Raw genomic sequence first — 71,783 nt, forward strand, 5'->3', positions numbered from 1 at the left:
CTTTAAAATTTTCATTCTAGTGTCCTTCGTTTGGGAGAAAAATGCAAAGGTACAATACAGCTTTTCCTTGCCAATATCTCTCTTTTGCAAAGAGCTAGGCATTGGAAAATTCAGGGCTATAACGTGTAGATGAAGCACTAACAGGAGGCTTTAAAATTTTCATTCTAGTGTCTTTCGTTTGGGAGAAAAATGCAAAGGTACAATACAGCATTTCCTTGCCGATATCTCTCTTTTGCAAAGAGATAGGCATTGGAAAATTCAGGGCTATTACGTGTAGATGAAGCACTAAAAGGAGGCTTTAAAATTTTCATTCTAGTGTCTTTCGTTTGGGAGAAAAATGTAAAAGTACAATGAAGCTTTTCCTTGCCGATATCTCTCTTTTGCAAAGAGATAGGCATTGGAAAATTCAGGGCTATAACGTGTAGATGAAGCACTAACAGGAGGCTTTAAAATTTTCATTCTAGTGTCTTTCGTTTGGGAGAAAAATGTAAAAGTACAATGCAGCTTTTCCTTGCCGATATCTCTCTTTTGCTAAGAGATAGGCATTGGAAAATTCAGGGCTATAACGTGTAGATGAAGCACTAAAAGGAGGCTTTAAAATTTTCATTCTAGTGTCCTTCGTTTGGGAGAAAAATGCAAAGGTACAATACAGCTTTTCCTTGCCGATATCTCTCTTTTGCAAAGAGATAGGCATTGGAAAATTCAGGGCTATAACGTGTAGATGAAGCACTAATAGGAGGCTTTAAAATTTTCATTCTAGTGTCCTTCGTTTGGGAGAAACATGCAAAGGTACAATACAGCTTTTCCTTGCCGATATCTCTCTTTTGCAAAGAGATAGGCATTGGAAAATTCAGGGCTATAACGTGTAGATGAAGCACTAACAGGAGGCTTTAAAATTTTCATTCTAGTGTCTTTCGTTTGGGAGAAAAATGCAAAGGTACAATACAGCTTTTCCTTGCCGATATCTCTCTTTTGCAAAGAGCTAGGCATTGGAAAATTCAGGGCTATAACGTGTAGATGAAGCACTAATAGGAGGCTTTAAAATTTTCATTCTAGTGTCTTTCGTTTGGGAGAAAAATGCAAAAGTACAATGCTGCTTTTCCTTGCCGATATCTCTCTTTTGCAAAGAGATAGGCATTGGAAAATGCAGGGCTATAACATGTAGATGAAGCACTAACAGGAGGCTTTAAAATTTTCATTCTAGTGTCTTTCGTTTGGGAGAAAAATGCAAAGGTACAATACAGCTTTTCCTTGCCAATATCTCTCTTTTGCAAAGAGCTAGGCATTGGAAAATGCAGGGCTATAACGTGTAGATGAAGCACTAACAGGAGGCTTTACAATTTTCATTCTAGTGTCTTTCGTTTGGGAGAAAAATGCAAAGGTACAATGCTGCTTTTCCTTGCCGATATCTCTCTTTTGCAAAGAGATAGGCATTGGAAAATGCAGGGCTATAACGTGTAGATGAAGCACTAACAGGAGGCTTTTAAATTTTCATTCTAGTGTCCTTCGTTTGGGAGAAAAATGCAAAGGTACAATACAGTTTTTCCTTGCCGATATCTCTCTTTTGAAAAGAGATAGGCATTGGAAAATTCAGGGCTATAACGTGTAGATGAAGCACTAACAGGAGGCTTTAAAATTTTCATTCTAGTGTCTTTCGTTTGGGAGAAAAATGCAAAGGTACAATACAGCTTTTCCTTGCCAATATCTCTCTTTTGCAAAGAGCTAGGCATTGGAAAATTCAGGGCTATAACGTGTAGATGAAGCACTAACAGGAGGCTTTAAAATTTTCATTCTAGTGTCTTTCGTTTGGGAGAAAAATGCAAAAGTACAATGCAGCTTTTCCTTGCCGATATCTCTCTTTTGCAAAGAGATAGGCATTGGAAAATGCAGGGCTATAACGTGTAGATGAAGCACTAACAGTAGGCTTTAAAAATTTCATTCTAGTGTCTTTCGTTTGGGAGAAAAATGCAAAAGTACAATGCAGCTTTTCCTTGCCGATATCTCTCTTTTGCAAAGAGATAGGCATTGGAAAATTCAGGGCTATAACGTGTAGATGAAGCACTAATAGGAGGCTTTAAAATTTTCATTCTAATGTCCTTCGTTTGGGAGAAAAATGCAAAGGTACAATACAGCTTTTCCTTGCCGATATCTCTCTTTTGCAAAGAGATAGGCATTGGAAAATTCAGGGCTATAACATGTAGATGAAGCACTAACAGGAGGCTTTAAAATTTTCATTCTAGTGTCTTTCGTTTGGGAGAAAAATGCAAAGGTACAATACAGCTTTTCCTTGCCGATATCTCTCTTTTGCAAAGAGATAGGCATTGGAAAATTCAGGGCTATAACGTGTAGATGAAGCACTAACAGGAGGCTTTAAAATTTTCATTCTAGTGTCCTTCGTTTGGGAGAAAAATGCAAAGGTACAATACAGCTTTTCCTTGCCGATATCTCTCTTTTGCAAAGAGATAGGCATTGGACAAATTCAGGGCTATAACGTGTAGATGAAGCACTAACAGGAGGCTTTAAAATTTTCATTCTAGTGTCTTTCGTTTGGGAGAAAAATGCAAAGGTACAATACAGCTTTTCCTTGCCGATATCTCTCTTTTGCAAAGAGCTAGGCATTGGAAAATTCAGGGCTATAACGTGTAGATGAAGCACTAACAGGAGGCTTTAAAATTTTCATTCTAGTGTCTTTCGTTTGGGAGAAAAATGCAAAGGTACAATACAGCTTTTCCTTGCCAATATCTCGATTTTGCAAAGAGCTAGGCATTGGAAAATTCAGGGCTATAACGTGTAGATGAAGCACTAACAGGAGGCTTTAAAATTTTCATTCTAGTGTCTTTCGTTTGGGAGAAAAATGCAAAGGTACAATACAGTTTTTCCTTGCCGATATCTCTCTTTTGCAAAGAGATAGGCATTGGAAAATTCAGGGCTATAACGTGTAGATGAAGCACTAACAGGAGGCTTTAAAATTTTCATTCTAGTGTCCTTCGTTTGGGAGAAAAATGCAAAGGTACAATACAGCTTTTCCTTGCCAATATCTCTCTTTTGCAAAGAGCTAGGCATTGGAAAATTCAGGGCTATACCGTGTAGATGAAGCACTAACAGGAGGCTTTTACATTTTCATTCTAGTGTCCTTCGTTTGGGAGAAAAATGCAAAGGTACAATACAGCTTTTCCTTGCCGATATCTCTCTTTTGCAAAGAGCTAGGCATTGGAAAATTCAGGGCTATAACGTGTAGATGAAGCACTAACAGGAGGCTTTAAAATTTTCATTCTAGTGTCTTTCGTTTGGGAGAAAAATGCAAAGGTACAATACAGTTTTTCCTTGCCGATATCTCTCTTTTGCAAAGAGATAGGCATTGGAAAATTCAGGGCTATAACGTGTAGATGAAGCACTAACAGGAGGCTTTAAAATTTTCATTCTAGTGTCCTTCGTTTGGGAGAAAAATGCAAAGGTACAATACAGCTTTTCCTTGCCAATATCTCTCTTTTGCAAAGAGCTAGGCATTGGAAAATTCAGGGCTATACCGTGTAGATGAAGCACTAACAGGAGGCTTTTACATTTTCATTCTAGTGTCCTTCGTTTGGGAGAAAAATGCAAAGGTACAATACAGCTTTTCCTTGCCGATATCTCTCTTTTGCAAAGAGATAGGCATTGGAAAATTCAGGGCTATAACGTGTAGATGAAGCACTAACAGGAGGCTTTAAAATTTTCATTCTAGTGTCTTTCGTTTGGGAGAAAAATGCAAAGGTACAATACAGCTTTTCCTTGCCGATATCTCTCTTTTGCAAAGAGATAGGCATTTGAAAATTCAGGGCTATAACGTATAGATGAAGCACTAACAGGAGGCTTTAAAATTTTCATTCTAGTGTCCTTCGTTTGGGAGAAAAATGCAAAGGTACAATACAGCTTTTCCTTGCCGATATCTCTCTTTTGCAAAGAGATAGGCATTGGAAAATTCAGGGCTATAACGTGTAGATGAAGCACTAATAGGAGGCTTTAAAATTTTCATTCTAGTGTCCTTCGTTTGGGAGAAAAATGCAAAGGTCCAATACAGCTTTTCCTTGCCGATATCTCTCTTTTGCAAAGAGATAGGCATTGGAAAATTCAGGGCTATAACGTGTAGATGAAGCACTAACAGGAGGCTTTAAAATTTTCATTCTAGTGTCTTTCGTTTGGGAGAAAAATGCAAAGGTACAATACAGCTTTTCCTTGCCGATATCTCTCTTTTGCAAAGAGCTAGGCATTGGAAAATTCAGGGCTATAACGTGTAGATGAAGCACTAATAGGAGGCTTTAAAATTTTCATTCTAATGTCCTTCGTTTGGGAGAAAAATGCAAAGGTACAATACAGCTTTTCCTTGTCGATATCTCTCTTTTGCAAAGAGATAGGCATTGGAAAATTCAGGGCTATAACGTGTATATGAAGCACTAACAGGAGGCTTTAAAATTTTCATTCTAGTGTCTTTCGTTTGGGAGAAAAATGCAAAGGTACAATACAGCTTTTCCTTGCCGATATCTCTCTTTTGCAAAGAGCTAGGCATTGGAAAATTCAGGGCTATAACGTGTAGATGAAGCTCTAACAGTAGACTTTAAAATTTTCATTCTAGTGTCTTTCGTTTGGGAGAAAAATGCAAAGGTACAATACAGCTTTTCCTTGCCAATATCTCTCTTTTGCAAAGAGCTAGGCATTGGAAAATTCAGGGCTATACCGTGTAGATGAAGCACTAACAGGAGGCTTTTACATTTTCATTCTAGTGTCCTTCGTTTGGGAGAAAAATGCAAAGGTACAATACAGCTTTTCCTTGCCGATATCTCTCTTTTGCAAAGAGATAGGCATTGGAAAATTCAGGGCTATAACGTGTAGATGAAGCACTAACAGGAGGCTTTAAAATTTTCATTCTAGTGTCTTTCGTTTGGGAGAAAAATGCAAAGGTACAATACAGCTTTTCCTTGCCGATATCTCTCTTTTGCAAAGAGATAGGCATTTGAAAATTCAGGGCTATAACGTATAGATGAAGCACTAACAGGAGGCTTTAAAATTTTCATTCTAGTGTCCTTCGTTTGGGAGAAAAATGCAAAGGTACAATACAGCTTTTCCTTGCCGATATCTCTCTTTTGCAAAGAGATAGGCATTGGAAAATTCAGGGCTATAACGTGTAGATGAAGCACTAATAGGAGGCTTTAAAATTTTCATTCTAGTGTCCTTCGTTTGGGAGAAAAATGCAAAGGTACAATACAGCTTTTCCTTGCCGATATCTCTCTTTTGCAAAGAGATAGGCATTGGAAAATTCAGGGCTATAACGTGTAGATGAAGCACTAACAGGAGGCTTTAAAATTTTCATTCTAGTGTCTTTCGTTTGGGAGAAAAATGCAAAGGTACAATACAGCTTTTCCTTGCCGATATCTCTCTTTTGCAAAGAGCTAGGCATTGGAAAATTCAGGGCTATAACGTGTAGATGAAGCACTAATAGGAGGCTTTAAAATTTTCATTCTAATGTCCTTCGTTTGGGAGAAAAATGCAAAGGTACAATACAGCTTTTCCTTGTCGATATCTCTCTTTTGCAAAGAGATAGGCATTGGAAAATTCAGGGCTATAACGTGTATATGAAGCACTAACAGGAGGCTTTAAAATTTTCATTCTAGTGTCTTTCGTTTGGGAGAAAAATGCAAAGGTACAATACAGCTTTTCCTTGCCGATATCTCTCTTTTGCAAAGAGCTAGGCATTGGAAAATTCAGGGCTATAACGTGTAGATGAAGCTCTAACAGTAGACTTTAAAATTTTCATTCTAGTGTCTTTCGTTTGGGAGAAAAATGCAAAGGTACAATACAGCTTTTCCTTGCCAATATCTCTCTTTTGCAAAGAGCTAGGCATTGGAAAATTCAGGGCTATAACGTGTAGATGAAGCACTAACAGGAGGCTTTAAAATTTTCATTCTAGTGTCTTTCGTTTGGGAGAAAAATGCAAAGGTACAATACAGCTTTTCCTTGCCGATATCTCTCTTTTGCAAAGAGATAGGTATTGGAAAATTCAGGGCTATAACGTGTAGATGAAGCACTAACAGGAGGCTTTAAAATTTTCATTCTAGTGTCTTTCGTTTGGGAGAAAAATCAGCTTGAATGCTTCAGGGGCTGGGGCATAGCCAACATGAGCCCCACACCGAAGGAGGGTGGAGGTGTTTAATGCAAACTAGGGGTCAGACAAGCGCCGCAAAAGGCCACCATGCCCTGCACGCCCCTTTTCTGTTTTCATATGCAGACGAGGGTTGAAGCCAACTTTGACCCACTGCTTGGATGACATCACCATATGCAAATCCATCTGCGGCAGGCCTTCCCCCAGGAATGCTTGCACTAGTTGTTGCATTTGGTTTGTTGTTTGGGGGTGCTTCAGTATTAGGCAGCCTTCTGCCCTCCCATGTTCATCTGAAAATATGTGTTCTCCCTGCAGTTGTTGTCCCCAGATGAGAGTTCCCTTGTGCTGCCTCAGTTGAATCTCCTTAACTTGACAGAGATGTGCCTGAGCAGCGGCCCTCCCCAGCTCTATCCCAAATCATACTTATTTTGCATAGGAGATACCATGGTCATGAAGATTATTCTCCCAGGGTGAGGTTCATTCATTGCATTCTGGGTATGCTGACCCCTGTGATTTCCCCAAATGTGGGAAACTCGACTGCTTTATTTGTGGTAGTGGGGGACTGTGTTTGTGTTTTCCTCTGGTCAGCTCTGGTAAAAGTCAGATTTCTTTGTTTCAGAGCCTTGTTCTTCTTTTGAGAGTTCCCTTGTGCTAGTTCTTCAGAACGAACAAATCTTTTGCCTTTTACTAAAGATTTCCGTGGAGAGGAGCAAAACTGAGTTTTATCTCAATTTTTGCATGCCCCGTCTTATTGGGGTTTCTTTTATCAGTTTAAAGATAGAACGAGTGTGCTTTAATGTAAGCTCATTTGCGTAGAAATGACAGTAAATGTTTGTTTCTTTTCAAACAGAACTTTCTTGACTATACTAATTGCTTGAAAGATCTGGGAGCACATGGAAAAGAGTACAAACCATGTTTATAGCAAGGGGAAGCCTGGTGAGAAATCTGCTTTCTTTCTTTCAAATTGGGTGCTCACTTTGAGCTGAATGAGGACTGCTGGCATGGCACTCAGGCGACAGGTAGAATCTTGGTCATGCTGTGGTTTCTCTTCAGAACGAACAAATCTTTCGCCTTTTACTAAAGATTTCCGTGGAGAGGAGCAAAACTGAGTTTTATCTCAATTTTTGCATGCCCCATCTTATTGGGGTTTTATTTTATTGGTTTAAAGATAGAACGAGTGTGCTTTAATGTAAGCTCATTTGCATAGAAATGACAGTAAATGTTTGTTTCTTTTCAAACAGAACTTTCTTGACCACACTAATTGTTTGAAAGATCTGGGAGCACATGGAAAAGAGTACAAACCATGTTTATAGCAAGGGGAAGCCTGGTGAGAAATCTGCTTTCTTTCATTCAAATTGGGTGCTCACTTTGAGCTGAATGAGAACTGCTGGCATGGCACTCAGGCGACAGGTGGAATCTTGGTCATGCTCTGGTTTCTCTTCAGAACTAACAAATATTTCGCCTTTTATTAAAGATTTCCGTGGAGAGGAGCAAAACTGAGTTTTATCTCAATTTTTGCATGCCCCATATTATTGGGGTTTCTTTTATCAGTTTAAAGACAGAACGAGTGTGCTTTCTTGTTAGCTTTAATGTAAGTTTATTTGCATAACAATGACAGTAAATGTTTGTTTCTTTTCAAACAGAACTTTCTTGACCATGCTACTTGCTTGAAAGATCTGGGAGCACATGGAAAACAGTACAAACCATGCAGTATCACAAGAGCCTTTATTTGATCTTTCATGAAGATAGAGCAGAATTGAGGACACGTCAACAATTTCTGCCGAAGGTGGTTCATCTTTCCACATGGTGCCTTTGGCCACTGACACCTTCGTTGAGTCAAAGTCTCTGGCTGTGGTCAGAACTTTGAAAATTTATGTCACCAGAACGGTTCAGATTAGGAAAACAGAGGCTCTGTTTGTCCTGTATGCTCCCAACATGATTGGGTGTCCTGCTTCCATGCAGACCATTATGCGCTGGATCTGTGGTAAAATTCAGCATGCTCATTCCACGGCAGGATTGCCGTTACTGAATTAGGTGAAGACCCATTCTACTAGAAAGGTGGGTTCATCCTGGGCAGCTGGTCGGGGAGTCTCGGCATTGCAACTTTGCCGAGCAGCTATTTAGTAAACACTTTTGCTAAGTTTTACAAGTTTGATACCTTGGCTGATGATAACCTCAAGTTGGGTCATTCGGTGCTGCAGAGTCGTACGCACTCTCCCACCCGTTCAAGAGCTTTGGTATAACCCCATGGTTCTTAATGTGACCCCAGCATCCTCTAGGTCGTATGAGAAAATAGGATTTTAATACCTACCGGTAAATCCTTTTCTCTTAGTACGTAGAGGATGCTGGGCACCCGTCCCAGTCCATACTGTGTCTGCAGTTATTACTTGTGGTTATACACATGTTGTGTTACGGTTCTGGTCAGCTTTTTGCTGCAATTGTTCATGCCGTTGGCTTGTGTTCTGTTGAATGCCACGTTCTGCGGCATGCTTAAGGTGTGAGCTGGTAAGATGCTCACCTTAGTTTAACAATAAATCCTTTCCTCGAAATGTCCGTCTCCCTGGGCACAGTTCCTATAACTGGAGTCTGGAGGAGGGGCATAGAGGGAGGAGCCAGTTCACACCCTTTGAAAGTCTTAAAGTGCCCATGTCTCTTGCGGATCCCGTCTATACCCCATGGTTCTTAATGTGACCCCAGCATCCTCTACGGACTAAGAGAAAAGGATGCCCTTGTGTACTATCCTGACTTCTCCTCCCGTCTGCTTACTTTGTGCCTTCCAACGCACAATGCGAACTACAGGTGGTGCTGCAGGGCCCACACCCTTTTACTTGCCTTACAGAGCAGCTCTGGAGCTGTTACAGTGCCCAGCTGCTGCAAGAAATCAGCATGAATGCTTCAGGGGATGGGGCATGGCCAACATGAGCCCCACACCAAAGGAGGGTGGGGGTGTTTAATGCGAACTAGGGGTCATCCAAGCACTGCAAAAGGCCGCCATGCCCTGCATGCCCCTTTTCTCTTTTTATATGCAGATGAGGGTTCCAGCCAACTTTGGCCCACTGCTTGGATGACATCACCGTATGCAAATCCGTCTGCTGCAGACCTTCCCCCAGGAATGCTGTTACTAGTTGTTGGATATGGTTTGATATTTGATGGTGCTTCAGTATTAGGCAGCCTTCCGCCATCCCATGTTCATCTGAAAAGATGTGGTCTCCCTGCAGTTGTTGTCCCCAGACGAGAGTTCCCTTGTGCTTCCTCAGTTGAATCTCCTTAACTTGACGGGGGAGGGGCTGCCCGAGCTGCCACCCTCCCCAGCCCTATCCCAACTCATACTTATTTTACATATTAGATCTCTTGATCATGAAGATTGTTCTCACAGGGTGAGGTTCATCCATTATATTTTAAAATAGGAAGGTACAAATTACATATTTGAATTGCATCTATGTGCTGGATTCAAATGTCCCCCCCCCTTCCTTTCTCAATTGTGCCCGTCAGCAGCTATTCTAAGGTTGCTGCCAATGGGTGTGACACATTAATTTCTTCTGTGGGGTACACTGGACTCCACAAGGATTCACATTGGGGTGTAGAGTAGGATCTTGATCTGAGGCACCAACCGGCTCAAAGCTTTTGACTGTTCCCAAGAAGCTCAGTGCATTCTCCTCTATAACCCCGCTTCCATGAACAGGGAGCTCAGTTTGTAGTTGGTGCCTTCAGTAGCAGGCCAATTAACAGGGGCCTGCCTCAGGCAGCCTATTCTTAGCTATTAATTTTGACAAGAAAAGAAGAACTTGTTTTATGAGAATCTACAAGGGCTGCAGCAGGCTAGGTCTAATAGACATCTTTACTGCAGCTTCATCACTCCCAGCGGCGCTATATACTCCCGTGCCCTGGTTGCTGGGTCACTGCAGCGGAGGCTCCGGTTTCATCCTAAGGTCAGTCACACACACACCACCCTTCCGGATCACGAGGCCGCTGATGAAGGGGAGCGAGGCCGTAGGGGGTGGGCCGTGTGCGCACTGCGGTGGACACTGATTACTGGGCAGCCGCTCCACTAGCCACCAGGTACAGTTAAGGAGCACAGGTCTGGGGGTTTTTCTCCTATATTAACCCAATTTTGTACTGCCCGCAGCGCATTGTGATAGGTAATAGGGCCTGATTCAGGTTGGATTGCAATCACAATAAGCGATCCAACTGCAAAAATTGCTAAGAGCATACGCATGTGCCTGCATTTTCTGCGGCACCCCGCAGAGAATGTGATCGCCTCTGCCTGTCAATCGGGGTGGGGAAGGGGGGGAGAGGTGGGTCAGCAACACTCCATTTCCAAGTCAGGGATGGAGCGGTGCGGGGGCAAGGCTTCAAAATGGGGTCTGCAACGGAGGAGACACAGGGGGCGTGGTCACAGCGGCTGTATGACATCACATTCAGCCGCTGTGATCACAAAAATGGTGGCGGCTTCCTGCGCGCACATACAGTCTGCACCAGCAGGAGCCTACACCATTTTTTATGATCACGCTGAACTGCAGTGCGACTGCAATTACAGCATGGTCAAGAAGGGAGGCGTCATGCTGGGTGGCCATGCCCTGTCACTGTGCAGGAGCCAGCACCGCTCACACACTAGTCCCCGGGTGCAGCCCCCAACCCCCGGGACACCCGGAGCAACAAAATGTAGATTCAGGCCACCAGGCCACGCCCCTACCTATGAAACCATGCCTCCTTTTTACCATTGCGCTGCTTATCTGCGCGCACTGCATTACAATCTCCCTCGCCACCTCTCTGTGTGTCACCAGTGATAGTGACACCTCTGCCATGCTTGTAGCAGCTGGTCCTAAGATCTACGCCTCAAACCCTGAGTGTTTGCCCTTGTGACTTGTTGATCATCATAGCGAAGCAGATGCTTACAGAAAACTGCAGGGGCTTAGATTGAAAATAAAAAAATTGATGGGTATAAGGTAGAGAGGAGCGGGTTCGGTTCTCCGAGAACCGAATTCCCCACGAACTCCACGTGGTTTACACTGGTCCGAGGCAGGCTCGGTTGTTCCCGCCTGACTCGGAAAACCTGAACAAGGGAAAATGTCATCATCCCGCTGTCGGATTCTCGCGAGATTCGGATTCCATATAAAGAGCTGCGCGTTGCTGCCATTTTTACTCGTGCATTGAAGAGAGAGCGGAGAGGACGTGGCTATGTTCTCTCAGTGGAAATCTCAATATCAGTGCTCAGTATCAGTGGTTACTTATTGCTGCTCAGTAATACTAGTAGTGTGTCTCTCCTGCTCAGTGTCAGTTCTCAGTAGTATCCTCATCAGTGCTCAGTATCACTGCTCATTGTCTTGTGCTGCATTGTGGTGCTCAGCATACTACAGTACATTACTAATAGTCCAGTGCTGCATCTTGCTGCTCAGTGTCAGTTCTAGTATCCTCATCAGTGCTCACTATCACTGCTCATTGCATTGTGGTGTTCTGTATACTACAATAACATAGTAATATAGTAACATAGTTTTTGAGGTTGAATAGAGGCAAATTGCCCATCGTGTTCAACCTGTTTTAAGTTGTGATGATTCTACATACTTGCTGAATAATGTTTTATGACTAGTTAGCTACTATAACTCATGTTACCCCCGGATTAACCATGTTGATATTTTAAGTATTATAACCTTGGATAGCTTTTTCATTCAGAAATGTATCCATTCCTTTTTTAAATCCAATTACAGAGTCCGCCATTACCACCTTCCCTGGCAGGGAATTCCACATCCTGATTGCCCTAACAGTGAAGAAACCTTTCCTCCATTGCGTTCTGAACTTTCCTCCAGTCGCAGCGAGTGACCACGTGTTCTTTTAATAAATAATTCCTCTGATAACTCTTTGTTATGTATCTTTACATATTTGAAGATATTAATAATATCTCCTCTTAGGCACCTCTTTTCTAGTGTATAAATATTCAGCCTAGTAAGTCTTTCCTTATAGTCCAGTACTTTTAGGCCTTTAATCAATTTAGTCTTCAGGATCTCTTACACTTCCATGAGCAGCAGAGTAGTGCAATGGAAGCATGCTGGGCCCATAACCCAGAGGTCGATTGATCGAAACTATCCTCTGCTATGTGCATTTTTTTTTTTTATAATTAAAGTAATCAAAAACTGGGATTGATATTTTGGCTCTTTTATTTTTACTTAAAGTACAATAACTTTTATCATTTTAATTTGTTTTAATAGTATATTGACAGCATTGTTTTCTTTAAAAAATCCACTTAATTTTCTTTACCCTATTACTGAAATGGTAATTGACAAAAACAAACTACATTGTCACCAGAAGAGCAATGCAAAATGTACAAGTGATATATGAAAATCATCTTCCATCTTGAATTTCAATGATGCATTGGGACAACAATTTGTGAGAAACATCTTCACCCACAAAGAAAGATTTTCTTAATTCCTTACCTGTGTGCTGATTAGATATCACCTTGTTTTCACATTAAACAGACTTCCCCGTGAGGAAGCAGCAAGGATGCAGTGACGTTTCCTGGTGTCAACCTGTATTATTTCAGTAGACATTGAAATGAGGATGCATCTTTGATGCCTTTCCAATGAAGCAAGTTTATTTCAGTAATAGGTGAAAAACCATTCCTACAAAGGTGTTAATCAGAGACTTGGCTTTGTGGACACTTTTCAGAGAGCAAATTTGTTAGCATAAACATAAAATCAGAAAATGAAGAGCTGTTTAATCACTCAATTGGACTTTTCTGCCAGCATATTTTTTTTCTCTGCAACCCACTGCTAAATTGTGCTTCCTAGCTGTTTTTTTATAAAATCACTTAATCAAATCTAACTCTGATTACATCAGAGAAGGCCAGGTACCCTACACCATAAGGGGGGTTTTTGAAATTTTGACTTGTCTACTTAAAGATCACCAAAATCTGATTACAAGGTCAATTACATCCCTGGGTGGGATTGAACCACCAACCTTTTGGTTAATAGCCAAACATGCTAACCGATTGCGCCACAGAGACACCTTGCAAAAGTCAATACTGACAAAGGCTAATAATCATTCATCTAGAACGTTTCCTAGAAAAACTTTAAAAAGTCAATAATCTGGAGAATTTTTGTAAGAAACACATTGGTACTTTCCCATGATGAGTGAGTGCTTCAGGATTTCTTGCACTTACATGGGCTATTAACCAAAAGGTTGGTGGTTCAATCCCACCCAGGGATGTAATTGACCTTGTCATCAGATTTTGGTGATCTTTAAGTAGACAAGTCAAAATTTCAAACCCCCTCTTATGGTGTAGGGTACCTGGCCTTCTCTGACGTAATCAGAGTTAGATTTAATTAAGTGATTTTATAAAAAACAGCTAGGAAGCACAATTTAGCAGTGGGTTGCAGAGAAAAAAATAACATTTTAAACCTACCGGTAATTTTTTTTTCTCGTAGTCCGTAGAGGATGATGGGGACTCCGTAAGGACCATGGGGGATAGACGGGCTCCGCAGCAGACATGGGCACTTTAAGAAAGACTTTAGATCTGGGTGTGCACTGGCTCCTCCCTCTATGCCCCTCCTCCATACCTCAGTTAGAGAAACTGTGCCCAGAGGAGACAGACAGTTCGAGGAAAGGATTTTTGTTAATCCAAGGTCAAGATTCATACCAGCCACACCAATCACACCGTATAACTTGTGATATACTACCCAGTTAACAGTATGAATCAAATCTAACTCTGATTACATCAGAGAAGGCCAGGTACCCTACACCATAACAGGGGTTTTCGAAATTTTGACTTGTCTACTTAAAGATCAACAAAATCTGATTACAAGTTCAATTACGTCCCTGGGTGGGATTGAACCACCAACCTTTTGGTTAATAGCCGTACACACTAACTGATTGCGCCACAGCGAAACTTTGCAAAAGTACATACTGACAAAGGCTAATAAGCATTCATCTAGAACGATTCCTAGAAAAACTTTAAAAAGTCAATAATCTGGAGAGTTTTTGTAAGATGTTTCTTCCAGCAACCAATGAAGAAACACATTGGTACTTTCGCATGATGAGTGAGTGCTTCAGGATCTCTTGCACTTACATGTGCAGCAGAGTACTGTAATGGAAGCATGCTGGGTCCATAACCCAGAGGTAGGCAGATTGAAACTATCCTCTGCTATATGACTTGTCTACTTAAATATTACCAAAATTTGATGACAAGGTCAATTACGTCCCTGGATGGGATTGAACCACCAACCTTTTGATTAATAGCTGAACACACTAACCGATTGCGCCACAGAGACACTTTGCAAAAAGTACATACTGACAAAGACTAATAAGCATTCATCTAGAACGTTTCCTAGAAAAACTTTAAAAAGTCAATAATCTGGAGAGTTTTTGTAAGATGTTTCTTCCAGCAACCAATGAAGAAACACATTGGTACTTTCCCATGATGAGTGAGTGCTTCAGGATCTCTTGCACTTACATGTGCAGCAGAGTACTGCAATGGAAGCATGCTGGGCCCATAACCCAGAGGTAGGCAGATTGAAACTATCCTTTGCTATATGCATTTTTTTTTTGTTCATTAAAGTAATCCAAAACTGGGATTGATATTTTAGCTTTTATTTTTACTTAAAGTACAATAACTTTTACCATTTTAATTTGTTTTAATAGTATATTGACAGTGTTGTTTTCTTTCAAAAATCCAATTAATTTTCTTTACCCGATTATTAAAATGGTAATTGACAAAAACAAACTACATTGTCACCAGAAGAGCAATACAAAATGTACAAGTGATATATTAAAATCATCTTTCCAGCTTGAATTTCAATGATGCATTGGGGCAACGATTTTGTGAGAAACATCTTCACCCTTAAATAAAGATTTTCTTTATTCCTTACCTGTGTGCTAATTAGATATCACCTTGTTTTCACATTAAACAGACTTCCACATGAGAAAGCAGCAAGGATGCAGTGGCGTTAATGTTTCCTGGTGTCAACCTGTATTATTTCAGTAGATATTGAAATGAGGATGCATCTTGCTGCCTTTCCAATGAAGCAAGTTTAATTTAGTAATAGGTGAAAAACCATCCCTACAAATATGTTAATCAGATACTTGGCTTTGTGGACACTTTTCAGAGAACAAATTAGTTAGCATAAAAATAAAGCAATTGGATTTTTCTGCCAGCATATTTCTTTTTCTCTGCAACCCACTGCTAAATTGTGCTTCCTAGCTGTTTTTTTATAAAATCACTGATTCAAATCTAACTCTGATTACATCAGAGTAGGCCAGGTACCCTACACCATAAGAAGGGGGTTTGAAATTTTGACTTGTCTACTTAAAGATCACCAAAATCTGATAACAAGGTCAATTACATCGTTGGGTGGGATTGAACCACCAACCCTTTGATTAATAACCAAACACACTAACCGATTGCGCCACAGAGACACTTTACAAACATACATACTGACAAAGGCTAATAAGCATTCATCTAGAACGTTTCCTAGAAAAACTTTAAAAAGTCAATAATCTGGAGAGTTTTTGTAAGATGTTTCTTCCATCAACCAACGAAGAAACACATTGGTACTTTCCCATGATGAGTGAGTGCTTCAGGATCTCTTGCACTTACATGTGCAGCAGAGTACTGCAATGGAAACATGCTGGGCCCATAACCCAGAGGTAGGCAGATTGAAACTATCCTCTGCTATATGCATTTTTTTTTGTTAATTAAAGTAATCCAAAACTGGGATTGATATTTTTGCTCTTTTATTTTTACTTAAAGTACAATAACTTTTACCATTTTAATTTGTTTTAATAGTATATTGACAGTATTGTTTTCTTTCAAAAATCCACTTAATTTTCTTTACCCTATTATTAAAATGGTAATTGACAAAAACAAACTACATTGTCACCAGAAGAGCAATACAAAATGTACAAGTGATATATTAAAATCATCTTTCCAGCTTGAATTTCAATGATGCATTGGGGCAACGATTTTGTGAGAAACACCTTCACCCTTAAATAAAGATTTTCTTAATTCCTTACCTGTGTGCTAATTAGATATCACCTTGTTTTCACATTAAACAGACTTCCACATGCGAAAGCAGCAAGGATGCAGTGGCGTTTATGTTTCCTGGTGTCAACCTGTATTATTTCAGTAGACATTGAAATGAGGATGCATCTTGCTGCCTTTCCAATGAAGCAAGTTTAATTCAGTAATAGGTGAAAAACCATTCCTACAAAGGTGTTAATCAGAGACTTGGCTTTGTGGACACTTTTCAGAGAGCAAATTTGTTAGCATAAACATAAAATCAGAAAATGAAGAGCTGTTTAAACAGCTACTGCCTGAGGGTCTCTTGACCTGGTGCAATACCTCTGTAGCTTTTTGTTGAGGCGGGACGCCATCATGTCTATCTGGAACAGTCCCCACCGACTTGCAATCTGTGCGAAGACTTCCTGATGGAGTCCCCACTCTCCTGGATGTAGGTCGTGTCTGCTGAGGAAGTCTGCTTCCCAGTTGTCCACTCCCGGAATGAACACTGCTGACAGTGCGCTTACATGATTCTCCGCCCAGCGAAGAATTCTGGTGGCTTCCGCCATCGCCACTCTGCTCCTTGTGCCGCCTTGGCGGTTTACATGAACTACTGCGGTGACGTTGTCTGACTGGATCAGAACTGGTTGGTCGCGAAGTAAGGTCTCCGCTTGACATAGGGCGTTGTATATGGCCCTTAGCTCCAGGATGTTGATGTGAAGACAAGTCTCCTGACTTGACCAAAGACCTTGGAAATTTCTTCCCTGTGTGGCTGCTCCCCAACCTCGGAGGCTCGCGTTCGTGGTCACCAGGATCCAGTCCTGAATGCCGAACCTGCGGCCCTCTAGAAGGTGAGCACTCTGCAGCCACCACAGGAGAGATACCCTGGCCCTGGGGGACAGGGTGATCAACTGATGAATCTGTAGATGTGACCCGGACCACTTGTCCAGTAGGTCCCATTGCAAGATCCTCGCATGGAACCTGCCGAAGGGAATGGCCTCGTATGATGCCACCATCATTCCCAGGACTCGAGTGCAGTGATGCACTGACACCTGTTTTGGTTTCAATAGGTTCCTGACCAGAGTCATGAGTTCCTGGGCCTTTTCTATCGGAAGATAAACCCTTTTCTGGTCCGTATCCAGAATAATGCCCAAGCAAAGTCAGACGAGTCGTAGGAACCAACTGCGACTTCGGGATATTGAGAATCCAGCCGTTTTGCTGTAACACCTTCAATGAAAGTTATACGCTGTTCAGCAACTGCTCTCTTGATCTCGCTTTTATGAGGAGATCGTTCAAGTACGGGATAATTGTGACACCTTGCTTTCGCAGGAGCACCATAATTTCCGTCATTACCTTGGTGAAAATTCTCGGAGAAAATTCTGGAGAGACCAAACGGCAACGTCTGAAATTGGTAATGACAATACTGTACCGCAAATCTTAGGTACGCCTGATGAGGTGGATAAATGAGTACATGAAGGTATGCATCCTTTATGTCCAGAGATATCATAAAATCCCCCCCTTCTAGGCTGGCGATGACCGCTCTTAGCGATTCCATCTTGAACTTGAACCTTTTCAAGTATAGGTTCAGGGATTTTAAATTTAATATGGGTCTGACCAAACCGTCCGGTTTTGGGACTACAAACAGGGTCGAATAATTTCCCTTTCCTTGTTGAAGCAGGGGAACCTTGACCACCACCTGTTGAAGATACAATTTGTGAATTGCATTTAACACTATCTCCCTTTCCTGGGGAGAAGATGGTAGGGCCGATTTGAAAAACCGGCGAGGAGGCACCTCTTCGAATTTCAGCTTGTAACCCTGAGAAACAATTTCTATTGCCTAGGGATCCACCTGCGAATGAACCCAGATGTGGCTGAAAACACGAAGACGTGCCCCCAACTGGGCGGACTCCTTTAGCGGAGCCCCAGCGTCATGCGGTGGATTTTGTAGAGGCCGGGGAGGACTTCTGTTCCTGGGAACTAGCTGTGTTGTGCAGCTTCTTCCCTCTGCCCTTACCTCTGGCAAGAAAGGACGCACCTCGTACTTTCTTGTTTCTCTGTGATCGAAAGGACTGCATTTGATAATGTGGTGCTTTCTTAGGCTGTGAGGGAATATAAGGCAAAAAATTTGATTTACCAGCTGTAGCTGTGGAGACAAGGTCCGAGAGACCTTCCCCAAACAATTCCTCACACCTGTAAGGTAAAACCTCCATATGCCTTTTTGAGTCGGCATCACCTGTCCATTGCCGGGTCCATAGGACTCGTCTAGCAGAAATCGACATAGCGTTTATTCTAGAACCCAGTAGACTAATGTCACTTTGAGCATCTCTCATATATAGGACAGCATCTTTTATATGCCCTATGGTCAATAACATAGCATCCTTATCTAGGGTCTCAATCTCTGCTGATAAGGTATCTGTCCATGCTGCCACCGCGCTACAACCTCGGCCGACGCAATTGCCGGTCTGAGTAAGGTACCAGAATGTGTGTAAATGGACTTTAGGGTAACCTCCTGCTTGCGGTCAGCAGGGTCCCTGATGGTAGCCGTATCCTGGGATGGCAGCGCTACCTTTTTGGATAAGCGTGTCAATGCTTTATCCACCCTAGGGGAGGATTCCCACCGTATCCTGTCCATTGGCGGGAAAGGATACGCCATAAGAATCCTTTTGGGAATCTGCAGCTTTTTGTCTGGAGATTCCCAAGCTTTTTCACATAATTCGTTCAACTCATGTGAGGGGGGAAAGGTTATCTCAGGTTTCTTTCCCTTATACATGTGTACCCTCGTGTCAGGGACAGGGGACTCTGTGATGTGCAAAACATCTTTTATTGCAATAATCATATATCGAATACATTTAGCCAATTTTGGTTGTAACTTTGCATCATCGTAGTCGACACTGGAGTCAGAATCTGTGTCGGTATCTGTGTCAACTATTTGGGATAGTGGGCGCTTTTGAGACCCCGAAGGTCCCTGCGACATAGGGACAGGCATGGGTTGACTCCCTGACTGTTCCCTAGCTTCAGCTTTGTCTAATCTCTTGTGTAATAAGTTTACATTAGCACTTAAAACATTCCACATATCCATCCAGTCAGGTGTCGGCGTTGTCGATGGAGACACCACATTAATTTGCTCCTGCTCCTCTCTAGGAGAGCCTTCTACCTCAGACATGTCGACACACGTGTACCGACACACCATACACTCAGGGAATCCTCTTATCTGAGGACAGTTCCCCAACAAGGCCCTTTGGAGAGACAGAGAGAGAAAGTATGCCAGCACACACCCCAGCGCTATATGACCCAGGAAAAAAACACAATCATTTTATGTTTACCCAGTAGCGCTGTATTTCCATATATATATGCGCCTAATTATGTGCCCCCTCTTCTTTAAGACCCTCTTTCTACCGTGGTATAAGCAGGGGAGAGTCCATGGAGCTTCCCCTCAGCGGTGCTGTGGAGAAAATGGCGCTGGGGAGTGCTGAGGGAGAAGCCCCACCCCCTCAGCGACGGGCTTCTGTCCCGCTCAAATAGCCCCCCCCATAAAAAAATGGCGGGGGCTCTTATATATATATACAGTGCCTAGCTGCATATATATTTATTTTGCCAAAGAGAGGTCTATATTGCTGCCCAGGGCGTCCCCCCTGCGCCCTTCACCCTTACACTGACTGCCGTGTGTGAGGTGTATGGGAGCAATGGAGCACAGCTTTACTGCTGTGCGTTACCTCAGTGAAGATCATGAAGTCTTCCGCCGCCTCTGAAGTCTTCTTTTCTTCTCATACTCACCCGGCTTCTATCTTCCGGCTCTGCGAGGGGGACGGCGGCGCGGCTCTGGGACGGACGGCGAGGGTGAGACCTGCGTACCGATCCCTCTGGAGCTAATGCTGTACAGTAGCCTAAGAAGCAGAGCCTATCAACTCACAGAAGTAGGTGTGCATCTCTCCCCTCCGCCCCTCGATGCAGGGAGTCTGTTGCCAGCAGGCTCCCTGAAAATAAAAAAATCTAACAAATATACTTTCTGTCAGGAAACTCAGGAGAGCTCCCTGAAAAGCACCCAGTCTCCTCTGGGCACAGTAGTAAACTGAGGTCTGGAGGAGGGGCATAGAGGGAGGAGCCAGTGCACACCCAGATCTAAAGTCTTTCTTAAAGTGCCCATGTCTCCTGCGGAGCCCGTCTATCCCCCATGGTCCTTACGGAGTCCCCAGCATCCTCTAGGACGTAAGAGAAAAATTATGCTGGCAGAAAAATCCAATTGAGTGATTAAACAGCTCCAGAGCTGCTCTGTAAGGCAAGTAAAAGGGTGTGGGCCCTGCAGCACTACCTGTAGTTTGCATTGTGCATTGGAAGCCTAGTTTGCTGTCTGTTTCCACTTCTTTTTTCTTGATCCCCTCCCGTCTATACCCTTGTGCACTATCCTGACTTCTCCTCCCGTCTGCTTACTTTGTGCCTTCCAATGCACAATGCAAACTACAGGTAGTGCTGCAGGGCCCACACCCTTTTACTTGCCTTACAGAGCAGCTCTTGAGCTGTTACAGTGCCCAGCTGCTGCAAGAAATCAGCGTGAATGCTTCAGGGGCTGGGGCATGGCCAACATGAGCCCCACACCGAAGGAGGGTGGGGGTGTTTAATGCGAACTAGGGGTCTTGCACAATGCGAACTACAGGTAGTGCTGCAGGGCCCACACCCTTTTACTTGCCTTACAGAGCAGCTCTGGAGCTGTTACAGTGCCCAGCTGCTGCAAGAAATCAGCTTGAATCCTTCAGGGGCTGGGGCATAGCCAACATGAGCCCCACACCGACAGAGGGTGGAGGTGTTTAATGCGAACTAGGGGTCATCCAAGTGCCGCAAAAGGCCGCCATGCCCTGCACGCCCCTTTTCTCTTTTCATATGCAGACGAGGGTTGAAGCCAACTTTGACCCACTGCTTGGATGACATCGCCATATGCAAATCCATCTGCTGCAGGCCTTCCCCCAGGAATGCTTGCACTAGTTGTTGCATTTGGTTTGTTGTTTGGGGGTGCTTCAGTATTAGGCAGCCTTCTGCCCTCCCATGTTCATCTGAAAATATGTGTTCTCCCTGCAGTTGTTGTCCCCAGATGAGAGTTCCCTTGTGCTGCCTCAGTTGAATCTCCTTTACTTGACAGAGATGTGCCTGAGCAGCGGCCCTCCCCAGCCCTATCCCAAATCATACTTATTTTGCATAGGAGATACCATGGTCATGAAGACTGTTCTCCCAGGGTGCGGTTCATTCATTGCATTCTGGGTATGCTGACCCCTGTGATTTCCCCAAATGTGGGAAACTCGACTGCATTATTTAATGCGAACTAGGGGTCATCCAAGCACCGCAAAAGGCCGCCATGCCCTGCATACCCCTTTTCTCTTTTCATAAGCAGACGAGGTTTGAAGCCAACCTTGACCCACTGCTTGGATGACATCACTTGCTGCCTTTCCAATGAAGCAAGTTTAATTTAATAATAGGTGAAAAACCATCCCTACAAAGGTGTTAATAAGATACTTGGCTTTGTGGACACTTTTCAGAGCACAAATTTGTTAGCATAAAAATAAAGCCAGAAAATGAAGAGCTGTTTAATCACTCAATTGGATTTTTCTGCCAGCATATTTCTTTTTCTCTGCAACCCACTGCTAAATTGTGCTTCGTGGCTGTTTTTTTTATAAAATCACTTAATCAAATCTAACTCTGATTACATCAGAGAAGGCCAGGTACCCTACACCATAACAGGGGTTTTCGAAATTTTGACTTGTCTACTTAAAGATCACCAAAATCTGATAACAAGGTCAATTACGTCCCTAGGTGGGATTGAACCACCAACCTTTTGGTTAACAACTGAACACGCTAACTGTTTGTGCCTCAGAGACACTTTGCGAAAGTACATACTGACAAAGGCTAATAAGCATTCATCTAGAACGTTTCCTAGAAAAACTTTAAAAAGTCAATAATCTGGAGAGTTTTTGTAAGATGTTTCTTCCATCAACCAACGAAGAAACACATTGGTACTTTCCCATGATGAGTGAGTGCTTCAGGATCTCTTGCACTTACATGTGCAGCAGAGTACTGCAATGGAAACATGCTGGGCCCATAACCCAGAGGTAGGCAGATTGAAACTATCCTCTGCTATATGCATTTTTTTTTGTTAATTAAAGTAATCCAAAACTGGGATTGATATTTTTGCTCTTTTATTTTTACTTAAAGTACAATAACTTTTACCATTTTAATTTGTTTTAATAGTATATTGACAGTATTGTTTTCTTTCAAAAATCCACTTAATTTTCTTTACCCTATTATTAAAATGGTAATTGACAAAAACAAACTACATTGTCACCAGAAGAGCAATACAAAATGTACAAGTGATATATTAAAATCATCTTTCCAGCTTGAATTTCAATGATGCATTGGGGCAACGATTTTGTGAGAAACACCTTCACCCTTAAATAAAGATTTTCTTAATTCCTTACCTGTGTGCTAATTAGATATCACCTTGTTTTCACATTAAACAGACTTCCACATGCGAAAGCAGCAAGGATGCAGTGGCGTTAATGTTTCCTGGTGTCAACCTGTATTATTTCAGTAGATATTGAAATGAGGATGCATCTTGCTGCCTTTCCAATGAAGCAAGTTTAATTTAGTAATAGGTGAAAAACCATCCCTACAAATATGTTAATCAGATACTTGGCTTTGTGGACACTTTTCAGAGAACAAATTAGTTAGCATAAAAATAAAGCCAGAAAATGAAGAGCTGTTTAATCACTCAATTGGATTTTTCTGCCAGCATATTTCTTTTTCTCTGCAACCCACTGCTAAATTGTGCTTCCTAGCTGTTTTTATAAAATCACTGAATCAAATCTAACTCTGATTACATCAGAGAAGGCCAGGTACCCTACACCATAACAGGGGGTTTGAAATTTTGACTTGTCTACTTAAAGATCACCAAAATCTGATAACAAGGTCAATTAAGTCCCTGGGTGGGATTGAACCACCAACCTTTTGGTTAACAGCCTTACACACTAACTGATTGCGCCACAGCGACACTTTGCAGAAGTACATACTGACAAAGGCTAATAAGCATTCATCTAGAACGATTCCTAGAAACATTTTAAAAAGTCAATAATGTGGAGAGTTTTTGTAAGATGTTTCTTCCATCAACCAATGAAGAAACACATTGGTACTTTCCCATGATGAGTGAGTGCTTCAGGATCTTTTGCACTTACATGTGCAGCAGAGTACTGTAATGGAAGCATGCTGGGTCCATAACCCAGAGGTAGGCAGATTGAAACTATCCTCTGCTATATGCATTTTTTTTTGTTAATTAAAGTAATCCAAAACTGGGATTGATATTTTTGCTCTTTTATTTTTACTTAAAGTACAATAACTTTTACCATTTTAATTTGTTTTAATAGTATATTGACAGTATTGTTTTCTTTCAAAAATCCAATTAATTTTCTTTACCCGATTATTAAAATGGTAATTGACAAAAACAAACTACATTGTCACCAGAAGAGCAATACAAAATGTACAAGTGATATATTAAAATCATCTTTCCAGCTTGAATTTCAATGATGCATTGGGGCAACGATTTTGTGAGAAACATCTTCACCCTTAAATAAAGATTTTCTTAATTCCTTACCTGTGTGCTAATTAGATATCACCTTGTTTTCACATTAAACAGACTTCCACATGAGAAAACAGCAAAGATGCAGTGGCGTTAATGTTTCCTGGTGTCAACCTGTATTATTTCCGTAGATATTGAAATGAGGATGCATCTTGCTGCCTTTCCAATGAAGCAAGTTTAATTTAGTAATAGGTGAAAAACCATCCCTACAAAGATGTTAATCAGATACTTGGCTTTGTGGACACTTTTCAGAGAACAAATTTGTAATCATAAAAATAAAGCCAGAAAATGAAGAGCTGTTTAATAACTCAATTGGATTTTTCTGCCAGCATTTTTCTTTTTCTCTGCAACCCACTGCTAAATTGTGCTTCCTAGCTGTTTTTTTATAAAATCACTTAATCAAATCTAACTCTGATTACATCAGAGAAGGCCAGGTACCCTATACCATAAGAGGGGGTTTGCAATTTTGACTTGTCTACTTAAATATCACCAAAATCTGATAACAAGGTCAATTAAGTCCCTGGGTGGGATTGAACCACCAACCTTTTGGTTAACAGCCTTACACACTAACTGATTGCGCCACAGCGACACTTTGCAAAAAGCACATACTGACAAAGACTAATAAGCATTCATCTAGAACGTTTCCTAGAAAAACTTTAAAAAGTCAATAATCTGGAGAGTTTTTGTAAGATGTTTCTTCCAGCAACCAATGAAGAAACACATTGGTACTTTCGCATGATGAGTGAGTGCTTCAGGATCTCTTGCACTTACATGTGCAGCAGAGTACTGCAATGGAAGCATGCTGGGCCCATAACCCAGAGGTAGGCAGATTGAAACTATCCTTTGCTATATGAATTTTTTTTTTGTTCATTAAAGTAATCCAAAACTGGGATTGATATTTTAGCTTTTATTTTTACTTAAAGTACAATAACTTTTACCATTTTAATTTGTTTTAATAGTATATTGACAGTATTGTTTTCTTTCAAAAATCCACTTAATTTTCTTTACCCTATTATTAAAATGGTAATTGACAAAAACAAACTACATTGTCACCATAAGAGCAATACAAAATGTACAAGTGATATATTAAAATCATCTTTCCAGCTTGAATTTCAATGATGCATTGGGGCAACGATTTTGTGAGAAACATCTTCACCCTTAAATAAAGATTTTCTTAATTCCTTACCTGTGTGCTAATTAGATATCACCTTGTTTTCACATTAAACAGACTTCCACATGAGAAAGCAGCAAGGATGCAGTGGCGTTAATGTTTCCTGGTATCAACCTGTATTATTTCAGTAGATATTGAAATGAGGATGCATCTTGCTGCCTTTCCAATGAAGCAAGTTTAATTTAGTAATAGGTGAAAAACCATCCCTACAAATATGTTAATCAGATACTTGGCTTTGTGGACACTTTTCAGAGAACAAATTAGTTAGTATAAAAATAAAGCCAGAAAATGAAGAGCTGTTTAATCACTCAATTGGATTTTTCTGCCAGCATATTTCTTTTTCTCTGCAACCCACTGCCAAATTGTGCTTCCTAGCTGTTTTTATAAAATCACTGAATCAAATCTAACTCTGATTACATCAGAGAAGGCCAGGTACCCTACACCATAACAGGGGGTTTGAAATTTTGACTTGTCTACTTAAAGATCACCAAAATCTGATAACAAGGTCAATTAAGTCCCTGGGTGGGATTGAACAACCAACCTTTTGGTTAATAGCCTTACACACTAACTGATTGCGCCACAGCTACACTTTGCAAAAGTACATACTGACAAAGGCTAATAAGCATTCATCTAGAACGATTCCTAGAAACATTTTAAAAAGTCAATAATGTGGAGAGTTTTTGTAAGATGTTTCTTCCATCAACCAATGAAGAAACACATTGGTACTTTCCCATGATAAGTGAGTGCTTCAGGACCTCTTGCACTTACATGTGCAGCAGAGTACTGTAATGGAAGCATGCTGGGTCCATAACCCAGAGGTAGGCAGATTGAAACTATCCTCTGCTATATGCATTTTTTTTTGTTAATTAAAGTAATCCAAAACTGGGATTGATATTTTTGCTCTTTTATTTTTACTTAAAGTACAATAACTTTTACCATTTTAATTTGTTTTAAGAGTATATTGACAGTATTGTTTTCTTTCAAAAATCCACTTAATTTTCTTTACCCGATTATTAAAATGGTAATTGACAAAAACAAACTACATTGTCACCAGAAGAGCAATACAAAATGTACAAGTGATATATTAAAATCATCTTTCCAGCTTGAATTTCAATGATGCATTGGGGCAACGATTTTGTGAGAAACATCTTCACCCTTAAATAAAGATTTTCTTAATTCCTTACCTGTGTGCTAATTAGATATCACCTTGTTTTCACATTAAACAGACTTCCACATGAGAAAACAGCAAAGATGCAGTGGCGTTAATGTTTCCTGGTGTCAACCTGTATTATTTCCGTAGATATTGAAATGAGGATGCATCTTGCTGCCTTTCCAATGAAGCAAGTTTAATTTAGTAATAGGTGAAAAACCATCCCTACAAAGATGTTAATCAGATACTTGGCTTTGTGGACACTTTTCAGAGAACAAATTTGTAATCATAAAAATAAAGCCAGAAAATGAAGAGCTGTTTAATCACTTAATTGGATTTTTCTGCCAGCATTTTTCTTTTTCTCTGCAACCCACTGCTAAATTGTGCTTCCTAGCTGTTTTTTTATAAAATCACTTAATCAAATCTAACTCTGATTACATCAGAGAAGGCCAGGTACCCTACACCATAAGAGGGGGTTTGCAATTTTGACTTGTCTACTTAAATATTACCAAAATCTGATCACAAGGTCAATTACGTCCCTGGATGGGATTGAACCACCAACCTTTTGATTAATAGCTGAACACACTAACCGATTGCGCCACAGAGACACTTTGCGAAAAGTACATACTGACAAAGACTAATAAGCATTCATCTAGAACGTTTCCTAGAAAAACTTTAAAAAGTCAATAATCTGGAGAGTTTTTGTAAGATGTTTCTTCCAGCAACCAATGAAGAAACACATTGGTACTTTCGCATGATGAGTGAGTGCTTCAGGATCTCTTGCACTTACATGTGCAGCAGAGTACTGCAATGGAAGCATGCTGGGCCCATAACCCAGAGGTAGGCAGATTGAAACTATCCTTTGCTATATGCATTTTTTTTTTGTTCATTAAAGTAATCCAAAACTGGGATTGATATTTTAGCTTTTATTTTTACTTAAAGTACAATAACTTTTACCATTTTAATTTGTTTTAATAGTATATTGACAGTATTGTTTTCTTTCAAAAATCCTATTAATTTTCTTTACCCGATTATTAAAATGGTAATTGACAAAAACAAACTACATTGTCACCAGAAGAGCAATACAAAATGTACAAGTGATATATTAAAATCATCTTTCCAGCTTGAATTTCAATGATGCATTGGGGCAACGATTTTGTGAGAAACATCTTCACCCTTAAATAAAGATTTTCTTAATTCCTTACCTGTGTGCTAATTAGATATCACCTTGTTTTCAAATTAAACAGACTTCCACATGAGAAAGCAGCAAGGATGCAGTGGCGTTAATGTTTCCTGGTGTCAACCTGTATTATTTCAGTAGATATTGAAATGAGGATGCATCTTGCTGCCTTTCCAATGAAGCAAGTTTAATTTAGTAATAGGTGAAAAACCATCCCTACAAATATGTTAATCAGATACTTGGCTTTGTGGACACTTTTCAGAGAACAAATTCGTTAGCATAAAAATAAAGCCAGAAAATGAAGAGCTGTTTAATCACTCAATTGGATTTTTCTGCCAGCATATTTCTTTTTCTCTGCAACCCACTGCTAAATTGTGCTTCCTAGCTGTTTTTTTTATAAAATCACTGATTCAAATCTAACTCTGATTACATCAGAGTAGGCCAGGTACCCTACACCATAAGAAGGGGGTTTGAAATTTTGACTTGTCTACTTAAAGATCACCAAAATCTGATAACAAGGTCAATTACATCCCTGCGTGGGATTGAACCACCAACCCTGTGATTAATAACCAAACACACCAACAGATTGCGCCACAGAGACACTTTACAAACGTACATACTGACAAAGGCTAATAAGCATTCATCTAGAACGTTTCCTAGAAAAACTTTAAAAAGTCAATAATCTGGAGAGTTTTTGTAAGATGTTTCTTCCATCAACCAACGAAGAAACACATTGGTACTTTCCCATGATGAGTGAGTGCTTCAGGATCTCTTGCACTTACATGTGCAGCAGAGTACTGCAATGGAATAATGCTGGGCCCATAACCCAGAGGTAGGCAGATTGAAACTATCCTCTGCTATATGCATTTTTTTTTGTTAATTAAAGTAATCCAAAACTGGGATTGATATTTTTGCTCTTTTATTTTTACTTAAAGTGCAATAACTTTTACCTTTTTAATTTGTTTTAATAGTATATTGACAGTATTGTTTTCTTTCAAAAATCCACTTAATTTTCTTTACCCTATTATTAAAATGGTAATTGACAAAAACAAACTACATTGTCACCAGAAGAGCAATACAAAATGTACAAGTGATATATTAAAATCATCTTTCCAGCTTGAATTTCAATGATGCATTGGGGTAACGATTTTGTGAGAAACACCTTCACCCTTGAATAAAGATTTTCTTAATTCCTTACCTGTGTGCTAATTAGATATCACCTTGTTTTCACATTAAACAGACTTCAACATGCGAAAGCAGCAAGGATGCAGTGGCGTTAATGTTTCCTGGTGTCAACCTGTATTATTTCAGTAGACATTGAAATGAGGATGCATCTTGCTGCCTTTCCAATGAAGCAAGTTTAATTTAGTAATAGGTGAAAAACCATCCCTACAAAGGTGTTAATCAGAGACTTGGCTTTGTGGACACTTTTCAGAGAACAAATTTGTTAGCATAAAAATAAAGCCAGAAAATGAAGAGCTGTTTAATCACTCAATTGGATTTTTTTGCCAGCATATTTCTTTTTCTCTGCAACCCACTGCTAAATTGTGCTTCCTAGCTGTTTTTATAAAATCACTGAATCAAATCTAACTCTGATTACATCAGAGAAGGCCAGGTACCCTACACCATAACAGGGGGTTTGAAATTTTGACTTGTCTACTTAAAGATCACCAAAATCTGATAACAAGGTCAATTACGTCCCTGGGTGGGATTGAACCACCAACCTTTTGGTTAATAACCATACACACTAACTGATTGCGCCACAGCGACACTTTGCAAAAGTACATACTGACAAAGGCTAATAAGCATTCATCTAGAACGCTTCCTAGAAACATTTTAAAAAGTCAATAATGTGGAGAGTTTTTGTAAGATGTTTCTTCCATCAACCAATGAAGAAACACATTGGTACTTTCCCATGATAAGTGAGTGCTTCAGGACCTCTTGCACTTACATGTGCAGCAGAGTACTGTAATGGAAGCATGCTGGGTCCATAACCCAGAGGTAGGCAGATTGAAACTATCCTCTGCTATATGCATTTTTTTTTGTTAATTAAAGTAATCCAAAACTGGGATTGATATTTTTGCTCTTTTATTTTTACTTAAAGTACAATAACTTTTACCATTTTAATTTGTTTTAATAGTATATTGACAGTATTGTTTTCTTTCAAAAATTCACTTAATTTTCTTTTCTGTGTGCTAATTAGATAGCACCTTGTTTTCACATTAAATAGACTTCCACATGAGAAAGCAGCAAGGATGCAGTGGCGTTAATGTTTCCTGGTGGTAGTGGGGGACTGTGTTTGTGCTTTCCTCTGGTCAGCTCTGGTAAAAGTCAGATTTCTTTGTCTCAGATCTTCCTCTAGCCTTGTTGTTCTTTCGAGAGTTCCCTTGTGCTGCCTCAGTTGGATCTCCTTCACTTGACAGGGGCGTACCCGAGCAGCGACCCTCCCCAGCACTAGCCCAACTCCTACTTACCTGCCAGGTGAGATACTATGATCATGAAGGTGCTTCTCCCAGGGCAAGGCTCACCCATTGCACTCTGGGTGTGCTGCTCCTGCGATTTCCCCAAATGTGGGAAACTTGACTGCATAATTTGTGTTTCCCCTGGTCGGCTCTCGTATAATTCAGATCTCTTTGTCTCAGGTCTCTCTCCAGCCTAGTTTGCTGTCTGTTTCCACTTCTCTTTTCTTAAACCGCTCCCTTCTATGTCCTTGCGCACCTTAATTAAATCTAACTCTGATTACGTCAGAGAAGGCCAGGTACCCTACACCATAAGAGGGGGTTTGAAATTTTGACTTGTCTACTTAAAGATCACCAAAATCTGATCACAAGGTCAATTACATCACTGGGTGGGAACCTTTTGGTTAATAGCCCATGTAAGTGCAAGAGATCCTGAAGCACTCACTCATCATGGGAAAGTACCAATGTGTTTCTTACAAAAATTCTCCAGATTATTGACTTTTTAAAGTTTTTCTAGGAAACGTTCTAGATGAATGCTTATTAGCCTTTGTCAGTATGTACTTTTGCAAAGTGTCGCTGTGGCGCAATCAGTCAGTGTGTATGGCTATTAACCTAAAGGTTGGTGATTCAATCCCACCCAGGGACGTAATTGACCTTGTTATCAGATTTTGGTGATCTTTAAGTAGACAAGTCAAAATTTCAAACCCCCTCTTATGGTGTAGGGTACCCGGCCTTCTCTGATGTAATCAGAGTTAGATTTGATTAAGTGATTTTATAAAAAACAGCTAGGAAGCACAATTTAGCAGTGGGTTGCAGAGAAAAAAAATTATGCTGGCAGAAAAGTCCAATTGAGTGATTAAACAGCTCTTCATTTTCTGATTTTATGTTTATGCTAACAAATTTGCTCTCTGAAAAGTGTCCACAAAGCCAAGTCTCTGATTAACACCTTTGTAGGAATGATTATCCACCTATTACTGAATTAAACTTGCTTCATTGGAAAGGAAGCAAGATGCATCCTCATTTCAATGTCTACTGAAATAATACAGGTTGACACCAGGAAACATAAACGTCACTGCATCCTTGCTGCTTCCTCATGGGGAAGTCTGTTTAATGTGAAAACAAGGTGATATCTAATCAGCACACAGGTAAGGAATTAAGAAAATCTTTCTTTATGGGTGAAGATGTTTCTCACAAAATTGTTGCACCAAGGCATCATTGAAATTAAAGCTGGAAAGATGATTTTAATATATCACTTGTATATTTTGTACTGCTCTTCTGGTGACAATGTAGTTTGTTTTTGTCAATTACCATTTTAATAATAGGGTAAAGAAAATTAAGTGGATTTTTGAAAGAAAACAATACTGTCAATATACTATTAAAACAAATTAAAATGGTAAAAGTTATTGTACTTTAAGTAAAAATAAAAGAGCAAAAATATCAATCCCAGTTTTGGATTACTTTAATTAACAAAAAACAATGCATATAGCAGAGGATAGTTTCAATCTGCCTACCTCTGGGTTATGGACCCAGCATGCTTCCATTACAGTACTCTGCTGCACATGTAAGTGCAAGAGATCCTGAAGCACTCACTCATCATGGGAAAGTACCAATGTGTTTCTTCATTGGTTGATGGAAGAAACATCTTACAAAAACTCTCCAGATTATTGACTTTTTAAAGTTTTTCTAGGAAACGTTCTAGATGAATGCTTATTAGCCTTTGTCAGTATGTACTTTCGCAAAGTGTCTCTGAGGCACAAACAGTTAGCGTGTTCAGTTGTTAACCAAAAGGTTGGTGGTTCAATCCCACCTAGGGACGTAATTGACCTTGTTATCAGATTTTGGTGATCTTTAAGTAGACAAGTCAAAATTTCGAAAACCCCTGTTATGGTGTAGGGTACCTGGCCTTCTCTGATGTAATCAGAGTTAGATTTGATTAAGTGATTTTATAAAAAAAACAGCCACGAAGCACAATTTAGCAGTGGGTTGCAGAGAAAAAGAAATATGCTGGCAGAAAAATCCAATTGAGTGATTAAACAGCTCTTCATTTTCTGGCTTTATTTTTATGCTAACAAATTTGTGCTCTGAAAAGTGTCCACAAAGCCAAGTATCTTATTAACACCTTTGTAGGGATGGTTTTTCACCTATTATTAAATTAAACTTGCTTCATTGGAAAGGCAGCAAGTGATGTCATCCAAGCAGTGGGTCAAGGTTGGCTTCAAACCTCGTCTGCTTATGAAAAGAGAAAAGGGGTATGCAGGGCATGGCGGCCTTTTGCGGTGCTTGGATGACCCCTAGTTCGCATTAAATAATGCAGTCGAGTTTCCCACATTTGGGGAAATCACAGGGGTCAGCATACCCAGAATGCAATGAATGAACCGCACCCTGGGAGAACAGTCTTCATGACCATGGTATCTCCTATGCAAAATAAGTATGATTTGGGATAGGGCTGGGGAGGGCCGCTGCTCAGGCACATCTCTGTCAAGTAAAGGAGATTCAACTGAGGCAGCACAAGGGAACTCTCATCTGGGGACAACAACTGCAGGGAGAACACATATTTTCAGATGAACATGGGAGGGCAGAAGGCTGCCTAATACTGAAGCACCCCCAAACAACAAACCAAATGCAACAACTAGTGCAAGCATTCCTGGGGGAAGGCCTGCAGCAGATGGATTTGCATATGGCGATGTCATCCAAGCAGTGGGTCAAAGTTGGCTTCAACCCTCGTCTGCATATGAAAAGAGAAAAGGGGCGTGCAGGGCATGGCGGCCTTTTGCGGCACTTGGATGACCCCTAGTTCGCATTAAACACCTCCACCCTCTGTCGGTGTGGGGCTCATGTTGGCTATGCCCCAGCCCCTGAAGGATTCAAGCTGATTTCTTGCAGCAGCTGGGCACTGTAACAGCTCCAGAGCTGCTCTGTAAGGCAAGTAAAAGGGTGTGGGCCCTGCAGCACTACCTGTAGTTCGCATTGTGCAAGACCCCTAGTTCGCATTAAACACCCCCACCCTCCTTCGGTGTGGGGCTCATGTTGGCCATGCCCCAGCCCCTGAAGCATTCACGCTGATTTCTTGCAGCAGCTGGGCACTGTAACAGCTCAAGAGCTGCTCTGTAAGGCAAGTAAAAGGGTGTGGGCCCTGCAGCACTACCTGTAGTTTGCATTGTGCATTGGAAGGCACAAAGTAAGCAGACGGGAGGAGAAGTCAGGATAGTGCACAAGGGTATAGACGGGAGGGGATCAAGAAAAAAGAAGTGGAAACAGACAGCAAACTAGGCTTCCAATGCACAATGCAAACTACAGGTAGTGCTGCAGGGCCCACACCCTTTTACTTGCCTTACAGAGCAGCTCTGGAGCTGTTTAATCACTCAATTGGATTTTTCTGCCAGCATAATTTTTCTCTTACGTCCTAGAGGATGCTGGGGACTCCGTAAGGACCATGGGGGATAGACGGGCTCCGCAGGAGACATGGGCACTTTAAGAAAGACTTTAGATCTGGGTGTGCACTGGCTCCTCCCTCTATGCCCCTCCTCCAGACCTCAGTTTACTACTGTGCCCAGAGGAGACTGGGTGCTTTTCAGGGAGCTCTCCTGAGTTTCCTGACAGAAAGTATATTTGTTAGATTTTTTTATTTTCAGGGAGCCTGCTGGCAACAGACTCCCTGCATCGAGGGGCGGAGGGGAGAGATGCACACCTACTTCTGTGAGTTGATAGGCTCTGCTTCTTAGGCTACTGTACAGCATTAGCTCCAGAGGGATCGGTACGCAGGTCTCACCCTCGCCGTCCGTCCCAGAGCCGCGCCGCCGTCCCCCTCGCAGAGCCGGAAGATAGAAGCCGGGTGAGTATGAGAAGAAAAGAAGACTTCAGAGGCGGCGGAAGACTTCATGATCTTCACTGAGGTAACGCACAGCAGTAAAGCTGTGCTCCATTGCTCCCATACACCTCACACACGGCAGTCAGTGTAAGGGTGAAGGGCGCAGGGGGGACGCCCTGGGCAGCAATATAGACCTCTCTTTGGCAAAATAAATATATATGCAGCTAGGCACTGTATATATATATAAGAGCCCCCGCCATTTTTTTATGGGGGGGGCTATTTGAGCGGGACAGAAGCCCGTCGCTGAGGGGGTGGGGCTTCTCCCTCAGCACTCCCCAGCGCCATTTTCTCCACAGCACCGCTGAGGGGAAGCTCCATGGACTCTCCCCTGCTTATACCACGGTAGAAAGAGGGTCTTAAAGAAGAGGGGGCACATAATTAGGCGCATATATATATGGAAATACAGCGCTACTGGGTAAACATAAAATGATTGTGTTTTTTTCCTGGGTCATATAGCGCTGGGGTGTGTGCTGGCATACTTTCTCTCTCTGTCTCTCCAAAGGGCCTTGTTGGGGAACTGTCCTCAGATAAGAGGATTCCCTGAGTGTATGGTGTGTCGGTACACGTGTGTCGACATGTCTGAGGTAGAAGGCTCTCCTAGAGAGGAGCAGGAGCAAATTAATGTGGTGTCTCCATCGACAACGCCGACACCTGACTGGATGGATATGTGGAATGTTTTAAGTGCTAATGTAAACTTATTACACAAGAGATTAGACAAAGCTGAAGCTAGGGAACAGTCAGGGAGTCAACCCATGCCTGTCCCTATGTCGCAGGGACCTTCGGGGTCTCAAAAGCGCCCACTATCCCAAATAGTTGACACAGATACCGACACAGATTCTGACTCCAGTGTCGACTACGATGATGCAAAGTTACAACCAAAATTGGCTAAATGTATTCGATATATGATTATTGCAATAAAAGATGTTTTGCACATCACAGAGTCCCCTGTCCCTGACACGAGGGTACACATGTATAAGGGAAAGAAACCTGAGATAACCTTTCCCCCCTCACATGAGTTGAACGAATTATGTGAAAAAGCTTGGGAATCTCCAGACAAAAAGCTGCAGATTCCCAAAAGGATTCTTATGGCGTATCCTTTCCCGCCAATGGACAGGATACGGTGGGAATCCTCCCCTAGGGTGGATAAAGCATTGACACGCTTATCCAAAAAGGTAGCGCTGCCATCCCAGGATACGGCTACCATCAGGGACCCTGCTGACCGCAAGCAGGAGGTTACCCTAAAGTCCATTTACACACATTCTGGTACCTTACTCAGACCGGCAATTGCGTCGGCCGAGGTTGTAGCGCGGTGGCAGCATGGACAGATACCTTATCAGCAGAGATTGAGACCCTAGATAAGGATGCTATGTTATTGACCATAGGGCATATAAAAGATGCTGTCCTATATATGAGAGATGCTCAAAGTGACATTAGTCTACTGGGTTCTAGAATAAACGCTATGTCGATTTCTGCTAGACGAGTCCTATGGACCCGGCAATGGACAGGTGATGCCGACTCAAAAAGGCATATGGAGGTTTTACCTTACAGGTGTGAGGAATTGTTTGGGGAAGGTCTCTCGGACCTTGTCTCCACAGCTACAGCTGGTAAATCAAATTTTTTGCCTTATATTCCCTCACAGCCTAAGAAAGCACCACATTATCAAATGCAGTCCTTTCGATCACAGAGAAACAAGAAAGTACGAGGTGCGTCCTTTCTTGCCAGAGGTAAGGGCAGAGGGAAGAAGCTGCACAACACAGCTAGTTCCCAGGAACAGAAGTCCTCCCCGGCCTCTACAAAATCCACCGCATGACGCTGGGGCTCCGCTAAAGGAGTCCGCCCAGTTGGGGGCACGTCTTCGTGTTTTCAGCCACATCTGGGTTCATTCGCAGGTGGATCCCTAGGCAATAGAAATTGTTTCTCAGGGTTACAAGCTGAAATTCGAAGAGGTGCCTCCTCGCCGGTTTTTCAAATCGGCCCTACCATCTTCTCCCCAGGAAAGGGAGATAGTGTTAAATGCAATTCACAAATTGTATCTTCAACAGGTGGTGGTCAAGGTTCCCCTGCTTCAACAAGGAAAGGGAAATTATTCGACCCTGTTTGTAGTCCCAAAACCGGACGGTTTGGTCAGACCCATATTAAATTTAAAATCCCTGAACCTATACTTGAAAAGGTTCAAGTTCAAGATGGAATCGCTAAGAGCGGTCATCGCCAGCCTAGAAGGGGGGGATTTTATGATATCTCTGGACATAAAGGATGCATACCTTCATGTACTCATTTATCCACCTCATCAGGCGTACCTAAGATTTGCGGTACAGTATTGTCATTACCAATTTCAGACGTTGCCGTTTGGTCTCTCCAGAATTTTCTCTGAGAATTTTCACCAAGGTAATGACGGAAATTATGGTGCTCCTGCGAAAGCAAGGTGTCACAATTATCCCGTACTTGAACGATCTCCTCATAAAAGCGAGATCAAGAGAGCAGTTGCTGAACAGCGTATAACTTTCATTGAAGGTGTTACAGCAAAACGGCTGGATTCTCAATATCCCGAAGTCGCAGTTGGTTCCTACGACTCGTCTGACTTTGCTTGGGCATTATTCTGGATACGGACCAGAAAAGGGTTTATCTTCCGATAGAAAAGGCCCAGGAACTCATGACTCTGGTCAGGAACCTATTGAAACCAAAACAGGTGTCAGTGCATCACTGCACTCGAGTCCTGGGAATGATGGTGGCATCATACGAGGCCATTCCCTTCGGCAGGTTCCATGCGAGGATCTTGCAATGGGACCTACTGGACAAGTGGTCCGGGTCACATCTACAGATTCATCAGTTGATCACCCTGTCCCCTAGGGCCAGGGTATCTCTCCTGTGGTGGCTGCAGAGTGCTCACCTTCTAGAGGGCCGCAGGTTCGGCATTCAGGACTGGATCCTGGTGACCACGAACGCGAGCCTCCGAGGTTGGGGAGCAGCCACACAGGGAAGAAATTTCCAAGGTCTTTGGTCAAGTCAGGAGACTTGTCTTCACATCAACATCCTGGAGCTAAGGGCCATATACAACGCCCTATGTCAAGCGGAGACCTTACTTCGCGACCAACCAGTTCTGATCCAGTCAGACAACGTCACCGCAGTAGTTCATGTAAACCGCCAAGGCGGCACAAGGAGCAGAGTGGCGATGGCGGAAGCCACCAGAATTCTTCGCTGGGCGGAGAATCATGTAAGCGCACTGTCAGCAGTGTTCATTCCGGGAGTGGACAACTGGGAAGCAGACTTCCTCAGCAGACACGACCTACATCCAGGAGAGTGGGGACTCCATCAGGAAGTCTTCGCACAGATTGCAAGTCGGTGGGGACTGTTCCAGATAGACATGATGGCGTCCCGCCTCAACAAAAAGCTACAGAGGTATTGCACCAGGTCAAGAGACCCTCAGGCAGTAGCTGTTTAAACAGCTCTTCATTTTCTGATTTTATGTTTATGCTAACAAATTTGCTCTCTGAAAAGTGTCCACAAAGCCAAGTCTCTGATTAACACCTTTGTAGGAATGGTTTTTCACCTATTACTGAATTAAACTTGCTTCATTGGAAAGGCAGCAAGATGCATCCTCATTTCAATGTCTACTGAAATAATACAGGTTGACACCAGGAAACATAAACGCCACTGCATCCTTGCTGCTTTCGCATGTGGAAGTCTGTTTAATGTGAAAACAAGGTGATATCTAATTAGCACACAGGTAAGGAATTAAGAAAATCTTTATTTAAGGGTGAAGGTGTTTCTCACAAAATCGTTGCCCCAATGCATCATTGAAATTCAAGCTGGAAAGATGATTTTAATATATCACTTGTACATTTTGTATTGCTCTTCTGGTGACAATGTAGTTTGTTTTTGTCAATTACCATTTTAATAATAGGGTAAAGAAAATTAAGTGGATTTTTGAAAGAAAACAATACTGTCAATATACTATTAAAACAAATTAAAATGGTAAAAGTTATTGTACTTTAAGTAAAAATAAAAGAGCAAAAATATCAATCCCAGTTTTGGATTACTTTAATTAACAAAAAAAAATGCATATAGCAGAGGATAGTTTCAATCTGCCTACCTCTGGGTTATGGGCCCAGCATGTTTCCATTGCAGTACTCTGCTGCACATGTAAGTGCAAGAGATCCTGAAGCACTCACTCATCATGGGAAAGTACCAATGTGTTTCTTCGTTGGTTGATGGAAGAAACATCTTACAAAAACTCTCCAGATTATTGACTTTTTAAAGTTTTTCTAGGAAACGTTCTAGATGAATGCTTATTAGCCTTTGTCAGTATGTATGTTTGTAAAGTGTCTCTGTGGCGCAATCGGTTAGTGTGTTTGGTTATTAATCAAAGGGTTGGTGGTTCAATCCCACCCAACGATGTAATTGACCTTGTTATCAGATTTTGGTGATCTTTAAGTAGACAAGTCAAAATTTCAAACCCCCTTCTTATGGTGTAGGGTACCTGGCCTACTCTGATGTAATCAGAGTTAGATTTGAATCAGTGATTTTATAAAAAAACAGCTAGGAAGCACAATTTAGCAGTGGGTTGCAGAGAAAAAGAAATATGCTGGCAGAAAAATCCAATTGAGTGATTAAACAGCTCTTCATTTTCTGGCTTTATTTTTATGCTAACTAATTTGTTCTCTGAAAAGTGTCCACAAAGCCAAGTATCTGATTAACATATTTGTAGGGATGGTTTTTCACCTATTACTAAATTAAACTTGCTTCATTGGAAAGGCAGCAAGATGCATCCTCATTTCAATATCTACTGAAATAATACAGGTTGACACCAGGAAACATTAACGCCACTGCATCCTTGCTGCTTTCTCATGTGGAAGTCTGTTTAATGTGAAAACAAGGTGATATCTAATTAGCACACAGGTAAGGAATAAAGAAAATCTTTATTTAAGGGTGAAGATGTTTCTCACAAAATCGTTGCCCCAATGCATCATTGAAATTCAAGCTGGAAAGATGATTTTAATATATCACTTGTACATTTTGTATTGCTCTTCTGGTGACAATGTAGTTTGTTTTTGTCAATTACCATTTTAATAATCGGGTAAAGAAAATTAATTGGATTTTTGAAAGAAAACAACACTGTCAATATACTATTAAAACAAATTAAAATGGTAAAAGTTATTGTACTTTAAGTAAAAATAAAAGCTAAAATATCAATCCCAGTTTTGGATTACTTTAATGAACAAAAAAAAAATGCATATAGCAAAGGATAGTTTCAATCTGCCTACCTCTGGGTTATGGGCCCAGCATGCTTCCATTGCAGTACTCTGCTGCACATGTAAGTGCAAGAGATCCTGAAGCACTCACTCATCATGGGAAAGTACCAATGTGTTTCTTCATTGGTTGCTGGAAGAAACATCTTACAAAAACTCTCCAGATTATTGACTTTTTAAAGTTTTTCTAGGAAACGTTCTAGATGAATGCTTATTAGTCTTTGTCAGTATGTACTTTTTGCAAAGTGTCTCTGTGGCGCAATCGGTTAGTGTGTTCAGCTATTAATCAAAAGGTTGGTGGTTCAATCCCATCCAGGGACGTAATTGACCTTGTCATCAAATTTTGGTAATATTTAAGTAGACAAGTCATATAGCAGAGGATAGTTTCAATCTGCCTACCTCTGGGTTATGGACCCAGCATGCTTCCATTACAGTACTCTGCTGCACATGTAAGTGCAAGAGATCCTGAAGCACTCACTCATCATGCGAAAGTACCAATGTGTTTCTTCATTGGTTGCTGGAAGAAACATCTTACAAAAACTCTCCTTATTATTGACTTTTTAAAGTTTTTCTAGGAATCGTTCTAGATGAATGCTTATTAGCCTTTGTCAGTATGTACTTTTGCAAAGTTTCGCTGTGGCGCAATCAGTTAGTGTGTACGGCTATTAACCAAAAGGTTGGTGGTTCAATCCCACCCAGGGACGTAATTGAACTTGTAATCAGATTTTGTTGATCTTTAAGTAGACAAGTCAAAATTTCGAAAACCCCTGTTATGGTGTAGGGTACCTGGCCTTCTCTGATGTAATCAGAGTTAGATTTGATTCATACTGTTAACTGGGTAGTATATCACAAGTTATACGGTGTGATTGGTGTGGCTGGTATGAATCTTGACCTTGGATTAACAAAAATCCTTTCCTCGAACTGTCTGTCTCCTCTGGGCACAGTTTCTCTAACTGAGGTATGGAGGAGGGGCATAGAGGGAGGAGCCAGTGCACACCCAGATCTAAAGTCTTTCTTAAAGTGCCCATGTCTGCTGCGGAGCCCGTCTATCCCCCATGGTCCTTACGGAGTCCCCATCATCCTCTACGGACTACGAGAAAAAAAAATTACCGGTAGGTTTAAAATGTTATTTTTTTCTCTGCAACCCACTGCTAAATTGTGCTTCCTAGCTGTTTTTTATAAAATCACTTAATTAAATCTAACTCTGATTACGTCAGAGAAGGCCAGGTACCCTACACCATAAGAGGGGGTTTGAAATTTTGACTTGTCTACTTAAAGATCACCAAAATCTGATGACAAGGTCAATTACATCCCTGGGTGGGATTGAACCACCAACCTTTTGGTTAATAGCCCATGTAAGTGCAAGAAATCCTGAAGCACTCACTCATCATGGGAAAGTACCAATGTGTTTCTTACAAAAATTCTCCAGATTATTGACTTTTTAAAGTTTTTCTAGGAAACGTTCTAGATGAATGATTATTAGCCTTTGTCAGTATTGACTTTTGCAAGGTGTCTCTGTGGCGCAATCGGTTAGCATGTTTGGCTATTAACCAAAAGGTTGGTGGTTCAATCCCACCCAGGGATGTAATTGACCTTGTAATCAGATTTTGGTGATCTTTAAGTAGACAAGTCAAAATTTCAAAAACCCCCCTTATGGTGTAGGGTACCTGGCCTTCTCTGATGTAATCAGAGTTAGATTTGATTAAGTGATTTTATAAAAAAACAGCTAGGAAGCACAATTTAGCAGTGGGTTGCAGAGAAAAAAAATATGCTGGCAGAAAAGTCCAATTGAGTGATTAAACAGCTCTTCATTTTCTGATTTTATGTTTATGCTAACAAATTTGCTCTCTGAAAAGTGTCCACAAAGCCAAGTCTCTGATTAACACCTTTGTAGGAATGGTTTTTCACCTATTACTGAAATAAACTTGCTTCATTGGAAAGGCATCAAAGATGCATCCTCATTTCAATGTCTACTGAAATAATACAGGTTGACACCAGGAAACGTCACTGCATCCTTGCTGCTTCCTCACGGGGAAGTCTGTTTAATGTGAAAACAAGGTGATATCTAATCAGCACACAGGTAAGGAATTAAGAAAATCTTTCTTTGTGGGTGAAGATGTTTCTCACAAATTGTTGTCCCAATGCATCATTGAAATTCAAGATGGAAGATGATTTTCATATATCACTTGTACATTTTGCATTGCTCTTCTGGTGACAATGTAGTTTGTTTTTGTCAATTACCATTTCAGTAATAGGGTAAAGAAAATTAAGTGGATTTTTTAAAGAAAACAATGCTGTCAATATACTATTAAAACAAATTAAAATGATAAAAGTTATTGTACTTTAAGTAAAAATAAAAGAGCCAAAATATCAATCCCAGTTTTTGATTACTTTAATTATAAAAAAAAAAAATGCACATAGCAGAGGATAGTTTCGATCAATCGACCTCTGGGTTATGGGCCCAGCATGCTTCCATTGCACTACTCTGCTGCTCATGGAAGTGTAAGAGATCCTGAAGACTAAATTGATTAAAGGCCTAAAAGTACTGGACTATAAGGAAAGACTTACTAGGCTGAATATTTATACACTAGAAAAGAGGTGCCTAAGAGGAGATATTATTAATATCTTCAAATATGTAAAGATACATAACAAAGAGTTATCAGAGGAATTATTTATTAAAAGAACACGTGGTCACTCGCTGCGACTGGAGGAAAGTTCAGAACGCAATGGAGGAAAGGTTTCTTCACTGTTAGGGCAATCAGGATGTGGAATTCCCTGCCAGGGAAGGTGGTAATGGCGGACTCTGTAATTGGATTTAAAAAAGGAATGGATACATTTCTGAATGAAAAAGCTATCCAAGGTTATAATACTTAAAATATCAACATGGTTAATCCGGGGGTAACATGAGTTATAGTAGCTAACTAGTCATAAAACATTATTCAGCAAGTATGTAGAATCATCACAACTTAAAACAGGTTGAACACGATGGGCAATTTGCCTCTAATCAACCTCAAAAACTATGTTACTATATTACTATGTTATTGTAGTATACAGAACACCACAATGCAATGAGCAGTGATAGTGAGCACTGATGAGGATACTAGAACTGACACTGAGCAGCAAGATGCAGCACTGGACTATTAGTAATGTACTGTAGTATGCTGAGCACCACAATGCAGCACAAGACAATGAGCAGTGATACTGAGCACTGATGAGGATACTACTGAGAACTGACACTGAGCAGGAGAGACACACTACTAGTATTACTGAGCAGCAATAAGTAACCACTGATACTGAGCACTGATATTGAGATTTCCACTGAGAGAACATAGCCACGTCCTCTCCGCTCTCTCTTCAATGCACGAGTAAAAATGGCAGCAACGCGCAGCTCTTTATATGGAATCCGAATCTCGCGAGAATCCGACAGCGGGATGATGACATTTTCCCTTGTTCAGGTTTTCCGAGTCAGGCGGGAACAACCGAGCCTGCCTCGGACCAGTGTAAACCACGTGGAGTTCGTGGGGAATTCGGTTCTCGGAGAACCGAACCCGCTCCTCTCTACCTTATACCCATCAATTTTTTTATTTTCAATCTAAGCCCCTGCAGTTTTCTGTAAGCATCTGCTTCGCTATGATGATTAACAAGTCACAAGGGCAAACACTCAGGGTTTGAGGCGTAGATCTTAGGACCAGCTGCTACAAGCATGGCAGAGGTGTCACTATCACTGGTGACACACAGAGAGGTGGCGAGGGAGATTGTAATGCAGTGCGCGCAGATAAGCAGCGCAATGGTAAAAAGGAGGCATGGTTTCATAGGTAGGGGCGTGGCCTGGTGGCCTGAATCTACATTTTGTTGCTCCGGGTGTCCCGGGGGTTGGGGGCTGCACCCGGGGACTAGTGTGTGAGCGGTGCTGGCTCCTGCACAGTGACAGGGCATGGCCACCCAGCATGACGCCTCCCTTCTTGACCATGCTGTAATTGCAGTCGCACTGCAGTTCAGCGTGATCATAAAAAATGGTGTAGGCTCCTGCTGGTGCAGACTGTATGTGCGCGCAGGAAGCCGCCACCATTTTTGTGATCACAGCGGCTGAATGTGATGTCATACAGCCGCTGTGACCACGCCCCCTGTGTCTCCTCCGTTGCAGACCCCATTTTGAAGCCTTGCCCCCGCACCGCTCCATCCCTGACTTGGAAATGGAGTGTTGCTGACCCACCTCTCCCCCCCTTCCCCACCCCGATTGACAGGCAGAGGCGATCACATTCTCTGCGGGGTGCCGCAGAAAATGCAGGCACATGCGTATGCTCTTAGCAATTTTTGCAGTTGGATCGCTTATTGTGATTGCAATCCAACCTGAATCAGGCCCTATTACCTATCACAATGCGCTGCGGGCAGTACAAAATTGGGTTAATATAGGAGAAAAACCCCCAGACCTGTGCTCCTTAACTGTACCTGGTGGCTAGTGGAGCGGCTGCCCAGTAATCAGTGTCCACCGCAGTGCGCACACGGCCCACCCCCTACGGCCTCGCTCCCCTTCATCAGCGGCCTCGTGATCCGGAAGGGTGGTGTGTGTGTGACTGACCTTAGGATGAAACCGGAGCCTCCGCTGCAGTGACCCAGCAACCAGGGCACGGGAGTATATAGCGCCGCTGGGAGTGATGAAGCTGCAGTAAAGATGTCTATTAGACCTAGCCTGCTGCAGCCCTTGTAGATTCTCATAAAACAAGTTCTTCTTTTCTTGTCAAAATTAATAGCTAAGAATAGGCTGCCTGAGGCAGGCCCCTGTTAATTGGCCTGCTACTGAAGGCACCAACTACAAACTGAGCTCCCTGTTCATGGAAGCGGGGTTATAGAGGAGAATGCACTGAGCTTCTTGGGAACAGTCAAAAGCTTTGAGCCGGTTGGTGCCTCAGATCAAGATCCTACTCTACACCCCAATGTGAATCCTTGTGGAGTCCAGTGTACCCCACAGAAGAAATTAATGTGTCACACCCATTGGCAGCAACCTTAGAATAGCTGCTGACGGGCACAATTGAGAAAGGAAGGGGGGGGGACATTTGAATCCAGCACATAGATGCAATTCAAATATGTAATTTGTACCTTCCTATTTTAAAATATAATGGATGAACCTCACCCTGTGAGAACAATCTTCATGATCAAGAGATCTAATATGTAAAATAAGTATGAGTTGGGATAGGGCTGGGGAGGGTGGCAGCTCGGGCAGCCCCTCCCCCGTCAAGTTAAGGAGATTCAACTGAGGAAGCACAAGGGAACTCTCGTCTGGGGACAACAACTGCAGGGAGACCACATCTTTTCAGATGAACATGGGATGGCGGAAGGCTGCCTAATACTGAAGCACCATCAAATATCAAACCATATCCAACAACTAGTAACAGCATTCCTGGGGGAAGGTCTGCAGCAGACGGATTTGCATACGGTGATGTCATCCAAGCAGTGGGCCAAAGTTGGCTGGAACCCTCATCTGCATATAAAAAGAGAAAAGGGGCATGCAGGGCATGGCGGCCTTTTGCAGTGCTTGGATGACCCCTAGTTCGCATTAAACACCCCCACCCTCCTTTGGTGTGGGGCTCATGTTGGCCATGCCCCATCCCCTGAAGCATTCATGCTGATTTCTTGCAGCAGCTGGGCACTGTAACAGCTCCAGAGCTGCTCTGTAAGGCAAGTAAAAGGGTGTGGGCCCTGCAGCACCACCTGTAGTTCGCATTGTGCGTTGGAAGGCACAAAGTAAGCAGACGGGAGGAGAAGTCAGGATAGTACACAAGGGCATCCTTTTCTCTTAGTCCGTAGAGGATGCTGGGGTCACATTAAGAACCATGGGGTATAGACGGGATCCGCAAGAGACATGGGCACTTTAAGACTTTCAAAGGGTGTGAACTGGCTCCTCCCTCTATGCCCCTCCTCCAGACTCCAGTTATAGGAACTGTGCCCAGGGAGACGGACATTTCGAGGAAAGGATTTATTGTTAAACTAAGGTGAGCATCTTACCAGCTCACACCTTAAGCATGCCGCAGAACGTGGCATTCAACAGAACACAAGCCAACGGCATGAACAATTGCAGCAAAAAGCTGACCAGAACCGTAACACAACATGTGTATAACCACAAGTAATAACTGCAGACACAGTATGGACTGGGACGGGTGCCCAGCATCCTCTACGTACTAAGAGAAAAGGATTTACCGGTAGGTATTAAAATCCTATTTTCTCATACGACCTAGAGGATGCTGGGGTCACATTAAGAACCATGGGGTTATACCAAAGCTCTTGAACGGGTGGGAGAGTGCGTACGACTCTGCAGCACCGAATGACCCAACTTGAGGTTATCATCAGCCAAGGTATCAAACTTGTAAAACTTAGCAAAAGTGTTTACTAAATAGCTGCTCGGCAAAGTTGCAATGCCGAGACTCCCCGACCAGCTGCCCAGGATGAACCCACCTTTCTAGTAGAATGGGTCTTCACCTAATTCAGTAACGGCAATCCTGCCGTGGAATGAGCATGCTGAATTTTACCACAGATCCAGCGCATAATGGTCTGCATGGAAGCAGGACACCCAATCATGTTGGGAGCATACAGGACAAACAGAGCCTCTGTTTTCCTAATCTGAACCGTTCTGGTGACATAAATTTTCAAAGTTCTGACCACAGCCAGAGACTTTGACTCAACGAAGGTGTCAGTGGCCAAAGGCACCATGTGGAAAGATGAACCACCTTCGGCAGAAATTGTTGACGTGTCCTCAATTCTGCTCTATCTTCATGAAAGATCAAATAAAGGCTCTTGTGATACTGCATGGTTTGTACTGTTTTCCATGTGCTCCCAGATCTTTCAAGCAAGTAGCATGGTCAAGAAAGTTCTGTTTGAAAAGAAACAAACATTTACTGTCATTGTTATGCAAATAAACTTACATTAAAGCTAACAAGAAAGCACACTCGTTCTGTCTTTAAACTGATAAAAGAAACCCCAATAATATGGGGCATGCAAAAATTGAGATAAAACTCAGTTTTGCTCCTCTCCACGGAAATCTTTAATAAAAGGCGAAATATTTGTTAGTTCTGAAGAGAAACCAGAGCATGACCAAGATTCCACCTGTCGCCTGAGTGCCATGCCAGCAGTTCTCATTCAGCTCAAAGTGAGCACCCAATTTGAATGAAAGAAAGCAGATTTCTCACCAGGCTTCCCCTTGCTATAAACATGGTTTGTACTCTTTTCCATGTGCTCCCAGATCTTTCAAACAATTAGTGTGGTCAAGAAAGTTCTGTTTGAAAAGAAACAAACATTTACTGTCATTTCTATGCAAATGAGCTTACATTAAAGCACACTCGTTCTATCTTTAAACCAATAAAATAAAACCCCAATAAGATGGGGCATGCAAAAATTGAGATAAAACTCAGTTTTGCTCCTCTCCACGGAAATCTTTAGTAAAAGGCGAAAGATTTGTTCGTTCTGAAGAGAAACCACAGCATGACCAAGATTCTACCTGTCGCCTGAGTGCCATGCCAGCAGTCCTCATTCAGCTCAAAGTGAGCACCCAATTTGAAAGAAAGAAAGCAGATTTCTCACCAGGCTTCCCCTTGCTATAAACATGGTTTGTACTCTTTTCCATGTGCTCCCAGATCTTTCAAGCAATTAGTATAGTCAAGAAAGTTCTGTTTGAAAAGAAACAAACATTTACTGTCATTTCTACGCAAATGAGCTTACATTAAAGCACACTCGTTCTATCTTTAAACTGATAAAAGAAACCCCAATAAGACGGGGCATGCAAAAATTGAGATAAAACTCAGTTTTGCTCCTCTCCACGGAAATCTTTAGTAAAAGGCAAAAGATTTGTTCGTTCTGAAGAACTAGCACAAGGGAACTCTCAAAAGAAGAACAAGGCTCTGAAACAAAGAAATCTGACTTTTACCAGAGCTGACCAGAAGAAAACACAAACACAGTCCCCCACTACCACAAATAAAGCAGTCGAGTTTCCCACATTTGGGGAAATCACAGGGGTCAGCATACCCAGAATGCAATGAATGAACCTCACCCTGGGAGAATAATCCTTATGACCATGGTATCTCCTATGCAAAATAAGTATGATTTGGGATAGAGCTGGGGAGGGCCGCTGCTCAGGCACATCTCTGTCAAGTTAAGGAGATTCAACTGAGGCAGCACAAGGGAACTCTCATCTGGGGACAACAACTGCAGGGAGAACACATATTTTCAGATGAACATGGGAGGGCAGAAGGCTGCCTAATACTGAAGCACCCCCAAACAACAAACCAAATGCAACAACTAGTGCAAGCATTCCTGGGGGAAGGCCTGCCGCAGATGGATTTGCATATGGTGATGTCATCCAAGCAGTGGGTCAAAGTTGGCTTCAACCCTCGTCTGCATATGAAAACAGAAAAGGGGCGTGCAGGGCATGGTGGCCTTTTGCGGCGCTTGTCTGACCCCTAGTTTGCATTAAACACCTCCACCCTCCTTCGGTGTGGGGCTCATGTTGGCTATGCCCCAGCCCCTGAAGCATTCAAGCTGATTTTTCTCCCAAACGAAAGACACTAGAATGAAAATTTTAAAGCCTCCTGTTAGTGCTTCATCTACACGTTATAGCCCTGAATTTTCCAATGCCTATCTCTTTGCAAAAGAGAGATATCGGCAAGGAAAAGCTGTATTGTACCTTTGCATTTTTCTCCCAAACGAAAGACACTAGAATGAAAATTTTAAAGCCTCCTGTTAGTGCTTCATCTACACGTTATAGCCCTGAATTTTCCAATGCCTAGCTCTTTGCAAAAGAGAGATATTGGCAAGGAAAAGCTGTATTGTACCTTTGCATTTTTCTCCCAAACGAAAGACACTAGAATGAAAATTTTAAAGTCTACTGTTAGTGCTTCATCTACACGTTATAGCCCTGAATTTTCCAATGCCTAGCTCTTTGCAAAAGAGAGATATCGGCAAGGAAAAGCTGTATTGTACCTTTGCATTTTTCTCCCAAACGAAAGACACTAGAATGAAAATTTTAAAGCCTCCTGTTAGTGCTTCATATACACGTTATAGCCCTGAATTTTCCAATGCCTATCTCTTTGCAAAAGAGAGATATCGACAAGGAAAAGCTGTATTGTACCTTTGCATTTTTCTCCCAAACGAAGGACATTAGAATGAAAATTTTAAAGCCTCCTATTAGTGCTTCATCTACACGTTATAGCCCTGAATTTTCCAATGCCTAGCTCGTTGCAAAAGAGAGATATCGGCAAGGAAAAGCTGTATTGTACCTTTGCATTTTTCTCCCAAACGAAAGACACTAGAATGAAAATTTTAAAGCCTCCTGTTAGTGCTTCATCTACACGTTATAGCCCTGAATTTTCCAATGCCTATCTCTTTGCAAAAGAGAGATATCGGCAAGGAAAAGCTGTATTGTACCTTTGCATTTTTCTCCCAAACGAAGGACACTAGAATGAAAATTTTAAAGCCTCCTATTAGTGCTTCATCTACACGTTATAGCCCTGAATTTTCCAATGCCTATCTCTTTGCAAAAGAGAGATATCGGCAAGGAAAAGCTGTATTGTACCTTTGCATTTTTCTCCCAAACGAAGGACACTAGAATGAAAATTTTAAAGCCTCCTGTTAGTGCTTCATCTATACGTTATAGCCCTGAATTTTCAAATGCCTATCTCTTTGCAAAAGAGAGATATCGGTAAGGAAAAGCTGTATTGTACCTTTGCATTTTTCTCCCAAACGAAAGACACTAGAATGAAAATTTTAAAGCCTCCTGTTAGTGCTTCATCTACACGTTATAGCCCTGAATTTTCCAATGCCTATCTCTTTGCAAAAGAGAGATATCGGCAAGGAAAAGCTGTATTGTACCTTTGCATTTTTCTCCCAAACGAAGGACACTAGAATGAAAATGTAAAAGCCTCCTGTTAGTGCTTCATCTACACGGTATAGCCCTGAATTTTCCAATGCCTAGCTCTTTGCAAAAGAGAGATATTGGCAAGGAAAAGCTGTATTGTACCTTTGCATTTTTCTCCCAAACGAAGGACACTAGAATGAAAATTTTAAAGCCTCCTGTTAGTGCTTCATCTACACGTTATAGCCCTGAATTTTCCAATGCCTATCTCTTTGCAAAAGAGAGATATCGGCAAGGAAAAACTGTATTGTACCTTTGCATTTTTCTCCCAAACGAAAGACACTAGAATGAAAATTTTAAAGCCTCCTGTTAGTGCTTCATCTACACGTTATAGCCCTGAATTTTCCAATGCCTAGCTCTTTGCAAAAGAGAGATATCGGCAAGGAAAAGCTGTATTGTACCTTTGCATTTTTCTCCCAAACGAAGGACACTAGAATGAAAATGTAAAAGCCTCCTGTTAGTGCTTCATCTACACGGTATAGCCCTGAATTTTCCAATGCCTATCTCTTTGCGAAAGAGAGATATCGGCAAGGAAAAGCTGCATTGTACTTTTGCATTTTTCTCCCAAACGAAAGACACTAGAATGAAATTTTTAAAGCCTACTGTTAGTGCTTCATCTACACGTTATAGCCCTGCATTTTCCAATGCCTATCTCTTTGCAAAAGAGAGATATCGGCAAGGAAAAGCTGCATTGTACTTTTGCATTTTTCTCCCAAACGAAAGACACTAGAATGAAAATTTTAAAGCCTCCTGTTAGTGCTTCATCTACACGTTATAGCCCTGAATTTTCCAATGCCTAGCTCTTTGCAAAAGAGAGATATTGGCAAGGAAAAGCTGTATTGTACCTTTGCATTTTTCTCCCAAACGAAAGACACTAGAATGAAAATTTTAAAGCCTCCTGTTAGTGCTTCATCTACACGTTATAGCCCTGAATTTTCCAATGCCTAGCTCTTTGCAAAAGAGAGATATTGGCAAGGAAAAGCTGTATTGTACCTTTGCATTTTTCTCCCAAACGAAAGACACTAGAATGAAAATTTTAAAGCCTCCTGTTAGTGCTTCATCTACACGTTATAGCCCTGAATTTGTCCAATGCCTATCTCTTTGCAAAAGAGAGATATCGGCAAGGAAAAGCTGTATTGTACCTTTGCATTTTTCTCCCAAACGAAGGACACTAGAATGAAAATTTTAAAGCCTCCTGTTAGTGCTTCATCTACACGTTATAGCCCTGAATTTTCCAATGCCTATCTCTTTGCAAAAGAGAGATATCGGCAAGGAAAAGCTGTATTGTACCTTTGCATTTTTCTCCCAAACGAAAGACACTAGAATGAAAATTTTAAAGCCTCCTGTTAGTGCTTCATCTACATGTTATAGCCCTGAATTTTCCAATGCCTATCTCTTTGCAAAAGAGAGATATCGGCAAGGAAAAGCTGTATTGTACCTTTGCATTTTTCTCCCAAACGAAGGACATTAGAATGAAAATTTTAAAGCCTCCTATTAGTGCTTCATCTACACGTTATAGCCCTGAATTTTCCAATGCCTATCTCTTTGCAAAAGAGAGATATCGGCAAGGAAAAGCTGCATTGTACTTTTGCATTTTTCTCCCAAACGAAAGACACTAGAATGAAAATTTTAAAGCCTCCTGTTAGTGCTTCATCTACACGTTATAGCCCTGAATTTTCCAATGCCTAGCTCTTTGCAAAAGAGAGATATTGGCAAGGAAAAGCTGTATTGTACCTTTGCATTTTTCTCCCAAACGAAAGACACTAGAATGAAAATTTTAAAGCCTCCTGTTAGTGCTTCATCTACACGTTATAGCCCTGCATTTTCCAATGCCTATCTCTTTGCAAAAGAGAGATATCGGCAAGGAAAAGCAGCATTGTACCTTTGCATTTTTCTCCCAAACGAAAGACACTAGAATGAAAATTGTAAAGCCTCCTGTTAGTGCTTCATCTACACGTTATAGCCCTGCATTTTCCAATGCCTAGCTCTTTGCAAAAGAGAGATATTGGCAAGGAAAAGCTGTATTGTACCTTTGCATTTTTCTCCCAAACGAAAGACACTAGAATGAAAATTTTAAAGCCTCCTGTTAGTGCTTCATCTACACGTTATAGCCCTGAATTTTCCAATGCCTATCTCTTTGCAAAAGAGAGATATCGGCAAGGAAAAGCTGCATTGTACTTTTACATTTTTCTCCCAAACGAAAGACACTAGAATGAAAATTTTAAAGCCTCCTTTTAGTGCTTCATCTACACGTAATAGCCCTGAATTTTCCAATGCCTATCTCTTTGCAAAAGAGAGATATCGGCAAGGAAATGCTGTATTGTACCTTTGCATTTTTCTCCCAAACGAAAGACACTAGAATGAAAATTTTAAAGCCTCCTGTTAGTGCTTCATCTACACGTTATAGCCCTGAATTTTCCAATGCCTAGCTCTTTGCAAAAGAGAGATATTGGCAAGGAAAAGCTGTATTGTACCTTTGCATTTTTCTCCCAAACGAAGGACACTAGAATGAAAATTTTAAAGCCTCCTGTTAGTGCTTCATCTACACGTTATAGCCCTGAATTTTCCAATGCCTATCTCTTTGCAAAAGAGAGATATCGGCAAGGAAAAGCTGCATTGTACTTTTACATTTTTCTCCCAAACGAAAGACACTAGAATGAAAATTTTAAAGCCTCCTTTTAGTGCTTCATCTACACGTAATAGCCCTGAATTTTCCAATGCCTATCTCTTTGCAAAAGAGAGATATCGGCAAGGAAATGCTGTATTGTACCTTTGCATTTTTCTCCCAAACGAAAGACACTAGAATGAAAATTTTAAAGCCTCCTGTTAGTGCTTCATCTACACGTTATAGCCCTGAATTTTCCAATGCCTAGCTCTTTGCAAAAGAGAGATATTGGCAAGGAAAAGCTGTATTGTACCTTTGCATTTTTCTCCCAAACGAAAGACACTAGAATGAAAATGTTAAAGCCTCCTGTTAGTGCTTCATATACACGTTATAGCCCTGAATTTTCCAATGCCTATCTCTTTGCAAAAGAGAGATATCGGCAAGGAAAAGCTGCATTGTACTTTTACATTTTTCTCCCAAACGAAAGACACTAGAATGAAAATTTTAAAGCCTCCTGTTAGTGCTTCATCTACACGTTATAGCCCTGAATTTTCCAATGCATATCTCTTTGCAAAAGAGAGATATCGGCAAGGAAAAGCTGCATTGTACTTTTACATTTTTCTCCCAAACGAAAGACACTAGAATGAAAATTTTAAAGCCTCCTTTTAGTGCTTCATCTACACGTAATACCCCTGAATTTTCCAATGCCTATCTCTTTGCAAAAGAGAGATATCGGCAAGGAAATGCTGTATTGTACCTTTGCATTTTTCTCCCAAACGAAAGACACTAGAATGAAAATTTTAAAGCCTCCTGTTAGTGCTTCATCTACACGTTATAGCCCTGAATTTTCCAATGCCTATCTCTTTGCAAAAGAGAGATATCGGCAAGGAAAAGATGTATTGTACCATTGCATTTTTCTCCCAAACGAAGGACACTAGAATGAAAATTTTAAAGCCTCCTTTTAGTGCTTCATCTACACGTTATAGCCCTGAATTTTCCAATGCCTATCTCTTAGCAAAAGAGAGATATCGGCAAGGAAAAGCTGTATTGTACCTTTGCATTTTTCTCCCAAACGAAAGACACTAGAATGAAAATTTTAAAGCCTCCTGTTAGTGCTTCATATACACGTTATAGCCCTGAATTTTCCAATGCCTATCTCTTTGCAAAAGAGAGATATCGGCAAGGAAAAGCTGCATTGTACTTTTGCATTTTTCTCCCAAACGAAAGACACTAGAATGAAAATTTTAAAGCCTCCTGTTTGTGCTTCATCTACACGTTATAGCCCTGAATTTTCCAATGCCTATCTCTTTGCAAAAGAGAGATATCGGCAAGGAAAAGCTGCATTGTACTTTTACATTTTTCTCCCAAACGAAAGACACTAGAATGAAAATTTTAAAGCCTCCTTTTAGTGCTTCATCTACACGTAATAGCCCTGAATTTTCCAATGCCTATCTCTTTGCAAAAGAGAGATATCGGCAAGGAAATGCTGTATTGTACCTTTGCATTTTTCTCCCAAACGAAAGACACTAGAATGAAAATTTTAAAGCCTCCTGTTAGTGCTTCATCTACACGTTATAGCCCTGAATTTTCCAATGCCTATCTCTTTGCAAAAGAGAGATATCGGCAAGGAAAAACTGTATTGTACCTTTGCATTTTTCTCCCAAACGAAAGACACTAGAATGAAAAATTTAAAGCCTCCTGTTAGTGCTTCATCTACACGTTATAGCCCTGAATTTTCCAATGCCTATCTCTTTGCAAAAGAGAGATATCGGCAAGGAAAAGCTGTATTGTACCTTTGCATTTTTCTCCCAAACGAAAGACACTAGAATGAAATTTTTAAAGCCTACTGTTAGTGCTTCATCTACACGTTATAGCCCTGCATTTTCCAATGCCTATCTCTTTGCAAAAGAGAGATATCTTCAAGGAAAAGCTGCATTGTACTTTTGCATTTTTCTCCCAAACGAAAGACACTAGAATGAAATTTTTAAAGCCTACTGTTAGTGCTTCATCTACACGTTATAGCCCTGCATTTTCCAATGCCTATCTCTTTGCAAAAGAGAGATATCGGCAAGGAAAAGCTGCATTGTACTTTTGCATTTTTCTCCCAAACGAAAGACACTAGAATGAAAATTTTAAAGCCTCCTGTTAGTGCTTCATCTACACGTTATAGCCCTGAATTTTCCAATGCCTAGCTCTTTGCAAAAGAGAGATATTGGTAAGGAAAAGCTGTATTGTACCTTTGCATTTTTCTCCCAAACGAAAGACACTAGAATGAAAATTTTAAAGCCTCCTGTTAGTGCTTCATCTACACGTTATAGCCCTGAATTTTCCAATGCCTATCTCTTTTCAAAAGAGAGATATCGGCAAGGAAAAACTGTATTGTACCTTTGCATTTTTCTCCCAAACGAAGGACACTAGAATGAAAATTTAAAAGCCTCCTGTTAGTGCTTCATCTACACGTTATAGCCCTGCATTTTCCAATGCCTATCTCTTTGCAAAAGAGAGATAACGGCAAGGAAAAGCAGCATTGTACCTTTGCATTTTTCTCCCAAACGAAAGACACTAGAATGAAAATTGTAAAGCCTCCTGTTAGTGCTTCATCTACACGTTATAGCCCTGCATTTTCCAATGCCTAGCTCTTTGCAAAAGAGAGATATTGGCAAGGAAAAGCTGTATTGTACCTTTGCATTTTTCTCCCAAACGAAAGACACTAGAATGAAAATGTTAAAGCCTCCTGTTAGTGCTTCATCTGCACGTTATAGCCCTGCATTTTCCAATGCCTATCTCTTTGCAAAAGAGAGATATCGGCAAGGAAAAGCAGCATTGTACTTTTGCATTTTTCTCCCAAACGAAAGACACTAGAATGAAAATTTTAAAGCCTCCTGTTAGTGCTTCATCTACATGTTATAGCCCTGCATTTTCCAATGCCTATCTCTTTGCAAAAGAGAGATATCGGCAAGGAAAAGCAGCATTGTACTTTTGCATTTTTCTCCCAAACGAAAGACACTAGAATGAAAATTTTAAAGCCTCCTGTTAGTGCTTCATCTACACGTTATAGCCCTGAATTTTCCAATGCCTATCTCTTTGCAAAAGAGAGATATCGGCAAGGAAAAGCAGCATTGTACTTTTGCATTTTTCTCCCAAACGAAAGACACTAGAATGAAAATTTTAAAGCCTCCTGTTAGTGCTTCATCTACACGTTATAGCCCTGAATTTTCCAATGCCTAGCTCTTTGCAAAAGAGAGATATTGGCAAGGAAAAGCTGTATTGTACCTTTGCATTTTTCTCCCAAACGAAAGACACTAGAATGAAAATTTTAAAGCCTCCTGTTAGTGCTTCATCTACACGTTATAGCCCTGAATTTTCCAATGCCTATCTCTTTGCAAAAGAGAGATATCGGCAAGGAAAAGCTGTAATGTACCTTTGCATTTTTCTCCCAAACGAAGGACACTAGAATGAAAATTTTAAAGCCTCCTGTTAGTGCTTCATCTACACGTTATAGCCCTGAATTTTCAAATGCCTATCTCTTTGCAAAAGAGAGATATCGGCAAGGAAAAGCTGTATTGTACCTTTGCATTTTTCTCCCAAACGAAAGACACTTGAATGAAAATTTTAAAGCCTCCTGTTAGTGCTTCATCTAAACGTTATAGCCCTGAATTTTCCAATGCCTATCTCTTTGCAAAAGAGAGATATCGGCAAGGAAAAACTGTATTGTACCTTTGCATTTTTCTCCCAAACGAAAGACACTAGAATGAAAATTTTAAAGCCTCCTGTTAGTGCTTCATCTACACGTTATAGCCCTGAATTTTCCAATGCCTAGCTCTTTGCAAAAGAGAGATATTGGCAAGGAAAAGCTGTATTGTACCTTTGCAGTTTTCTCCCAAACGAAAGACACTAGAATGAAAATTTTAAAGTCTGCTGTTAGTGCTTCATCTACACGTTATAGCCCTGAATTTTCCAATGCCTAGCTCTTTGCAAAAGAGAGATATCGGCAAGGAAAAGCTGTATTGTACCTTTGCATTTTTCTCCCAAACGAAAGACACTAGAATGAAAATTTTAAAGCCTCCTGTTAGTGCTTCATCTACACGTTATAGCCCTGAATTTTCCAATGCCTATCTCTTTGCAAAAGAGAGATATCGGCAAGGAAAAGCTGTATTGTACCTTTGCATTTTTCTCCCAAACGAAGGACACTAGAATGAAAATTTTAAAGCCTCCTATTAGTGCTTCATCTACACGTTATTGCCCTGAATTTTCCAATGCCTATCTCTTTGCAAAAGAGAGATATCGGCAAGGAAAAGCTGTATTGTACCTTTGCATTTTTCTCCCAAACGAAGGACACTAGAATGAAAATTTTAAAGCCTCCTGTTAGTGCTTCATCTACACGTTATAGCCCTGAATTTTCCAATGCCTATCTCTTAGCAAAAGAGAGATATCGGCAAGGAAAAGCTGTATTGTACCTTTGCATTTTTCTCCCAAACGAAAGACACTAGAATGAAAATTTTAAAGCCTCCTGTTAGTGCTTCATATACACGTTATAGCCCTGAATTTTCTCATGCCTATCTCTTTGCAAAAGAGAGATATCGGCAAGGAAAAGCTGCATTGTACTTTTACATTTTTCTCCCAAACGAAAGACACTAGAATGAAAATTTTAAAGCCTCCTTTTAGTGCTTCATCTACACGTAATAGCCCTGAATTTTCCAAAGCCTATCTCTTTGCAAAAGAGAGATATCGGCAAGGAAATGCTGTATTGTACCTTTGCATTTTTCTCCCAAACGAAATACACTAGAATGAAAATTTTAAAGCCTCCTGTTAGTGCTTCATCTACACGTTATAGCCCTGAATTTTCCAATGCCTAGCTCTTTGCAAAAGAGAGATATTGGCAAGGAAAAGCTGTATTGTACCTTTGCATTTTTCTCCCAAACGAAAGACACTAGAATGAAAATTTTAAAGCCTCCTGTTAGTGCTTCATCTACACGTTATAGCCCTGAATTTTCCAATGCCTATCTCTTTGCAAAAGAGAGATATCGGCAAGGAAAAGCTGTATTGTACCTTTGCATGTTTCTCCCAAACGAAGGACACTAGAATTAAAATTTTAAAGCCTCCTATTAGTGCTTCATCTACACGTTATAGCCCTGAATTTTCCAATGCCTATCTCTTTGCAAAAGAGAGATATCGGCAAGGAAAAGCTGTATTGTACCTTTGCATTTTTCTCCCAAACGAAGGACACTAGAATGAAAATTTTAAAGCCTTCTGTTAATGCTTCATCTACACGTTATAGCCCTGAATTTTCAAATGCCTATCTCTTTGCAAAAGAGAGATATCGGCAAGGAAAAGCTGTATTGTACCTTTGCATTTTTCTCCCAAACGAAAGACACTAGAATGAAAATTTTAAAGCCTCCTGTTAGTGCTTCATCTACACGTTATAGCCCTGAATTTTCCAATGCCTAGCTCTTTGCAAAAGAGAGATATTGGCAAGGAAAAGCTGTATTGTACCTTTGCATTTTTCTCCCAAACGAAGGACACTAGAATGAAAATTTTAAAGCCTCCTGTTAGTGCTTCATCTACACGTTATAGCCCTGAATTTTCCAATGCCTATCTCTTTGCAAAAGAGAGATATCGGCAAGGAAAAGCAGCATTGTACTTTTGCATTTTTCTCCCAAACGAAAGACACTAGAATGAAAATTTTAAAGCCTCCTATTAGTGCTTCATCTACACGTTATAGCACTGAATTTTCCAATGCCTAGCTCTTTGCAAAAGAGAGATATCGGCAAGGAAAAGCTGTATTGTACCTTTGCATGTTTCTCCCAAACGAAGGACACTAGAATGAAAATTTTAAAGCCTCCTATTAGTGCTTCATCTACACGTTATAGCCCTGAATTTTCCAATGCCTATCTCTTTGCAAAAGAGAGATATCGGCAAGGAAAAGCAGTATTGTACCTTTGCATTTTTCTCCCAAACGAAGGACACTAGAATGAAAATTTTAAAGCCTTCTGTTAGTGCTTCATCTACACGTTATAGCCCTGAATTTTCAAATGCCTATCTCTTTGCAAAAGAGAGATATCGGCAAGGAAAAGCTGTATTGTACCTTTGCATTTTTCTCCCAAACGAAAGACACTAGAATGAAAATTTTAAAGCCTCCTGTTAGTGCTTCATCTACACGTTATAGCCCTGAATTTTCCAATGCCTATCTCTTTGCAAAAGAGAGATATCGGCAAGGAAAAGCTGTATTGTACCTTTGCATTTTTCTCCCAAACGAAGGACACTAGAATGAAAATTTTAAAGCCTTCTGTTAGTGCTTCATCTACACGTTATAGCCCTGAATTTTCAAATGCCTATCTCTTTGCAAAAGAGAGATATCGGCAAGGAAAAGCTGTATTGTACCTTTGCATTTTTCTCCCAAACGAAAGACACTAGAATGAAAATTTTAAAGCCTCCTGTTAGTGCTTCATCTACACGTTATAGCCCTGAATTTTCCAATGCCTATCTCTTTGCAAAAGAGAGATATCGGCAAGGAAAAACTGTATTGTACCTTTGCATTTTTCTCCCAAACGAAAGACACTAGAATGAAAATTTTAAAGCCTCCTGTTAGTGCTTCATCTACACGTTATAGCCCTGAATTTTCCAATGCCTAGCTCTTTGCAAAAGAGAGATATCGGCAAGGAAAAACTGTATTGTACCTTTGCATTTTTCTCCCAAACGAAAGACACTAGAATGAAAATTTTAAAGCCTCCTGTTAGTGCTTCATCTACACGTTATAGCCCTGAATTTTCCAATGCCTATCTCTTTGCAAAAGAGAGATATCGGCAAGGAAAAGCTGTATTGTACCTTTGCATTTTTCTCCCAAACGAAGGACACTAGAATGAAAATTTTAAAGCCTCCTATTAGTGCTTCATCTACACGTTATAGCCCTGAATTTTCCAATGCCTATCTCTTTGCAAAAGAGACATATCGGCAAGGAAAAGCTGTATTGTACCTTTGCATTTTTCTCCCAAACGAAGGACACTAGAATGAAAATTTTAAAGCCTCCTTTTAGTGCTTCATCTACACGTTATAGCCCTGAATTTTCCAATGCCTATCTCTTAGCAAAAGAGAGATATCGGCAAGGAAAAGCTGTATTGTACCTTTGCATTTTTCTCCCAAACGAAAGACACTAGAATGAAAATTTTAAAGCCTCCTGTTAGTGCTTCATATACACGTTATAGCCCTGAATTTTCCAATGCCTATCTCTTTGCAAAAGAGAGATATCGGCAAGGAAAAGCTGCATTGTACTTTTACATTTTTCTCCCAAACGAAAGACACTAGAATGAAAATTTTAAAGCCTCCTGTTAGTGCTTCATCTACACGTTATAGCCCTGAATTTTCCAATGCCTATCTCTTTGCAAAAGAGAGATATCGGCAAGGAAAAGCTGCATTGTACTTTTACATTTTTCTCCCAAACGAAAGACACTAGAATGAAAATTTTAAAGCCTCCTTTTAGTGCTTCATCTACACGTAATAGCCCTGAATTTTCCAATGCCTATCTCTTTGCAAAAGAGAGATATCGGCAAGGAAATGCTGTATTGTACCTTTGCATTTTTCTCCCAAACGAAAGACACTAGAATGAAAATTTTAAAGCCTCCTGTTAGTGATTCATCTACACGTTATAGCCCTGAATTTTCCAATGCCTAGCTCTTTGCAACAGAGAGATATTGGCAAGGAAAAGCTGTATTGTACCTTTGCATTTTTCTCCCAAACGAAGGACACTAGAATGAAAATTTTAAAGCCTCCTGTTAGTGCTTCATCTACACGTTATAGCCCTGAATTTTCCAATGCCTATCTCTTTGCAAAAGAGAGATATCGACAAGGAAAAGCTGTATTGTACCTTTGCATTTTTCTCCCAAACGAAGGACACTAGAATGAAAATTTTAAAGCCTCCTTTTAGTGCTTCATCTACACGTTATAGCCCTGAATTTTCCAATGCCTATCTCTTAGCAAAAGAGAGATATCGGCAAGGAAAAGCTGTATTGTACCTTTGCATTTTTCTCCCAAACGAAAGACACTAGAATGAAAATTTTAAAGTCTACTGTTAGTGCTTCATCTACACGTTATAGCCCTGAATTTTCAAATGCCTAGCTCTTTGCAAAAGAGAGATATCGGCAAGGAAAAGCTGTATTGTACCTTTGCATTTTTCTCCCAAACGAAAGACACTAGAATGAAAATTTTAAAGCCTCCTGTTAGTGCTTCATCTACACGTTATAGCCCTGAATTTTCCAATGCCTATCTCTTTGCAAAAGAGAGATATCGGCAAGGAAAAGCTGTATTGTACCTTTGCATTTTTCTCCCAAACGAAAGACACTAGAATGAAAAATTTTAAAGCCTCCTGTTAGTGCTTCATATACACGTTATAGCCCTGAATTTTCCAATGCCTATCTCTTTGCAAAAGAGAGATATCGGCAAGGAAAAGCTGCATTGTACTTTTACATTTTTCTCCCAAACGAAAGACACTAGAATGAAAATTTTAAAGCCTCCTGTTAGTGCTTCATCTACACGTTATAGCCCTGAATTTTCCAATGCCTATCTCTTTGCAAAAGAGAGATATCGGCAAGGAAAAGCTGCATTGTACTTTTACATTTTTCTCCCAAACGAAAGACACTAGAATGAAAATTTTAAAGCCTCCTTTTAGTGCTTCATCTACACGTAATACCCCTGAATTTTCCAATGCCTATCTCTTTGCAAAAGAGAGATATCGGCAAGGAAATGCTGTATTGTACCTTTGCATTTTTCTCCCAAACGAAAGACACTAGAATGAAAATTTTAAAGCCTCCTGTTAGTGCTTCATCTACACGTTATAGCCCTGAATTTTCCAATGCCTATCTCTTTGCAAAAGAGAGATATCGGCAAGGAAAAGCTGTATTGTACCTTTGCATTTTTCTCCCAAACGAAGGACACTAGAATGAAAATTTTAAAGCCTCCTTTTAGTGCTTCATCTACACGTTATAGCCCTGAATTTTCCAATGCCTATCTCTTAGCAAAAGAGAGATATCGGCAAGGAAAAGCTGTATTGTACCTTTGCATTTTTCTCCCAAACGAAAGACACTAGAATGAAAATTTTAAAGCCTCCTGTTAGTGCTTCATCTACACGTTATAGCCCTGAATTTTCCAATGCCTATCTCTTTGCAAAAGAGAGATATCGGCAAGGAAAAACTGTATTGTACCTTTGCATTTTTCTCCCAAACGAAAGACACTAGAATGAAAATGTTAAAGCCTCCTGTTAGTGCTTCATCTACACGTTATAGCCCTGAATTTTCCAATGCCTATCTCTTTGCAAAAGAGAGATATCGGCAAGGAAAAGCTGCATTGTACTTTTACATTTTTCTCCCAAACGAAAGACACTAGAATGAAAATTTTAAAGCCTCCTTTTAGTGCTTCATCTACACGTAATAGCCCTGAATTTTCCAATGCCTATCTCTTTGCAAAAGAGAGATATCGGCAAGGAAATGCTGTGTTGTACCTTTGCATTTTTCTCCCAAACGAAAGACACTAGAATGAAAATTTTAAAGCCTCCTGTTAGTGCTTCATCTACACGTTATAGCCCTGAATTTTCCAATGCCTAGCTCTTTGCAAAAGAGAGATATTGGCAAGGAAAAGCTGTATTGTACCTTTGCAGTTTTCTCCAAAACGAAAGACACTAGAATGAAAATTTTAAAGTCTGCTGTTAGTGCTTCATCTACACGTTATAGCCCTGAATTTTCCAATGCCTAGCTCTTTGCAAAAGAGAGATATCGGCAAGGAAAAGCTGTATTGTACCTTTGCATTTTTCTCCCAAACGAAAGACACTAGAATGAAAATTTTAAAGCCTCCTGTTAGTGCTTCATCTACACGTTATAGCCCTGAATTTTCCAATGCCTATCTCTTTGCAAAAGAGAGATATCGGCAAGGAAAAGCTGTATTGTACCTTTGCATTTTTCTCCCAAACGAAGGACACTAGAATGAAAATTTTAAAGCCTCCTATTAGTGCTTCATCTACACGTTATAGCCCTGAATTTTCCAATGCCTATCTCTTTGCAAAAGAGGGATATCGGCAAGGAAAAGCTGTATTGTACCTTTGCATTTTTCTCCCAAACGAAGGACACTAGAATGAAAATTTTAAAGCCTCCTGTTAGTGCTTCATCTACACGTTATAGCCCTGAATTTTCCAATGCCTATCTCTTAGCAAAAGAGAGATATCGGCAAGGAAAAGCTGTATTGTACCTTTGCATTTTTCTCCCAAACGAAAGACACTAGAATGAAAATTTTAAAGCCTCCTGTTAGTGCTTCATATACACGTTATAGCCCTGAATTTTCTCATGCCTATCTCTTTGCAAAAGAGAGATATCGGCAAGGAAATGCTGCATTGTACTTTTACATTTTTCTCCCAAACGAAAGACACTAGAATGAAAATTTTAAAGCATCCTGTTAGTGCTTCATCTACACGTTATAGCCCTGAATTTTCCAATGCCTATCTCTTTGCAAAAGAGAGATATCGGCAAGGAAAAGCTGCATTGTACTTTTACATTTTTCTCCCAAACGAAAGACACTAGAATGAAAATTTTAAAGCCTCCTTTTAGTGCTTCATCTACACGTAATAGCCCTGAATTTTCCAAAGCCTATCTCTTTGCAAAAGAGAGATATCGGCAAGGAAATGCTGTATTGTACCTTTGCATTTTTCTCCCAAACGAAATACACTAGAATGAAAATTTTAAAGCCTCCTGTTAGTGCTTCATCTACACGTTATAGCCCTGAATTTTCCAATGCCTAGCTCTTTGCAAAAGAGAGATATTGGCAAGGAAAAGCTGTATTGTACCTTTGCATTTTTCTCCCAAACGAAAGACACTAGAATGAAAATTTTAAAGCCTCCTGTTAGTGCTTCATCTACACGTTATAGCCCTGAATTTTCCAATGCCTATCTCTTTGCAAAAGAGAGATATCGGCAAGGAAAAGCTGTATTGTACCTTTGCATTTTTCTCCCAAACGAAGGACACTAGAATGAAAATTTTAAAGCCTTCTGTTAATGCTTCATCTACACGTTATAGCCCTGAATTTTCAAATGCCTATCTCTTTGCAAAAGAGAGATATCGGCAAGGAAAAGCTGTATTGTACCTTTGCATTTTTCTCCCAAACGAAAGACACTAGAATGAAAATTTTAAAGCCTCCTTTTAGTGCTTCATCTACACGTTATAGCCCTGAATTTTCCAATGCCTATCTCTTTGCAAAAGAGAGATATCGGCAAGGAAAAACTGTATTGTACCTTTGCATTTTTCTCCCAAACGAAAGACACTAGAATGAAAATTTTAAAGCCTCCTGTTAGTGCTTCATCTACACGTTATAGCCCTGAATTTTCCAATGCCTAGCTCTTTGCAAAAGAGAGATATCGGCAAGGAAAAACTGTATTGTACCTTTGCATTTTTCTCCCAAACGAAAGACACTAGAATGAAAATTTTAAAGCCTCCTGTTAGTGCTTCATCTACACGTTATAGCCCTGAATTTTCCAATGCCTATCTCTTTGCAAAAGAGAGATATCGGCAAGGAAAAGCTGTATTGTACCTTTGCATTTTTCTCCCAAACGAAGGACACTAGAATGAAAATTTTAAAGCCTCCTATTAGTGCTTCATCTACACGTTATAGCCCTGAATTTTCCAATGCCTATCTCTTTGCAAAAGAGAGATATCGGCAAGGAAAAGCTGTATTGTACCTTTGCATTTTTCTCCCAAACGAAAGACACTAGAATGAAAATTTTAAAGCCTCCTGTTAGTGCTTCATCTACACGTTATAGCCCTGAATTTTCCAATGCCTATCTCTTTGCAAAAGAGAGATATCGGCAAGGAAAAGCTGTATTGTACCTTTGCATTTTTCTCCCAAACGAAGGACACTAGAATGAACATTTTAAAGCCTTCTGTTAGTGCTTCATCTACACGTTATAGCCCTGAATTTTCAAATGCCTATCTCTTTGCAAAAGAGAGATATCGGCAAGGAAAAGCTGTATTGTACCTTTGCATTTTTCTCCCAAACGAAAGACACTAGAATGAAAATTTTAAAGCCTCCTGTTAGTGCTTCATATACACGTTATAGCCCTGAATTTTCCAATGCCTATCTCTTTGCAAAAGAGAGATATCGGCAAGGAAAAGCTGCATTGTACTTTTACATTTTTCTCCCAAACGAAAGACACTAGAATGAAAATTTTAAAGCCTCCTGTTAGTGCTTCATCTACACGTTATAGCCCTGAATTTTCCAATGCCTATCTCTTTGCAAAAGAGAGATATCGGCAAGGAAAAGCTGCATTGTACTTTTACATTTTTCTCCCAAACGAAAGACACTAGAATGAAAATTTTAAAGCCTCCTGTTAGTGCTTCATCTACACGTTATAGCCCTGAATTTTCCAATGCCTAGCTCTTTGCAACAGAGAGATATTGGCAAGGAAAAGCTGTATTGTACCTTTGCATTTTTCTCCCAAACGAAGGACACTAGAATGAAAATTTTAAAGCCTCCTGTTAGTGCTTCATCTACACGTTATAGCCCTGAATTTTCCAATGCCTATCTCTTTGCAAAAGAGAGATATCGGCAAGGAAAAGCTGTATTGTACCTTTGCATTTTTCTCCCAAACGAAGGACACTAGAATGAAAATTTTAAAGCCTCCTTTTAGTGCTTCATCTACACGTTATAGCCCTGAATTTTCCAATGCCTATCTCTTAGCAAAAGAGAGATATCGGCAAGGAAAAGCTGTATTGTACCTTTGCATTTTTCTCCCAAACGAAAGACACTAGAATGAAAATTTTAAAGTCTACTGTTAGTGCTTCATCTACACGTTATAGCCCTGAATTTTCAAATGCCTAGCTCTTTGCAAAAGAGAGATATCGGCAAGGAAAAGCTGTATTGTACCTTTGCATTTTTCTCCCAAACGAAAGACACTAGAATGAAAATTTTAAAGCCTCCTGTTAGTGCTTCATCTACACGTTATAGCCCTGAATTTTCCAATGCCTATCTCTTTGCAAAAGAGAGATATCGGCAAGGAAAAGCTGTATTGTACCTTTGCATTTTTCTCCCAAACGAAAGACACTAGAATGAAACATTTTAAAGCCTCCTGTTAGTGCTTCATATACACGTTATAGCCCTGAATTTTCCAATGCCTATCTCTTTGCAAAAGAGAGATATCGGCAAGGAAAAGCTGCATTGTACTTTTACATTTTTCTCCCAAACGAAAGACACTAGAATGAAAATTTTAAAGCCTCCTGTTAGTGCTTCATCTACACGTTATAGCCCTGAATTTTCCAATGCCTATCTCTTTGCAAAAGAGAGATATCGGCAAGGAAAAGCTGCATTGTACTTTTACATTTTTCTCCCAAACGAAAGACACTAGAATGAAAATTTTAAAGCCTCCTTTTAGTGCTTCATCTACACGTAATACCCCTGAATTTTCCAATGCCTATCTCTTTGCAAAAGAGAGATATCGGCAAGGAAATGCTGTATTGTACCTTTGCATTTTTCTCCCAAACGAAAGACACTAGAATGAAAATTTTAAAGCCTCCTGTTAGTGCTTCATCTACACGTTATAGCCCTGAATTTTCCAATGCCTATCTCTTTGCAAAAGAGAGATATCGGCAAGGAAAAGCTGTATTGTACCTTTGCATTTTTCTCCCAAACGAAGGACACTAGAATGAAAATTTTAAAGCCTCCTTTTAGTGCTTCATCTACACGTTATAGCCCTGAATTTTCCAATGCCTATCTCTTTGCAAAAGAGAGATATCGGCAAGGAAAAGCTGTATTGTACCTTTGCATTTTTCTCCCAAACGAAAGACACTAGAATGAAAATTTTAAAGCCTCCTGTTAGTGCTTCATATACACGTTATAGCCCTGCATTTTCCAATGCCTATCTCTTTGCAAAAGAGAGATATCGGCAAGGAAAAGCAGCATTGTACTTTTGCATTTTTCTCCCAAACGAAAGACACTAGAATGAAAATTTTAAAGCCTCCTGTTAGTGCTTCATCTACACGTTATAGCCCTGAATTTTCCAATGCCTATCTCTTTGCAAAAGAGAGATATCGGCAAGGAAAAACTGTATTGTACCTTTGCATTTTTCTCCCAAACGAAAGACACTAGAATGAAAATGTTAAAGCCTCCTGTTAGTGCTTCATCTACACGTTATAGCCCTGAATTTTCCAATGCCTATCTCTTTGCAAAAGAGAGATATCGGCAAGGAAAAGCTGCATTGTACTTTTACATTTTTCTCCCAAACGAAAGACACTAGAATGAAAATTTTAAAGCCTCCTTTTAGTGCTTCATCTACACGTAATAGCCCTGAATTTTCCAATGCCTATCTCTTTGCAAAAGAGAGATATCGGCAAGGAAATGCTGTGTTGTACCTTTGCATTTTTCTCCCAAACGAAAGACACTAGAATGAAAATTTTAAAGCCTCCTGTTAGTGCTTCATCTACACGTTATAGCCCTGAATTTTCCAATGCCTAGCTCTTTGCAAAAGAGAGATATTGGCAAGGAAAAGCTGTATTGTACCTTTGCATTTTTCTCCCAAACGAAAGACACTAGAATGAAAATTTTAAAGCCTCCTGTTAGTGCTTCATCTACACGTTATAGCCCTGAATTTTCCAATGCCTATCTCTTTGCAAAAGAGAGATATCGGCAAGGAAAAGCTGTAATGTACCTTTGCATTTTTCTCCCAAACGAAGGACACTAGAATGAAAATTTTAAAGCCTCCTGTTAGTGCTTCATCTACACGTTATAGCCCTGAATTTTCAAATGCCTATCTCTTTGCAAAAGAGAGATATCGGCAAGGAAAAGCGGTATTGTACCTTTGCATTTTTCTCCCAAACGAAAGACACTAGAATGAAAATTTTAAAGCCTCCTGTTAGTGCTTCATCTAAACGTTATAGCCCTGAATTTTCCAATGCCTATCTCTTTGCAAAAGAGAGATATCGGCAAGGAAAAACTGTATTGTACCTTTGCATTTTTCTCCCAAACGAAAGACACTAGAATGAAAATTTTAAAGCCTCCTGTTAGTGCTTCATCTACACGTTATAGCCCTGAATTTTCCAATGCCTAGCTCTTTGCAAAAGAGAGATATTGGCAAGGAAAAGCTGTATTGTACCTTTGCATTTTTCTCCCCAAACGAAAGACACTAGAATGAAAATTTTAAAGTCTACTGTTAGTGCTTCATCTACACGTTATAGCCCTGAATTTTCCAATGCCTAGCTCTTTGCAAAAGAGAGATATCGGCAAGGAAAAGCTGTATTGTACCTTTGCATTTTTCTCCCAAACGAAAGACACTAGAATGAAAATTTTAAAGCCTCCTGTTAGTGCTTCATCTACACGTTATAGCCCTGAATTTTCCAATGCCTATCTCTTTGCAAAAGAGAGATATCGGCAAGGAAAAGCTGTATTGTACCTTTGCATTTTTCTCCCAAACGAAGGACACTAGAATGAAAATTTTAAAGCCTCCTATTAGTGCTTCATCTACACGTTATAGCCCTGAATTTTCCAATGCCTATCTCTTTGCAAAAGAGAGATATCGGCAAGGAAAAGCTGTATTGTACCTTTGCATTTTTCTCCAAACGAAGGACACTAGAATGAAAATTTTAAAGCCTCCTGTTAGTGCTTCATCTACACGTTATAGCCCTGAATTTTCCAATGCCTCTCTTAGCAAAAGAGAGATATCGGCAAGGAAAAGCTGTATTGTACCTTTGCATTTTTCTCCCAAACGAAAGACACTAGAATGAAAATTTTAAAGCCTCCTGTTAGTGCTTCATATACACGTTATAGCCCTGAATTTTCTCATGCCTATCTCTTTGCAAAAGAGAGATATCGGCAAGGAAAAGCTGTATTGTACCTTTGCATTTTTCTCCCAAACGAAAGACACTAGAATGAAAATTTTAAAGCCTCCTGTTAGTGCTTCATCTACACGTTATAGCCCTGAATTTTCCAATGCCTATCTCTTTGCAAAAGAGAGATATCGGCAAGGAAAAGCTGTATTGTACCTTTGCATTTTTCTCCCAAACGAAAGACACTAGAATGAAAATTTTAAAGCCTCCTGTTAGTGCTTCATCTACACGTTATAGCCCTGAATTTTCCAATGCCTAGCTCTTTGCAAAAGAGAGATATTGGCAAGGAAAAGCTGTATTGTACCTTTGCATTTTTCTCCCAAACGAAAGACACTAGAATGAAAATTTTAAAGCCTCCTGTTAGTGCTTCATCTACACGTTATAGCCCTGAATTTTCCAATGCCTATCTCTTTGCAAAAGAGAGATATCGGCAAGGAAAAGCTGTAATGTACCTTTGCATTTTTCTCCCAAACGAAGGACACTAGAATGAAAATTTTAAAGCCTCCTGTTAGTGCTTCATCTACACGTTATAGCCCTGAATTTACAAATGCCTATCTCTTTGCAAAAGAGAGATATCGGCAAGGAAAAGCGGTATTGTACCTTTGCATTTTTCTCCCAAACGAAAGACACTAGAATGAAAATTTTAAAGCCTCCTGTTAGTGCTTCATCTAAACGTTATAGCCCTGAATTTTCCAATGCCTATCTCTTTGCAAAAGAGAGATATCGGCAAGGAAAAACTGTATTGTACCTTTGCATTTTTCTCCCAAACGAAAGACACTAGAATGAAAATTTTAAAGCCTCCTGTTAGTGCTTCATCTACACGTTATAGCCCTGAATTTTCCAATGCCTAGCTCTTTGCAAAAGAGAGATATTGGCAAGGAAAAGCTGTATTGTACCTTTGCATTTTTCTCCCAAACGAAAGACACTAGAATGAAAATTTTAAAGTCTACTGTTAGTGCTTCATCTACACGTTATAGCCCTGAATTTTCCAATGCCTAGCTCTTTGCAAAAGAGAGATATCGGCAAGGAAAAGCTGTATTGTACCTTTGCATTTTTCTCCCAAACGAAAGACACTAGAATGAAAATTTTAAAGCCTCCTGTTAGTGCTTCATCTACACGTTATAGCCCTGAATTTTCCAATGCCTATCTCTTTGCAAAAGAGAGATATCGGCAAGGAAAAGCTGTATTGTACCTTTGCATTTTTCTCCCAAACGAAGGACACTAGAATGAAAATTTTAAAGCCTCCTATTAGTGCTTCATCTACACGTTATAGCCCTGAATTTTCCAATGCCTATCTCTTTGCAAAAGAGAGATATCGGCAAGGAAAAGCTGTATTGTACCTTTGCATTTTTCTCCCAAACGAAGGACACTAGAATGAAAATTTTAAAGCCTCCTGTTAGTGCTTCATCTACACGTTATAGCCCTGAATTTTCCAATGCCTCTCTTAGCAAAAGAGAGATATCGGCAAGGAAAAGCTGTATTGTACCTTTGCATTTTTCTCCCAAACGAAAGACACTAGAATGAAAATTTTAAAGCCTCCTGTTAGTGCTTCATATACACGTTATAGCCCTGAATTTTCTCATGCCTATCTCTTTGCAAAAGAGAGATATCGGCAAGGAAAAGCTGTATTGTACCTTTGCATTTTTCTCCCAAACGAAAGACACTAGAATGAAAATTTTAAAGCCTCCTGTTAGTGCTTCATCTACACGTTATAGCCCTGAATTTTCCAATGCCTATCTCTTTGCAAAAGAGAGATATCGGCAAGGAAAAGCTGTATTGTACCTTTGCATTTTTCTCCCAAACGAAGGACACTAGAATGAAAATTTTAAAGCCTCCTATTAGTGCTTCATCTACACGTTATAGCCCTGAATTTTCCAATGCCTATCTCTTTGCAAAAGAGAGATATCGGCAAGGAAAAACTGTATTGTACCTTTGCATTTTTCTCCCAAACGAAAGACACTAGAATGAAAATTTTAAAGCCTCCTGTTAGTGCTTCATCTACACGTTATAGCCCTGAATTTTCCAATGCCTATCTCTTTGCAAAAGAGAGATATCGGCAAGGAAAAGCTGCATTGTACTTTTACATTTTTCTCCCAAACGAAAGACACTAGAATGAAAATTTTAAAGCCTCCTTTTAGTGCTTCATCTACACGTAATAGCCCTGAATTTTCCAATGCCTATCTCTTTGCAAAAGAGAGATATCGGCAAGGAAATGCTGTATTGTACCTTTGCATTTTTCTCCCAAACGAGAGACACTAGAATGAAAATTTTAAAGCCTCCTGTTAGTGCTTCATCTACACGTTATAGCCCTGAATTTTCCAATGCCTATCTCTTTGCAAAAGAGAGATATCGGCAAGGAAAAGCTGTATTGTACCTTTGCATTTTTCTCCCAAACGAAAGACACTAGAATGAAAATTTTAAAGCCTCCTGTTAGTGCTTCATCTACACGTTATAGCCCTGAATTTTCCAATGCCTATCTTTTTGCAAAAGAGAGATATCGGCAAGGAAAAGCTGTATTGTACCTTTGCATTTTTCTCCCAAACGAAGGACACTAGAATGAAAATTTTAAAGCCTCCTATTAGTGCTTCATCTACACGTTATAGCCCTGAATTTTCCAATGCCTATCTCTTTGCAAAAGAGAGATATCGGCAAGGAAAAACTGTATTGTACCTTTGCATTTTTCTCCCAAACGAAAGACACTAGAATGAAAATTTTAAAGCCTCCTGTTAGTGCTTCATCTACACGTTATAGCCCTGAATTTTCCAATGCCTAGCTCTTTGCAAAAGAGAGATATTGGCAAGGAAAAGCTGTATTGTACCTTTGCATTTTTCTCCCAAACGAAAGACACTAGAATGAAAATTTTAAAGCCTCCTGTTAGTGCTTCATCTACACGTTATAGCCCTGAATTTTCCAATGCCTATCTCTTTGCAAAAGAGAGATATCGGCAAGGAAAAGCTGTATTGTACCTTTGCATGTTTCTCCCAAACGAAGGACACTAGAATGAAAATTTTAAAGCCTCCTATTAGTGCTTCATCTACACGTTATAGCCCTGAATTTTCCAATGCCTATCTCTTTGCAAAAGAGAGATATCGGCAAGGAAAAGCTGTATTGTACCTTTGCATTTTTCTCCCAAACGAAGGACACTAGAATGAAAATTTTAAAGCCTTCTGTTAATGCTTCATCTACACGTTATAGCCCTGAATTTTCAAATGCCTATCTCTTTGCAAAAGAGAGATATCGGCAAGGAAAAGCTGTATTGTACCTTTGCATTTTTCTCCCAAACGAAAGACACTAGAATGAAAATTTTAAAGCCTCCTGTTAGTGCTTCATCTACACGTTATAGCCCTGAATTTTCCAATGCCTAGCTCTTTGCAAAAGAGAGATATTGGCAAGGAAAAGCTGTATTGTACCTTTGCATTTTTCTCCCAAACGAAGGACACTAGAATGAAAATTTTAAAGCCTCCTGTTAGTGCTTCATCTACACGTTATAGCCCTGAATTTTCCAATGCCTATCTCTTTGCAAAAGAGAGATATCGGCAAGGAAAAGCAGCATTGTACTTTTGCATTTTTCTCCCAAACGAAAGACACTAGAATGAAAATTTTAAAGCCTCCTATTAGTGCTTCATCTACACGTTATAGCCCTGAATTTTCCAATGCCTATCTCTTTGCAAAAGAGAGATATCGGCAAGGAAAAGCTGTATTGTACCTTTGCATTTTTCTCCCAAACGAAGGACACTAGAATGAAAATTTTAAAGCCTTCTGTTAGTGCTTCATCTACACGTTATAGCCCTGAATTTTCCAATGCCTATCTCTTTGCAAAAGAGAGATATCGGCAAGGAAAAGCTGTATTGTACCTTTGCATTTTTCTCCCAAACGAAGGACACTAGAATGAAAATTTTAAAGCCTTCTGTTAGTGCTTCATCTACACGTTATAGCCCTGAATTTTCAAATGCCTATCTCTTTGCAAAAGAGAGATATCGGCAAGGAAAAGCTGTATTGTACCTTTGCATTTTTCTCCCAAACGAAAGACACTAGAATGAAAATTTTAAAGCCTCCTGTTAGTGCTTCATCTACACGTTATAGCCCTGAATTTTCCAATGCCTATCTCTTTGCAAAAGAGAGATATCGGCAAGGAAAAGCTGTATTGTACCTTTGCATTTTTCTCCCAAACGAAGGACACTAGAATGAAAATTTTAAAGCCTTCTGTTAGTGCTTCATCTACACGTTATAGCCCTGAATTTTCAAATGCCTATCTCTTTGCAAAAGAGAGATATCGGCAAGGAAAAGCTGTATTGTACCTTTGCATTTTTCTCCCAAACGAAAGACACTAGAATGAAAATTTTAAAGCCTCCTTTTAGTGCTTCATCTACACGTTATAGCCCTGAATTTTCCAATGCCTATCTCTTTGCAAAAGAGAGATATCGGCAAGGAAAAACTGTATTGTACCTTTGCATTTTTCTCCCAAACGAAAGACACTAGAATGAAAATTTTAAAGCCTCCTGTTAGTGCTTCATCTACACGTTATAGCCCTGAATTTTCCAATGCCTAGCTCTTTGCAAAAGAGAGATATCGGCAAGGAAAAACTGTATTGTACCTTTGCATTTTTCTCCCAAACGAAAGACACT

General features: G+C 40.4%; 9 non-coding genes and 2 pseudogenes across 9 annotated transcripts; 6 read left to right on the forward strand and 5 right to left on the reverse strand.

The window, feature by feature from the left end:
* The first annotated feature begins 6,552 nt into the window (after positions 1-6,552).
* Positions 6,553-6,716, forward strand: LOC135005682 (U1 spliceosomal RNA). Its single transcript, XR_010206210.1, has one exon. It is a non-coding gene; the product is annotated as a U1 spliceosomal RNA (small nuclear RNA).
* A 59-nt stretch (positions 6,717-6,775) lies between these two features.
* LOC135006052 (U5 spliceosomal RNA) lies at positions 6,776-6,892 on the forward strand. Its single transcript, XR_010206510.1, has one exon. It is a non-coding gene; the product is annotated as a U5 spliceosomal RNA (small nuclear RNA).
* Positions 6,893-7,166: 274 nt separating this feature from the next.
* Positions 7,167-7,282, forward strand: LOC135006029 (U5 spliceosomal RNA). The gene has a single exon (XR_010206488.1). It is a non-coding gene; the product is annotated as a U5 spliceosomal RNA (small nuclear RNA).
* Positions 7,283-7,557: 275 nt separating this feature from the next.
* LOC135006046 (U5 spliceosomal RNA) lies at positions 7,558-7,673 on the forward strand. Its single transcript, XR_010206504.1, has one exon. It is a non-coding gene; the product is annotated as a U5 spliceosomal RNA (small nuclear RNA).
* A 13,622-nt stretch (positions 7,674-21,295) lies between these two features.
* On the forward strand, positions 21,296-21,474 carry LOC135005996 (U1 spliceosomal RNA; annotated as a pseudogene).
* Positions 21,475-29,703: 8,229 nt separating this feature from the next.
* LOC135005808 (U1 spliceosomal RNA) lies at positions 29,704-29,866 on the forward strand. Its single transcript, XR_010206332.1, has one exon. It is a non-coding gene; the product is annotated as a U1 spliceosomal RNA (small nuclear RNA).
* Positions 29,867-31,949: 2,083 nt separating this feature from the next.
* On the reverse strand, positions 31,950-32,128 carry LOC135005997 (U1 spliceosomal RNA; annotated as a pseudogene).
* Positions 32,129-45,778: 13,650 nt separating this feature from the next.
* Positions 45,779-45,894, reverse strand: LOC135006047 (U5 spliceosomal RNA). Its single transcript, XR_010206505.1, has one exon. It is a non-coding gene; the product is annotated as a U5 spliceosomal RNA (small nuclear RNA).
* A 275-nt stretch (positions 45,895-46,169) lies between these two features.
* LOC135006032 (U5 spliceosomal RNA) lies at positions 46,170-46,285 on the reverse strand. The gene has a single exon (XR_010206490.1). It is a non-coding gene; the product is annotated as a U5 spliceosomal RNA (small nuclear RNA).
* A 274-nt stretch (positions 46,286-46,559) lies between these two features.
* On the reverse strand, positions 46,560-46,676 carry LOC135006053 (U5 spliceosomal RNA). The gene has a single exon (XR_010206511.1). It is a non-coding gene; the product is annotated as a U5 spliceosomal RNA (small nuclear RNA).
* A 59-nt stretch (positions 46,677-46,735) lies between these two features.
* On the reverse strand, positions 46,736-46,899 carry LOC135005747 (U1 spliceosomal RNA). Its single transcript, XR_010206273.1, has one exon. It is a non-coding gene; the product is annotated as a U1 spliceosomal RNA (small nuclear RNA).
* Between the last annotated feature and the right edge of the window lie 24,884 nt (positions 46,900-71,783).

The sequence above is a fragment of the Pseudophryne corroboree genome, unplaced genomic scaffold, assembly GCF_028390025.1.
Source record: "Pseudophryne corroboree isolate aPseCor3 unplaced genomic scaffold, aPseCor3.hap2 scaffold_207, whole genome shotgun sequence".
Classification (NCBI taxonomy): domain Eukaryota; kingdom Metazoa; phylum Chordata; class Amphibia; order Anura; family Myobatrachidae; genus Pseudophryne; species Pseudophryne corroboree.